The 71,931-nt window shown below is 39.5% G+C and overlaps 3 protein-coding genes, 1 long non-coding RNA gene and 2 pseudogenes across 7 annotated transcripts; 3 read left to right on the top strand and 3 right to left on the bottom strand.

Moving 5' to 3' along the window:
* Positions 1-4,931: 4,931 nt before the first annotated feature.
* On the top strand, positions 4,932-10,836 carry LOC148374597 (tubulin beta-2A chain). Of its 2 annotated transcripts, XM_088338396.1 has the most exons (4): positions 4,932-5,176; positions 6,273-6,381; positions 8,050-8,160; positions 9,607-10,836. In XM_088338396.1, the coding sequence occupies exons 1-4, from the start codon at positions 5,120-5,122 to the stop codon at positions 10,674-10,676; spliced, it is 1,347 nt and encodes a 448-aa protein (XP_088194522.1). In that variant the 5' UTR covers positions 4,932-5,119; the 3' UTR covers positions 10,677-10,836. The 2 variants fall into 2 exon arrangements, with proteins under 2 accessions (XP_088194522.1, XP_088194515.1); XM_088338389.1 differs by lacking the exons at positions 4,932-5,176; positions 6,273-6,381 and adding an exon at positions 6,497-6,547.
* Positions 10,837-14,198: 3,362 nt separating this feature from the next.
* Positions 14,199-25,438, bottom strand: LOC148374596 (desmoglein-2-like protein). 2 transcript variants are annotated; one of them, XM_088338343.1, is made up of 14 exons: positions 25,231-25,438; positions 23,315-23,428; positions 21,826-21,981; positions 21,593-21,734; positions 21,350-21,513; positions 19,407-19,541; positions 18,987-19,172; positions 18,612-18,889; positions 18,391-18,533; positions 17,905-18,126; positions 17,606-17,836; positions 17,419-17,540; positions 17,045-17,344; positions 14,199-16,965 (listed from the first exon to the last, which is right to left on the bottom strand). In XM_088338343.1, the coding sequence occupies exons 1-14, from the start codon at positions 25,279-25,281 to the stop codon at positions 15,904-15,906; spliced, it is 3,306 nt and encodes a 1,101-aa protein (XP_088194469.1). In that variant the 5' UTR covers positions 25,282-25,438; the 3' UTR covers positions 14,199-15,903. The 2 variants fall into 2 exon arrangements, with proteins under 2 accessions (XP_088194469.1, XP_088194477.1); XM_088338351.1 differs by having other exon boundaries at positions 17,905-18,123.
* On the top strand, positions 21,122-30,410 carry LOC148374595 (uncharacterized). Its single transcript, XR_015850739.1, has 2 exons — positions 21,122-22,247; positions 30,170-30,410. It is a non-coding gene; the product is annotated as an uncharacterized LOC148374595 (long non-coding RNA).
* A 5,731-nt stretch (positions 30,411-36,141) lies between these two features.
* Positions 36,142-52,484, top strand: dsc2l (desmocollin 2 like). Of its 2 annotated transcripts, none has more exons than XM_088338373.1 (16): positions 36,142-36,496; positions 36,580-36,670; positions 36,734-36,930; positions 39,952-40,050; positions 41,362-41,517; positions 42,284-42,428; positions 42,506-42,660; positions 42,732-42,866; positions 44,109-44,294; positions 44,366-44,613; positions 44,697-44,839; positions 47,749-47,973; positions 48,050-48,271; positions 49,326-49,441; positions 49,503-49,748; positions 50,627-50,681. In XM_088338373.1, exons 1-16 carry the CDS (start codon positions 36,458-36,460, stop codon positions 50,639-50,641), a joined length of 2,418 nt encoding a protein of 805 aa, XP_088194499.1. In that variant the 5' UTR covers positions 36,142-36,457; the 3' UTR covers positions 50,642-50,681. The 2 variants fall into 2 exon arrangements, with proteins under 2 accessions (XP_088194499.1, XP_088194490.1); XM_088338364.1 differs by lacking the exon at positions 50,627-50,681 and adding an exon at positions 50,769-52,484 and having other exon boundaries at positions 36,143-36,496.
* A 3,446-nt stretch (positions 52,485-55,930) lies between these two features.
* Positions 55,931-56,063, bottom strand: LOC148374593 (U2 spliceosomal RNA; annotated as a pseudogene).
* A 212-nt stretch (positions 56,064-56,275) lies between these two features.
* On the bottom strand, positions 56,276-56,443 carry LOC148374592 (U2 spliceosomal RNA; annotated as a pseudogene).
* Positions 56,444-71,931: the final 15,488 nt, after the last annotated feature.

Below are 71,931 nucleotides of genomic sequence, written 5' to 3'. Positions count from 1 at the left end.
GTCTTTTCGGAGTCTCACAAATAAATTGTGATTCAAGGATGTAAAATTTGATTACCGTATCTTCACGCTCATTAGGTGCACCATATCAAAAGGTGCACACTCCATAGCTGATCATTGGGCGGGCTAACAACCACGTAGTCAAGCTAATGAGTGCATATTTTTACAAAAAAGCAGCGGGGGCAAAACTAAATTTGGTTGTGGTTTGATGCATTTATCACATAACAAAACTGTAAAACAAAAGAGAGCCAAACTGAGTTTGATACTCGTTTTTTTTTTATGTTAATCAAACAAAGCCGTCTTCATCCTCCGTTTCTGACAAAAGCAGCTGCTCCAAATCTCCATCAAATGGTTTATTTTCACTGCGACCCTCAAAAGGCTTCTGCCACTTGATATTTGCTCGATGATCCAGTGCTTGAGACTTTCTTCCAATTCGAGCCGCCGTACATTGGCAGAAGCTTCTTAACTTGTCGGAGCTTGTTTTTCAGGTTCCTTCATTTTTGAACCGCCGATTCATTCATCTTCAGTTCTCTCGCAACTGCTTGATATACGTGTTCCTCAGCGAAATTTCCACTACAGTTTATTGAATTTAGGGAAACTCAAAGAAGCCCAGAAATGTCATAATTCACATTGCCCTAAACAGGGTGTACGTGACTTCTTTTTAAGGAAACAGAGGGTGCTTTGCATGTGGCACCTGGTTTTGGTGACATCAAGTGGACACAACCAAAACTGCAAATCATTGTTTGACACAATGCCGCTTATTTTTCATCACCTTGTCTCGCAGGCCACATAAAATAATGTGGTCGGCCAAATTTTGTCTGCCAAGAGTTTGACACAGGTAAATATTTTATTTGTGGGGAATAGTACATTTAAAAGCATATGCAAATATCTTTAATTACATTACCCATTTTTTGGGGTTAAAGGTATTCGGAGAAGTAAAAAATTGACTTTTACTATTTGTTTTAATTTTAGGAGGTATATGACATATAGTACAAACTAATAACATACTGAAGTAAATTTTAACCGTATAACTGAAGGTATTTTTGAGGTGGCCTTTTATCCGTCACAGGGACAGTGTATTCTTCATTTATTTTTTTAGAAAAATAAGCAAAAATTCACAAATTATTATGTAAACATTCATCCTTTATAACGTGCGAGTAGGTCGAGAAATTGCCTTTAATCTTACATGACATAAGCCTCACATAGCAAGAGCTCATGTAATTGTCCGACATTTTGCTGCAACGGGTACCCTAAAACCTTAGGAAAGGGTGTGCAAAAAATAAGAAAACTGGTCACTTTGTGTTTCTGTACTAAAAAAGTGTGCTAAAGGCACAAATAAGGATTAAACTTGCTCATACTTTTTAGCACTCATTTTCAGTTGCACTACACCATACAGACACATAAATCTATGGGCAAATAATACACACTGTATGTCCCTGTAATAGCTCTGTAAGAGTGGCCTGTGAGTTGCCTTGCTGCAGCAGCATGGCGCAGCAAGAATGAGTTGGCTTCCCAGTGTGTGACTCTGTGTAACAAAATCCAGCTACAAAACCCTAAATCCTATCAGGACAATTTCCTTGCAGAGGACACAATCAAACTGCCTGGCAACCGGAGGCCGCGCAGGAAGAATGGCCCCACTGTTAACGCAGCCCGTCTTTATGCTGCCCGCCGTAGTCGCCTCCTGCCTGCAGCTTGATGTATATTTCGCCAGTGCTATATCGTCTCTCACGCTACACGAACGCAATCACAAGCACACACGTTTTGAGACCCGCAACAACAAGATTCAAATCGCTGATGACCACGACCGTTTGCTAGGAAAGGACAAAGGGCGGTTTAATGAATAGCTCGCCAGGACAGTAAAAAGGTGTGTGTCTGTTTGTGTCGGTGTGTGATGTGCATGCGTGACGTGTGTGGGAGGAAAGAGCATGCTGCAAACATGCTTTGAAGGCCGGCATTGAATCCCCAGCCAAACAGGATATGAGACAAAAGGAGAACTTTGGCTCGGACCGTTTTTCATTTCAGTCACTTTTTATGAGTGAAATTTGTATAAAGGCAGCACAGTGCACTAGTAGTTGGCATTCTTGTCTCACTGGCCCAAAGGTCGGGATCGGACTCGGTGTGGGATTTCTGGGTGCGGTTGGTAGTCTACTAAAACTTCTTTTTATCATTTTGACTTTGTTCAGTTGTCTAAACTTACCTATGATGCAATGAATGTCCACAAGTGAACAAGTCTACGGCCAATTTTCAGAAAGAAACACATTTGTTAGAAGACCATTCTCATGTATATTTTAAGAAAGTCCATATATGGCGGGCATACTACACTTTTAATTTCTTCTATTTGAAAAACAACAGTTGGCTGCAAGCAAATGCACCTAGCTATAGATAGATGGATGGGTGGGTGGATGAATGGATGGATGGATGGATGGATGGACAGAAAGACAGACAAAACTGTTCTTTTGTGTGGTTGGTTGGTTGGTTGGTTGGTTGTGGCCTTTGATATAGGCAGAGCACACACAAGAAAAAGAAAAACAGCAACAATTATTAGTTAACAAAATTATGCTTAGCTAATTAGGCTAACCTACTGCAGCTAGGTGTTTGTTCGACCTACCTGAGCAAATCAAGAGAGCAACAGTCTGCATAGATGGTAGCTACCTGGCTAAATAGACATACATAAGCTTAGCTATATAGCCTAGCTGTACCTACACTATGCTTAGATAGGTTGCTAACTAGATAGTTAAACAACTACTTTTAACAATGCTTAGCAACAAGCTATTGAGGCTAATTACTGTAGGTAAGAATTTGTGCACCTAGCTAAATAGGCATATCAACAACTAGAAAGCTCGCTTGGCATAGCTAGCTCATAAAACTCGGTGTTGGACGTCAGAGCATGTCGGACCTTCTCTACCGGCCTAAAAAATATCTCAATTATGTCATGTAAACTATATTGTGTCTGGGTGGGGCCGAACACATCTATCATTACATTTAGCTTCTCTGTTAATGACTTTTTTTCTGTTATCCACCTGTCATTTTTCTTCTTTGTCTCTGTTCATACAGTCTTGTTTAATTAAGATTTCTTTACAAAAGACAAGCTTTATATGTTGTGTGTCCATGCGTCATGGAGTCATATTTGTCCCCGTCTACCAAAATAACGCAGTCAAGTGTTTTGCCGGCTCCCTGCCCGGACCCCCGTTTGGATCCACAGAACCTGGTGCGCAGCAGGGACTGGCCCTTATCACTTCTACTCCCCCAAGTCCTCACAATGGGAAATTTTCATTTTCAAGAGCCGAACGACACATCAATATTCGGACTAGAGGTGAAGGCCTAGGTTTTAAATGCAAGCCTCCCTCCCCCCACTGTGTATACTACTCTAAGATAGGTAGCTCACAAACTAGCTGGATGGACCGACCTGCTTTGTTAACCTGGCAAACCATATTTTACAATCTTTAACAATATCCCCTAAGGCAGGGGTGGCAAACAAGTTTGACACAAAGAGCCGAAATTTTTAACTGTGATAGTCAAAGAGCCACACCACGCACTGCCTTGGAGCTAGAGCTTCAATTAATTCCACAAAATACTCTTTCAAAAACTCGCCTTCGCTGTATGCTTTTTTAGCACGGGGAATGTTACACACCACTTTATAGGAGGCAAGTGTCACATTTTCTCCATGCTTAATCAATTGCTGAAAAACTTCTGACTGTCATTTTACCTGGCTTTCCAAAGTGCTCAATTTTTTTGCTTTCGTAGTTCAGTACCTTTGGGGAATTCCGTGTCAATATTAGCATGGGTTATGCTAAAATGACGCCGAGTATTTGAAGTCTTGAAATGGGATATCATGGTATTGGTTAATAAACAATGATTTGCAAAGCAAGCATCTTCCCATTCTTCCCGAAATGCCCTGTGTTCATCTTCATATTTCCGTTTCGCTTTGCATTTTGCCATTTTGACCTTGAGGGAACAGTCTGCACGCTCATGAAATGTTTAATTAATTTCCCAGCATTAGATGTAACCTACGCAGATGATTGGCAGTCAGTTATGTGTCCGGAGCAGCATAAAAACAACAAACCTGCCAAATGAATTTGAAAATCTCATCTCATCTCATCAGCTGCACCGCTTATCCTCAGTAGGGTCGCGGGGGTGCTGGAGCCCATCCCAGCAATCATCGGGCAGCGGGCAGGGGACACCCTGAACTGGTTGCCAGCCAATTGCAGGGCACACGGGGACAGACAACTCACTCGCTCGGTCACACCTAGGGACAATTTGGACCGGCCAATCCACCTCAAATGCATGCCTTTGGAATGTGGGAGGAAACCGGAGTACCCGGAGGAAACCCACGCAAGCACGGGGAGAACATACAAACTCCGCACAGTAAGGCCGGGTGCTGGATTTGAAAATATTATTTATTATTTGTTATTAACTCTGATGGATTAAGGTGTGTTTTAAGAGGGGGAAAAAACTAAACATGAAACCGGGTAAAGAGCCACAGTAAACAGAAAATATGATGAGGCAAAGAGCCGCATTCTTATCGGCCAAGAGCCGCATGCGGCTCTACAGCCGCGTGTTCGCCACCCCTGCCCTTAGGCTTATATGCTTGCTCAAATAGCTAAACATGAATAGCTATAGCCACTGGTAAATGAAGATGATACCAAAATGTGACGGAAATATTGGATGAAAATGTAATTCATTGATCTTATGGATACAAAATGACAATATTTGTTTTTTATTTTTTCTAGAATTTTTGACTCAACATGAACAAAGCTAAATGGATAACGTACTCAAACATGACATCTGCAAACATAATATATGGACAATATATAAAATACAAGTCTCCCACGTTTCATGCGCCATCTGCTTGCCTAGGCAGGTCGATGATGCAGCACTTTCAAGTGCTCGGGTCCTCTGCGTCTTTACCGAGCTCTGCCATTGGCTGTCGGGGGATGCTGAGGATGCTGCCACGTCACGGCCTGGGGAGCTGCTAGTGCTGCGATTCCTCAGCACCAGCAGCAGCAAAGCATCACTGAAGAGAAGACGCCGGCCGGGGCACAACAGCAGCGGACACACCCTGCAGACGAAACCAACGCGCCCAGTCAGTCGGCATCCGTCCATCGCTGAACCGCACTGCACCATGAGGGAGATCGTGCACATCCAGGCGGGACAATGTGGCAACCAGATCGGGGCCAAGGTACTCCAGTCCTTGAGTGATGTTCAGGAATCTAAACCAGGAAGTTGTCAGGTTCCGCCCCAGGGAGCCATTAGATGCTTGGACAGTTCGGGATGCTTTGTGCTAGCTACATATATCCTAATTTAGTTCAATTAATGTCAGGTTTAGGGTTTGTAGGGCTATAATGTAAAATAACAAAACATATAAATGAACTGTCTTGTTATGTTAGCATCGATTAGATGAGAGTCAATATGAAGGGTGTGGCTTTAACTCAGATGTTACATTCAGGGGCAGCCCTGCATTTGCATTCCCGACCAAAAACATGAAGGTTTTTGGAGGAGGAAAATATATCGGTCATTGTTATTGGCTCTTTCATGTATTTATTGAACTGTTTTTCATATTTGCCATTGTCAAATGTTTTAGACCAGGGGTCTCAAACTCGAAATTTTAGGGAGCCGCCGGAGCTTGGGTCTCAGTGAGGTTGTGGGGCATAATGTTTTCCACAGGAAAAGCCAGGTTCTTAAATATATTTTTAAACTCATTATATACTGAGTTAGTTCCAAAATAAAAAATACTGTCTTCTAATTTTAATGCCGAAGGGAACCGTGATACAGTATTGTGAAAAACAATGTTCACATATCCCTGAACTACCTGGGTTGACATCCTGTGGTCTTGGGCAAGTACCACCTTGCGGCACCCATCACTCTCCACTCTCGGTATTTATTTTGTGTAGAGTTAAAATCTTTTTTTTAATATTAAGATTATTTATGTTTTTATATTAATACTAGCTAGCTGGATAAACAAGACGATTCAATCCAGAAACAAATGAATAGATAACTTGATAAAAACTAAAAATTGGTGCTCTGAATTAAATAAGAAAAAAATATTTAAAATTAGTTCCATAAAGATATGACTAAATCAATCCATAAAATGGTTCTATTAAAAATACATAAACAAATATTTAAAATATTACAATGCAGAGGTTGGGAGTTTTCTACTTGCTACTACCACCTGTGGCCCAAAGCATAATTGCAGCCTCAGATTAAAAGTGGCCTCTTGGGTGTTGGACATTTTTTAAAACGAACATGTGAACTCAGACGAGGATGTCGCCTTCCAGTTCTGGGAGGTCATCAGCGACGAGCACGGCATCGACCCGTCAGGCAGTTACCAAGGCGACAGCGACCTTCAGTTGGAGAGGATCGACGTCTACTACAATGAGGCTTCAGGTAAACAACCAACGAAAAGGAAATGTTTGGGTAAACTACCGCTTAAGAGAGTAGTGTCTCATATGACTGAATACTGCCAAGGACAGAGAGCAGAAGCTGATGTATTTTTGTCTGTTTTTCTTCATTTTTATGTCGACCTCCACCGTTACCTCTTGAGGGAGCACAGGTATCTGCACTCTCATCTCATTTCTTCCTGTTGCCTCTTGCTGTTGCTGCAGGGAGGTTACTTCGGGTCACTGCTGATTTACTGATTTGCATAACATTTATGTACAAACCTGACTATCCATCCATCCATCTATTCATCTATCCTTCCATCCACCCATTAAATTATATTTTTGATCTCACATGCAATTTTGTTTTCAAATTAAAATTTCATGAATAAAGTTTTTCAACAAAGGAGTGTAAACATGCCAAGGTTTGGTGAGAGTCTATAATGATCCAAAATAATAATACTTAATTTTCTTAGTAAATCATAGTATAAGTGATTGATGACCAAAAATGTCTTGGAATTCATCGGATTTGTTAGAAGAGCATAACACTAATATTATTTAAGTCAGTACGACATATTTATTCATTTTCAATTGAGAAAGAAATTACAAAACTGTTTTAAAAAAAAAAAAATTCATTTAACGAAACGAAATCTTTTCAGGGAAAGGGGGTAGAATTACTTAAGCCATCTTGTAATATTAAGCGGCTCCTAGTGGTAAAAGAAACCTGATAAATGAAAAAAAATATTGGTTTGAGTAATGAGCAAAAATGAACTAACTAATAAACGTCCTCTTTTTAATGCTTGTAGGTCGAGAAATTTGCGTTTATTTCACATAACTTGAGCCTCACCTGAGGGAAGCTTATGTGATTCTCCACCATCTTGCAGCTACGGGAACCCTAAAGCCTCAAGAAGGCTGGGCAATAATTGATAGAAGTAAAATAGTACATTTTGGTTGCTCTGAATCTCAAATCTCCTATTCTTACATACAGTTTGTAGCATTTTTTTCCAGTTTCAGTACACCATACAGCAACATCTAATGGTCAAATGATACACACTGTCCCTTTATACCACTGTAGAACTTTAGGTGTGCCAGCTGACGTCATTTTTCTTGTGTTCCTAAAAATAATAAATAAATGAATAAATAAATTAACAGCAGACTGATGGCAGGTAATAGCCATACTACACAAAAGAGCGACATCGAGTGGTCAAATATTATAAAGTCCCTTATGAAACAAAAAAAGAGAAAGAAGTGTCAGTCTTGCACAAATGCATTACAGATTAGTTTTTTTGTTTTTTACAGTTAAGGCTGTGACCTAAAAAACAGAGCTGTTCTGAGAAAAAAGTCCTTTTTTTGTGTGCAAAAGTCATAAAGTTGTTGAGAGCACAAAAGCTTGAACTGGTCAATAGCTAGAACAGGCGTCCATTGTCCTCCCAAAGACCAGGATTGAAAGGAAGACACATTTTTGGGAAAGGCCGTGCTTGAACCCACAGCGCTGACCTCAGCACTTTCAGAGGTTCGCTGGTCTGGAAGAAGTCTTGCATTATTTTGCGCAGCCGCACTTCTAAAGGTCTTTTTGTATTAAAACATGAATTTCATACGTCAGGGAAAAATGAAAGACATTTAGTTCTGAAGTGTGGAATAAAATCATTCGTTTTCTCTCCCCTCTGCCATCCTGAAGGTAGCAAATACGTCCCGCGGGCCATTCTGGTGGACTTGGAACCCGGGACCATGGATTCGGTCCGTTCAGGCCCATTTGGGCAGCTTTTCAGGCCTGACAACTTTGTTTTTGGTGAGTAGAATTTCCATGTCCCCCTCAGTCACACACACCACACCCACACAAACCGAGCGTGTCCCGAGAGCCCTCGCCACATTCCGCCTAGCACGACTCTTGACGGTTATTGTCCGAGTGGAGTGATGCATTGTTAGCGTGGCGCGATGTAACACGTTGTCAGCTCTCCTGGTGGTCCCAAAGGTCCTGAGCAGCTGTCAACCAGTAAAGGCACAGAGCCACGGACACGCCTTAATCGGTCTCTCCACGCCTGCAAGATACAGCAATAAGCATTGGACTAGTGGCTGACTTTTTGAGAGCTAGCTTGGGGTCATTTATATACTGTAAATCAGTGACCTGCTGTGAGGGACGTATCTGGTGAGGCAAAGTCGGATTTACAAATAAACAAATGTACATCTTATTCATCATTTCATTAGTAAAACAATAAAGCAATATATAAACTGTAGCATAGAAAACAACTGTTTTTTTTTGTCTTACCTTAACTTATAAATTCAGTCTACGCGCTGCTCCTTTTAAATAAAAGTATCAGTTTAGGTAAACATTACGAAAAAAAAGTCCATGCAACAAGATGAAAATGACTGGATATCACTAATTCTATTGTTTGGTGCTGATATGTGCACTAAATCAGTACTATTGCCCTCTGCAATAAAGCAGGAGAATTGCATCTGCAGACACTCAGCACATTATTATGTTACACACTAATTGTATTGATAATATTCATAATGAAATTCACCAATCTAAAAAAAAAACATCAAAGAATTGTGAGAGTAATTTAACACTGAATGAATATAATAATTTAATGTATGTAACTGCACAGTTACGGTAAAGTAAACTTACACTATGTAGATTTATTACTCATTATCTGTACTGAATAATGTTTGTGTGATATCCTGTGATTCTTTTTTTCTGTAACATTTTTGTTTTTATATAGAAAAAGTTGATAGAAAGTAACCTACTGACAAGTGCTTGGTCTTTTTATGTTACAGATCTTCATGTCTGGCAGGTATTTTGGGCACATTTTATGATGCACGTTAGACACTTAACACATTTGAAAGAAGCGTGAAAACAGTATTTCAAGTTGAGGTTGTTGTTTTTTTTTTTTAAAGATTATACTGCTTTTTTTCCTATGGATGATGAGAGTACTTCTATCGGATTTATTTTTTATGTAGTCATGTACTTTAAGATAATGATGGAACACCGTTTACCAAATTTTAAAAACTTGGTTGGATGTTTTTGCTTGAAGTCCCGAGTACCTCGCAAAATAGAATACCATTTGTTAATGGTGTTTAGGAAGAATGGACAAATATACGTGATATGAAATGAACAAAATATCATCATTGATTTTATTCAGGTTTTGTACTAAAAAAAAATATATCAGCTTGGTCCGTTGAATAAACCAACCAATACTTACAGGCCGTAATTAGTGACGGAACATGCATCTTGCAGGTCAAAGCGGAGCGGGAAACAACTGGGCAAAGGGGCACTACACGGAGGGTGCTGAGCTGGTGGACTCTGTCCTGGATGTCGTGAGGAAAGAATCAGAGAACTGCGACTGCCTGCAGGGCTTTCAGCTGACCCACTCACTGGGTGGCGGCACCGGCTCCGGGATGGGCACGCTGCTGATCAGCAAGATCCGCGAGGAGTACCCAGACCGTATCATGAACACCTTCAGCGTCATGCCGTCACCAAAAGTGTCCGACACGGTGGTGGAGCCTTACAATGCTACACTGTCAGTGCACCAGCTGGTAGAGAACACGGACGAGAGCTTCAGCATAGACAACGAAGCGCTCTACGACATCTGCTTCCGCACCCTGAAGCTGACCACGCCCACCTACGGCGACCTCAACCACTTGGTTTCGGCCACCATGAGCGGGGTCACCACGTGCCTGCGCTTTCCAGGCCAGCTAAACGCCGACCTCCGCAAACTGGCCGTCAACATGGTGCCCTTCCCCCGCCTGCACTTCTTCATGCCGGGGTTCGCCCCCCTCACCAGCAGGGGGAGCCAGCAATACCGCGCACTGTCGGTCCCCGAGCTCACCCAGCAGATGTTCGATGCCAAGAACATGATGGCGGCGTGCGACCCGCGCCACGGCCGCTACTTGACGGTGGCGGCTATCTTCCGCGGCCGCATGTCCATGAAGGAGGTGGACGAGCAGATGCTGAGCGTCCAGAACAAGAACAGCAGCTACTTCGTGGAGTGGATCCCCAACAACGTAAAGACGGCCGTATGCGACATCCCGCCCCGCGGGCTCAAGATGTCGGCCACTTTCATCGGCAACAGCACGGCCATCCAGGAACTCTTCCGAAGGATCTCGGAGCAGTTCACCGCAATGTTCCGTCGGAAGGCCTTTCTGCACTGGTACACGGGCGAGGGAATGGACGAGATGGAGTTCACCGAGGCTGAGAGCAACATGAACGACTTGGTGTCTGAGTACCAGCAGTACCAAGACGCCACCGCCGACGAGATGGAAGAATATGAGGAGGATGAAATTGAGGAGGATGATAGCCGCCGTTGAGGAGGCGGGGCCTGACCGACTGCAAAACAGATTACTCTTGAGATGAACCAGAACGAGATGATGAGGATCATCTCGGTAGTCCTTGTTATGCATTAGCAACGCTGCCATTGTTGTTTAAAGTCTAGTATCAATAAACACCAAATAAAGATTACTCAGCAAATTCAGCTTCTCTATTTTTTTACACATTTAAAACGGGTTAACTGTGTTTTCCGGACTACAAATCACACCATAAAACCCCAACTTGGCCAGAAATTTCCATATAAAATGATATTGTCAAAAATGGGCCCTTGGGCCCTGGGTTTGACACATATAAGGATCAGCAAAGGAAGCCCTCATATGGCCTGCTTTATTTTTTGTACTGTCAAGCGATAATCATATTCAAACATGAATGTTTTTTTTCCTAAAACCAATTACTTAGATTTGACTTAATAACTTAATTATATCAAAACTAAAAATTGCATAAATTATTTTTTTTATAAAAAAGTAGCGATTTTGTCTTTATTTAATGAAAAGAATATTTAAAAATATATATATATATATTTTTGTTAAAGGTACATTGTGTATCGTTCAGCACCTTGTGGTAAAACAATCATTAATTTAAAAAAAACAAATACAAGTACATGGGCTAGATATAAACTTGCCCTTTTTAAATACTTGCAGGTTCACAAATTTGCATTTATCTTCCATGTCATGAGGCCCAACTTGAAGGATCTGACCTGATATAGATATACAGCTTATACTCACTAGGGTCACAGGGTGCTGGAACCCATCCGGGCATCTTGGGCAGGGGACACCTTGAACTGGTTGCCAGCCAATCGCAGGGAACACGGAGACAGACAGCTCACTCGCTCATTCACACCTAGGGACGATTTGGACTGGTCTATTAACCTGACATGCGTGTTTTTGGCATGTGGGAGGTAACCGGAGTGCTTGGACAAAACCCACGCAAGAACAGGTAGAACATACAAACTCTTGACAGGAAGGCATGTAGTTGGAATAGATCCCATGACCTCAGAACTGTGCCGTAGACGCGCTAACCACTCAGTAGCCACCACTCAGGCGACCTGTACAGGATTTGGAACTTTGTTACTGTCTGCCACCGTCTCCTGCCTTGTATCATCATTGAGGCCTCTGTTAATTTATTCATGATGCGTATGCATCTCTTACACCCTGTCGAACTCTTGTTTTTTCATCTTTCTTGGGGTTGGGGATATTGTTTGAACTGTAATATAAACAGGCTTTTTTTACTTTCACTATTTTTATGATACACTGACAAATACAAATAAATGAAAAAATTTGCAGTCAAGGGAGAGCTGTCACTCTTCAGCACTCTCCCACTCTCTGGACCACCCCAAACAGCTCTACTAAAAGTAAGACAAAAGCAGATAGGAACCGTGAAAATAAATCAGAAGGGCTCTTCAAACTCAGTTGGGCATTGTTAATACATACTTAATAGAGAAAATATTTAACTTTCAATTTTGAAGAAGACCTCAAACAACCCACCTTTAAAGACAAATCATTAAAAAATATTTTTGCAGGCGCATGTCATGTCTGCTCAGAAGGAGTTTGACCTGCTCCCCCTTCCCACGAACAAAATCTTGTTCAGCTTTACCAGAAAGGGTGTGGTTGTCAAAAAATATTATAACTTTGAGGGCTGTGAAACAGATTCATGTGAATTGATCGCAAATACCCTTACATTAATTCAATTTTAGTTTTATGAAGCTGTCGCCATATTATTGACATCAAACTGCGAGGTGATCATTATAAGTCACTGCCAAGTATCGCTGAGTCTCCATCAGCAGTATCGTGATGACGAGTTTCTTTAGACGCGGCCACACCCAATCACATGTGTTTGTCAGCCAGGAATTCCTCATTATGAAAACATCTGCATTGACATGGACGATGACTTCACACACACTGGCCAGCAGGGGAAAGGAAGAATGTTTTAGCTCTCATCAAAGTGAGATTGAAAAAGTAAACAGTATAGCATAACATTGAGAAATATTTTTAGTAGAAAAAAAATGCTTGTGTGAATTTCTCGAGAGGCGAGTGTAAATGTGGCTATGAGTCACTTCTACTTCTCATAATTGCTTCAGCTTTGGTGCTGGAGTTTGTTTTGGTGGGGCTTGGTTTGATTGGAACTAGGATGACGTCACACAAGACAGAGATAAGGATTTTCTATATGTGTGAAATTAAAGACCGAAGACCACATGTGTCAAACACAAAGCCTGTAGGCAAAATATCATAATATGTGGCCTGAGAGACAATACTGAGAGAAGCAAATAACATGAATGAGACGATGATCTGTTTTTAATACGTCCACTGGATTTTGACAAAGCCAGTGCCACTTGCAAAGCACCCACGGTAGCTGTAGTTGCTGATTACACTTGATCAACCAGAGAACATTAATAAAATAATGCTGTTTATCTTAAAACATTTACCACATTCAAGTCGTAAAAATTTGGTCTCATGTCACCAGATAATGATGTATATTGTGAATATGAATATTGCCTGGTTCCTGTTAGTTTTATTAATTTACCCATTGCTGAGCTTCGTGACCCTCGAGTAATACTATAAAATGTATTCTGCTTTAATGTTTTGTTGTTGTTTACACTTTCTGGGTAAAAATTCACAAAAGTGGGCTGCATCGTTTGAGGCGATTTTAAAAAGTTGAAGGAAGAGAGTTTCATCTATTTAAGTACTGTATGTGTTAACAATGCCCAACTGAGTTCATAGAGCCCTTATATGGATTTTTTTTTTCCACAGCGCCATTCTTACTTTTAAGCACTGCTGCTCTGGGACTCACAGCGCATAAAGAAGTGCCTAACACAGGAAAGGTCCCTGGTTTGAGACCGGGTAGAAACATATGTTTGCCTGGCTGTGCTTGCCCAAGACACACCACAGGAAATAGTAGTTAAAGGATCCAAAAGGCCTGTTTTCAAATACATTCCAAACGCCAACCCAAACTTTTAAAAAGATGAAAAAAGACTAGCTTGTAAGTACTTGTGGAATGACTGAGGCTGCCATCTTAAAGCCAGGAGATGGCGGCATAGAGCCGCAAAATTTCAAGTTGAGGACACCACCTGTAAATGTGTATAATATAACACATTTACAAACAAGCTAAGTTTAATTTGTATGTGATTACACTGACACAAGATAACGTACTGGTAACATAATTCCCCATGATACTGAAAATAAACTCATTGGAATGGTTATTTATTCTCAAAATGTCTAAGACATAATGACTAAAAAACAATGTCTATTTCTTGAAAGCAAAGAATGCACAATATTATGCAATAAGTTGATAAGAGTTTCTCCCGTCAGGTCAAACTCTTTGCTGCCCTATTAAATCCACTGATTCAGAAACCAATTTCATGTCAATGATTCATGCCATTTAAGACATTGTCCAGTACTCATTTCCACTTTTTAGCTCCAATTCATTTTTTTTCCCCGTTTTCTTGTTTGTGGGCTTTTTTTTTTGTATTAATCTTAGACATGCAAAATAAAGATACAGAGACAATGTAACATCTTTCATATTTTATTATAATAGACACTGCAGGATATTTACATTCAGAATGTTAAGCCGTGGAAATCAATTTGTATAATAAAAGCAAGAAATAATTAGTTACATTCTCCTGGTAAAGCAATTAATTACAGTACAACACACACGCTAATGCAAACTACACAACTTTAAACAGCACTTTTGTAAACTACAAAGGAGTGCAAAAGACAAATGAAATGTACTGCTTCCATTACTCAGGTTTAAATGTGTTTTTTTCTTCATCAAAAGTGCTTACAATGTTTTATTTCAGTCGACTCCTTTTACAGCAAGAACAAAAGTAAACAGCTCCTAAATTGGTTTCACTCTAACTCAGCTTTAACTCACAGCTCAGTGCACACAAGGTCATTCTAGCCATGCCTCCAGTTAAACTATTACCAGCTGGTATTTTTTTCTATATTTTCCTCCAGAAAGAGAAAACATGTCAAAGACTATTAATGGACAATGGCATTATAGGGGCAAAGGAGTATAAAACTGAAAAGCTAAATAATCATGGAGCCTTATAACATTTTCATAATGGTCTCCATAAGATCAAAATCAACAATATTCAAAACAGTCCCTCTAGGTGGAGATATAAAACATTCCTGAACGTTTTCTTCCTAGTATTATATAGTAGGTGTTGATTTTATAAATATTTTTGTTTGCCAGTTGGCTAGTTAGTTTCGTTGGGAAATAAAATTCGGAGAACAGAATTAAAAATTGGGACAGTTTTACCAAAAATGCAAAAACCTACAAATATTCTGGCAATTAAATATTTTAATCAATTCAACTGCATCTCAAATGTTTCTTGATGCAATTCTAACTATAATTTGGGTTACATTTCAATGGCTAACAATGATGAATGGTTTTGCCGTTTACCTAGTATCAGACCCGCATGATAAATTATAAAAATACGCTACCAAAATAGTTACGTCTGAGTCTAAATGGCAACCTTACCGTGAAGGTAGTGGCACTAGAATTCCTGTTATTCCTTAGACAGAGAAGTTAGAAGTACTATATAACGTAGTCCTGGCACAACCAAAACATGATTTCTAAGTACAGTAATTAAACCGTAAAATTTCTTTTCAATAAAAGTGTCTTGACTACTGTGTGATTGACATGCACATGGTCCAATAGGGTTGTTAAACAGAATAAAAGGGGAAAAATTGAAAATCTTTGACAAGGCCTACAAAATTGTCGGATAACATTTTAGATGCAAACCAGGAGTGCACTTTATTTATCCAGTAGGAGGTCTTGTCACCAATATACACTATAAAGGGAAAGTATTTTTTTCTTCGAATTTAGGGGCTCAATAGTTGCCGTAATGGTTTCTAATTGCAATATTATGATATTAGTTTCAGAATATAATTTTAGTGCTTTGTCGTAACATTCCTACATTAGCACTCTATTGTGTTTTCTTTAGTAAAGAAAATATTTTGACAATTTTACTAAATTATAACAACAAAACAATTCAGTCATGACCAACAGTAAATATTTTCATTAAAAAATACCAGAAATATGAACATTGCAACAGCATAAAAGATACCACCCTGTGTGCATGAAAATATTGTTTTTGTTACCTTGATGGTTCATTCTAGTAATCAAGCAAAGAAAACACCAGCGAGGTATACAGTAATGAAAACAATGAATACAGTGTCTAAGTGAAAATCCTGACAGCAAACCACAACTTTAAGCTCGAGATGAAGTTTCTATATTTCTCTCTGAGACTGAAAGCTTCTGGTGCTGCTGCACCACCACTCTCTGGCCCACTTGCAACCTGGGTGTGGGTTTCAGGACAAAGTCCTCTTTTGACCCGGTGGAATCCTGAGAAGTCAGTGGGGAACTTTTAACCTGCACACTTTGACCCCTGACATTTAATCCCTTCTTGCTCGATGCCCCACCTGCCTGGCGTGCGGCCGCCTGAGCACCACCGGATGAGGACCCTTTTTCCACCACAACAACTTTTCTTGATAATGTTGCTTGCTCACTTGATCCCTGACCAGTCTGGACAAGGGCTACATGTCCACCGTGTCCCGCACTTGTAGAACCATTCTCCACCATTAGTACTTGTCTTGGTAAAGTTCCTTGACCCCCCTGCCCTACTTGGCCATCCACAAGCACCATACCTTGAGATCCTTGGAGACTGCTGACTTGAACTAGGCCTTGCGTCATTCCAACATGACCCACATTCTGTTGACTGACTTGAACAAGCCCAACCTGAGCGGCCTGCACCCCTCCCTGCTGAGCGCCTCCTGCGACAAGAACCATTTGGGGCTGAGATTCCATGACGTACATTGGTGTGGCAGCATAGTACAGGGAAGGCTGTTGCACGAGCAGTGTTTGACTGGGAACCACAATGTTGTCTTGGACCTGCAGGTTAGAAAGTGTGGAAGACCCTTCTTGAAGAAAGGTGGACATTCCAGATGCTACATTGGTGGTTTTGAGAGAGTCGACATGGACCCGGTCGGTTTCAATGCGAGTCTGGACTTGCTTCTGGGTGGAGGGCGTGGCAGGAAAAGCAGGTCTAGCTGTTGAATGGACACTAATGCCCGCATCAATTTGGGTTGACCCCCTGCAAATATCAGCCAGGGTTTTGAATTTAGGGTCGAGGTCATCAAGGAAAGACAGGTCGTTGTCGGTCTCATTGAGGCTGCAGCAGCCCACAGAGCCTGAGAGAGACTCGCCGCCTTCATAGTCATACACTAGTATGGTATCCTTCTCCTGGGAATTCTGGGCAGCGTGGTTGGACTTCTGCAAGGGAATATGGCAATAATTATTTTTTTAAAAAATTCCTAATTCCATTTTTTTCCTTGGGTGGTCTGTTACTCACACTGGAATAGTATTCCTCCAGGAACTGATCAGATACTGCCAAGTCATCAAAGGCCCCGCTTCTGTACTGGGAGACGTGACCTTGTCCTGTCATCATCCCGCCTTTTACTCCAATCATACCCCCTTGGCTAGAAAATCGATTGTACTCATTGTATAGGTGAACATTGTCAGTTGTCAAAAAGGAATTTTCATTTCCACCCCCTTCCACCAGTCCCCCAAGGTAGCTCTTTCCTCCGAGAGTGTTGATATCCCTGGAAACAGTCACCTGTCCAATATCTGTAGCATGGATGAGAGGAACATCCTATGGAATGATAAACCAAAACCAGAATTTAGTTTTTAAAATCCTCTTACTGACCAAACGGTAAAATTAGTTACCCGGTCTTCTCCTTGGCATTCAGTGTGGTAAGAGATTAGCTGCTGTTTGGTGTCAAACGGAATGGCTTTGAAATCTCCCGCGGTTCCACCACATAGACAGAACAACAGCAGAAGTGGAACCACTAAAAGAACCAGACATCAGTTTCACCTGAAGAGTCCATGAACAAAAGGAGGTAAACACACTCACAGAGCAGCAGCAGAAGACCCAAGAGCAAAAGTAGAATACCAGCAACGCCAAAGTCTGAGCGCTTTTCAATGCGGGCTGTGCAAGTTTGAGTGTTTTCCTCGCACGTGCACACAACAACGTCAAGAATCTGAACGTCACCGCATGACACACCCTGCTGGTCTTTGATCTCAACGGCCACCTTGTACACTCCTGGCCACAGGTGTTCTTGATCGCGCAGGATTGCCGTAGTCCCTGAAGTCAAAGCCTTTGAGTAGGAAAAGCCTAATCGGTGAGAGATCAGAGGGCCTACCCGGCCTTACCATTGAGATGCTCGACTGACCACTTCCCTTGGCTCACTGTTGATATAACAGTGTATTCAAATGGGGACGAGTTAGGAAAGTCGTCTTCATCCACGGCGGTCACGTAAATGACATTTTCACCATAGCACATTGTGTGACTGGTAGTGATTACTTTAGGACAATGATCATTGAAGTCTTCAACCTGTATGGCAATGGTCCCTGTAGCGGTTTTTGAGGACACTTCTAAAACACATAAAACCGATCCTTAATGTGAATCACTTAATATCTAATCCAGATATAAACAATCCTGTTCCTGTAAGGCTGGAGTACTTAAGGTTTTAGATGTTTCCGTCCTTTCAAATCATCATCTCTTTACCGAGCTGATCTTCAGGATAAGGTTTGCTGAGTGATGGAAATATCTAAAACAGACAGTACTTTCACCCTTTGGGACTGGGATTGGCCAAGTCTAACTTATATTCAACTATGAAGCTAAAAAACAGAAATCACCTTCACTGATGCATATTATTTGGGCGTAGTATGTTCCGTCTATCAAAAATTTGGACTCCCGATCTGGCAATTTATTCAGCCTAATTTCTGCGGTCTTTTCATCAACGATCAACCAGTTGTCATCGTCGCGGTATTTAACATACCTGGAAGAACCATGTTTCCCGTCTTTGAGAATCAGTCAAATACGACGTGAAGCGTAGCCAAGACAAAAGATGTCTTACCTTACGTTGGTTGCCGTCTGGAGAGTGTCACTGTCAATGGCGGCATAGGTGGTGATGACGGAGTTGATGGAGATGGACGTGTGATCCTCGGACAGGGTCACCACTTTGACCGAGGGCTGGAATCGAGGACCCTCCTTCTGATTAACAACATTGATCTTCACAGAGTAGGATTTTGAAGTTATGGTAGTCGAGGTGGAGGAACTTCCGAAATCATACTCGGCCTTGTTGGAGACAACTACCGCCAAGTTGAGGGATTTTATCTCCTCGTAGTCCAGCTCCTGCATAAGTTAACCACAGGGTCCTTTTTATTTGTTTGTTCGTTTTATTAAAGAAAATTGAACTTCTCCACGTGGTTTCATAGTTTAAACTGCCAACCTTTTGAATCATAATTATCCCTTGGTTGGTTTTCGCATCAGTAGTAATGCTAAAATAGCCTCCTTCGTTCCCAGAAATGATTTGAAAGACTGCGAGCCAGTTGTCTGAAAATTCCAGGTCGAGGTCAACTGCCTGGATCCTCAGTACTTCCACATTGATGGTGTTCTCCTCCACACTACCCTCATACTGTATAGGACAGGAGGTGAAAACTAGATGTTTATAGACAGAACATTTTCATTTCCGATATGATACAGTTATTACAGCCTGACGTATTTTTCAATACCCATTTTATCCAATCCATTGTCTAATGAATGTTGCTTTTTTTTATTTGGGTGTTTTTATTTTTTGATCCGAATCGGCCCCAACACAGTTTGAATTTGGTTGTCATTCCAATTCCTTGAGGATCGTGTCTTGACATACCGACTCTTTTTCCAATGTGGGGATGTTGTCATTTATGTCCAGGATCTTGATCTCAATCTCTCCCATTCCTACGTTACCTCCAGCTTGTCCGTTCAAATCTGAAGCTTTGACAACCACCTTGTATGTATCTTTTGTCTGAAAGAATAGGGAACATCATTGAACATTCTTTCAATGACTTTTACAGTTGTCAACTATTTTTAAAGCCATTGATGAACAAATCTCTTTTGTTTCTTTGGGACTACTCACAGAAGACCATTTTGCAAAGAAAGGTCAAAGAGAACCAAGACTTCAAGAGTTCGGCCTTATATGCTGCAGTTCTTTGATACTACAGCATTTATAACAGATTTGGCAACGTAATTTTTAATGTCTGTTTGAGAAGACTAGCTTTGATCAGATGAAGTCCTTTTTAGAATGGAATAGAATACACCGTATTTTCCGCACTATAAGGCGCACCTAAAAGTCTTAATTTTTTTCAAAAGCTGACCATGCGCCTTATAACACAGTGCGCCTTATATAAGGCTCAATTTTAAGTCGCAAGGTCTCGCAACTTACGCAACAGCCGCTGACTCGATTTTCCCCCGAACGTGGAGTAGTCCGCGGTGTATGCTGCGATTTATATACCGGCGTTTCATTGGCTAACCAATGTGTCAATAATCATTTGAATCGATCGCTATTGGCTGAAGTTATTCGGAGCCTCGGATAGGCTAGAGTGCCAAAACGAACCCTGCAATTGGCCGAAAAAGATGTGTCAATCATCAGTTAATTCGATCGCTATTGGCTGAAGTTATTCGTAGCCTCGGATAGGCTAGAGGGCCAAAACAAACCCTGCAATTGGCAGAAAAAGATGTGTCAATCATCCGTTAAATCGATCGCTATTGGCTGAAGTTAATCGGAGCCTCGGATAGACTAGAGGGCCAAAACAAACCCTGCAATTGGCCGAAAAAGATGCTGTGAAAAGCAAGCTTGCTAAAGTACGCCATAAAGAAACATGTTACATTAGTCTGTATTTGTAAATATTTTACTCTCCTGGATTTACTTCACTACGGTTGTAAGAAGACCATGGTTGCGTATCATTATTGAACGTGAGAACTTAGGTGAGCTATGCGGCTTTATATTTTCCCGGTATCTTGTTTTAGAACGATCTTGATGTTGCTGTGATGAGTTGAGTGAATTAAACTCAATTCCAAGTGTTTATTGTCATATGCACAGTAAAGTTGCGAGCGAAAAAGAAAATAGAAACTAAGGAATGGTTGGCATTTCTTGAATCCCAAGACTTTAACCTTCCGAATGATATTTGAAACGATGCATTTGAGTGATATCGTACGGACACCGCATCCGCACGTGTCTACGACACGTATTTGCTTCTTTGCAAGCTTTGGGAATGTTAAGGGGGTAATAAGTTTGACTGAATCATCTGACTGTTTTGTCGACGTTCCCATTGTAGCGCCTTATAATCCGGTGCGCCTTATCTATGGAAGATATAGGACCAAAAACTATTTTTTGGGGGTGCGCCCTATAACCCGGTGCGCCCTATAGTGCGGAAAATACGGTACCTTTATTGTCATTGTTACAAAATGGGTTAACATATTGTGACAACGAAATTGGGCATGACACACCAGTTTTACACTTTCACAGTGAGGTATGAGCCAAGAAGATAAAGGAACAGAGAAGATAAGGTTATAAAACAAGGGGGATAAGGCTATAGTTATAATTTACATGGTATTTACACAAGAAATGTCGGCATGTGGGATGTTACATACAGTGTTATCGTGATACCGTTGGTATCGTAAGGGATGTGCAATATTGCATTTGGTGCAAAAGTCATCATAGTGCAAAAAAAATAGTCAGCATGTGCATTGGTGCAAACATAGTCATCATGCAAACATAGTCATCATAATGATGGAATCACAAGAAGCTGAGCCAAAAAAAGTCTACAGCCTCACCTCCCTGTCCAGTGTGTTTCGCAAAATTGAAACATCACCGGTACCAGAATTGATGGAAAACAGGCCAGCACTGCCATGTGTCTCCACTATTTTGTAATAGATCTGAGAGTTAATAGTTCCTTCTTGATCTGAATCGGAGGCAATCACGCTCATGACAATTGTGCCTGCGAATAGAACGATTGATTGGTTGGGACCAAAAAAACAGTTTGAGATGACTTTGACAAAGCACAGGTTGTTCAATACCTGGGGCGCATGATTCCTTGACAGATCCCACTTGGCCGACTTTGATGACGGGTGTATTATCATTTTCGTCCACCACAGTAATTCTGATGTCAACGTCCTTTTCGGCTCGTGTCCCATCTTCATATTTTGCTACGCCTTTTAACTAAAAAATAAATATATAAACTTTACTGTAAACTTTATTTACAGTGTGTCATGTTTGGCCTTTATAGATGTACGCTATTAGGGTTTCTCACATCATAAAAGGCAAACTCCTCTCGATCCAAAACTTTATAGGCTTTCAAATAGCCAGTTCTTTGGTCCACCCCAAATACACGAATGGGGGGCTCGTCAGCACCAGGCCCCCTGAGCGAATACAGAATTGTTGTGAAGTTTTCTTTGTCAGAGCGAATCTGGAATACAAAAAAATGAAGGGATACTGTATGTTCAATAACAGAACACCTTAAAATAAATCAATTTATATCAATAATAAAAACAGATGTTACACAGTGATTGTCCTTTTTTGATTAAAAAATCTGAAGATGAATGCAAACATTTAGCACTAGAATAAAATCAAGCTGGGTCAGCTACAGTCTTGATTATTTTTTTTTACAGAAACAACACTATCGAGGCCAAAACACAATATGCACGATACCAGCCCTCATGCTTCAGCTTACTGGTATGTAGGTATAAAAAAACTGTGTTAACCATGCTTACTCACTCAACAGGTTTGTCATGTCAGCAAATTATACATAAACATAATCTAAAAAAGTTATATTTAGGTACAAATTGTGGCGTTTATAGTGGTTCAAAGAATTATATTTTTTCATATTCAACGCATCTGTCAATCATTTTGTGAAAAATATAACTTATTTGGATTAACTCAGACATTTAAAATCCTGTATTTCAAAGTAGAAATACATTTTTAACTAAACATGGAAAAAACACACAATTAATTATGATCTAGTTACTGGTTTACCAAAGACAGTAAGCAAAAACATATTAATCTCCAAAGAAATTTAGTTTGGTGTCAAAAGTAATCACATAAAACTGTACACATTTGATGCCTTGTCTTTCAATTTAGAAACATGACATTTCCATACTGGAGACTTGTCTATTCAAACAAACAAACAAATACTGACAAAGGGAGAGAGGGAGGAAGGGATGGACGGATGGACGGACAGACACAGACAGACAGACAGACTGGCCGACCGGCCGGCAGACAGGCAGGCAGACAGACAGACAGACAGACCCAAACACATTGCCTGATCTTTATTTTTGATTTTCCAATTCTGACTCAATGTCAACAATATGGTTTGTTTAAATTCTACAGTTGACAATAAAAAATAGTTAAGTCTTATTGCTGATATGCTAAAATGTTGAGAAATTCAATGATTAATCAATGGTTTAAATGGTTAATGATTCATTGATAATTGATTATTGTTGCACAAGGAATGTTAATTCAACATGGTAATTTAAGCCACTCTAAAACAAAATCTAGATCCGAAAGTAAACATCCGGTAGGAGAACGCAGTTTCAAAAGTAACGATGCATGTCAAGTGTCGTCATTATGTCTGAAAGTGGCTCAACAGCAAACTGGAAGAGTGCCGGAGTTGGTTCAACTCCTGTTTAGTTGACCTACTTTCAAAAAGCAAAGCAAGTGAGAGGCCTACCTTAACCTTTCAACAATTGCATTTGCTTTTTCATATCGTGAATACCCAAAAAAAAAAAGGAAAAAGCACGCACTCTGCCAATGTTAATGCCGGAGTAGTCGTGGTTCTCTTTTAGCTGCCTGGGATGACGAATCCAATCTCTTTTCTGCCTGTGCAGCCCATTTCCTTCTGCCCGCATGGGAACCAGCTGCAGGTATGCACAATGAAGGGAGAAGAGGTGGGGGTCAGAATAAAATTACACGAGGAGTGTGTTAAAATTGTACATGATTAGGGGGATCGTACACAAACAAGAATACTGTAATGACAAACCACATTTACTCTTTAAGATGTTGGTACTGTACTATGTAATGTTTTTATAGGATTAGAATTGTTTTTTGTGCATAGATAACAAAGTAGTGAACATTGTTTACAATGAGATCAAACATGGCACTCTAGGATAAACATGTAGTAAAAGATAATAGACAAAACTCTTTTTGAGGTGCTTGAAGACTGGCTTAATGTTCAATTGCAATTACATTTAGTTTCAACATAATTCCAAAATAAGTCCATATATCTAATAAAACATTTTTCTATGCATAGGCAAGATATATATGTTTTCTTGTGTGCTTGTTTGGGTCGTGATGGTTCTCGGGAAGATACTGTCTCTGAGCCTGTTAGTTCGATTGTGTGGAAATACATGCTCTGCCAACAATTTGTATGATTAAATTAATATTCTAAACATGTCTGTATGTTTATTTTCTCCAACCACTAAGATTAAATGATTATTTGATATGTAATTTCATAAAGGGCATGGAAGTTAATACAATTTTAAAACACGAAGGTTCTTTTTTTAAAACTCTCTAAAATAGCACCATAGAATGAGTAGAAAATGTCTATAAATGTGGTAAACTGTTTTAGTTGTGTCCATTAAAAAATAACTACAAGATACATAAAAATGTGTCTATGATATATTTTTACATTGATTGATGGATGGATGGATTGTTTTTTTTATTTTTTCCACTGTTTATCCCCCCAAAAATTCAACAACTTTGATAAACAATTGTAAAAAAAAGGAAAAAGGGTCTGACAGGAAAAGTCGAAATTTAGCTTGGTTATGTCCCCTGGACAGTCTAGTCAAGTCAAGTCATGCTTATTTTTGTAGCTCTTAATCACAAGGAGTCTCACTTTTACCTTAATCAGATCATGAAACCAGATTATTACACCAAGGAATTATATGTGACATGAATCACATCTCATCATCCCTCAAAAGAAAAAAAAAACAATGATAAACACTATATATTAAATCAGATGATAAATAATAATAATTTTTCATCACACCATTTGATTCAAAATAAACACATACAAAGTTAGACTGAACAGTTTCAAAAATATATATGTGGGTGCTATTATTATTATTAACAATGACATTGATGCAACATTATACATTTCAATAAGACACGGTTAAAGCACAAAATATGACAATTTTAATAATTTAATATTTATGACTTAGTGCAATTCGTTTTTCTTTGTAATTTAACACATTGTATTCATTTTACTCATGGGTCGTAGAAAACATGCACTAAAACATTTCAAAGATCAAATCTCGTTTTAATAAAAACCGCCCAGTGAAATTGCAATTCAAATTATGAACATATATTTCCCCTCAAAATGCCAATAAATATTGTAATATCTGTTTCATTTGGCAGTGCAATTCAGAAAAATGTTATTGATTGAAATTACTAGTGTAATTAATAATGTTTTGCGTAAGGAGCTGGGCTCATTTCAGGTTTCCGAGCAGCCAAAATCACAACACGGCATTAAAACAAGAAATAAAAAATTCCCGCTGACGTCAACACAAAAGCTTCGTGTTAACTTATTTTGTGGCTCAAAACGGCAAGAATGTTCTCGGACTTGTGCGTGGACACGCCAAGCCAGAAGCCCACGCAAGCCCACACAAGCCCCACCTGAGGACGGTCCGTTATACTCGATCGCTCCACAGGCCACACTCACCGCTAAGCAGGAAAGTAGACCCAAAACGGCTCCTGTTCGCAGCACTGCCATCGTGTCGGGAGTAGAAAAAGTCCACTTTTCTCACTAATCTTCAATTTTTTTGGGGTGAGGACACTCAATTTCCGTGTATTGTCACGGGAAAACTTTGACCCTTCACGGTGCGATGAGGAAGAACATGTAGTGCAACGGGCGGGTGGACCTGGGCAGGGGCCAGCCTGCTCCCTCCCTCCCAGCCTCCCTCCCAGGCGAGGCGCTCCTGATAACGGGTGGAGAAGGAGGTGCGATGCAGGTCGTCCACTTGCTTGCATAGCTGACATATTTGCACGCAGTGCAGCGACACTAAACGGGATGGATGAGGAAGAGGTTTGAACTCGCACAACCTACAAAAAAGGAACCGATCCAACTCAAATAAGGAATAAAAGTCCGTCTGTCCATTGAGATTGCCTTCATATCAAATCTCACATTTCAGCCCCTCTATAAGTAAAAATGTAAACATACATTTCAAAAGGTATATATGTTTTCATTTTTTAAAGAACGGGAACATTTGAAAACCACAAAAGCCAAATCATTTAGAGGCATTTTCAAACATGCACTGTGGTCTACAACCTTTTTTGTACCACGGGCGGGATGATGTCTGACCGGCCCAATAAGAACATTGGTAATAATGGCAACAACAGACCTATCAACCTGTACGTTTTTGCCGTACTAAGTACAAGAAAATCTGTACGGAAAAACGCAAATTCGTCAATTATGAGTACCACCCGGTATACACGAAACGGCAAATCAATTAAGTCAAACGAGTTCACCGCGGTAGCCTCTATCTCAGTATCTTTTTTTCTATTGCAAACGAAGCGAGCGTTTTGATGCTACTGTGCGCATGCATCTGCCGCCTCGGATTTCATGTGGGAATTATGTAGTGAAAGGAAGTCCGTCTCTTTTTAAAGAACCGTTTTTTTCGGCTCAACTTATTAAAGAGCCGGTTCTCAAATGGCTCACTTGCTTTGACGCACTATATTACGAATCATTATTGTTGTATAAAGAAGTTAAGAAAAAAAGGAAGTATAAAAGGAGAAAATGAAAAAAGACAGGTTTGTGGTTATCCCTTTAATCAGTATATTACCAACAATAATCTACTGCAGAAAATGAATTCATAATTTGAATAAGAAATTGTGCTAATTATATTTGCATGTATTTTTCCTTTACAGTGAATGTCCAAGCTACTGAATTTTTGAACTTCTTTTATAATAAACCTCATTCATGTCGAGAAACTCAGTATCTCACAACAAAATGTTCATTTACTATATCTATATCTATATCTATATCGAGAGAGAGAGAGAGAGAGAGAGAGAGATATGATATAACGAAACACATGTACAATATAACATGTCAGACTACATAAATAAACACGTTTGAAAAAAATATATGGTGTAAGATTATTTTTGTAAGGGAAAATACAACAATTTGTAAGGGCATGGAGCCATGGAGGTTGACAGGTATCTAATAACATTGGTAATAATGGCAACAACAACAAAAATTATAATACTAATACTAATAATAAACAATAAATCCAGTGTAAACATCAGACCACTATAGGGATCTGTATTTGATATAGCAAAAGACCATTGATTTTATCTCAGCGTCACACTATTTGTACTCACAGTACCCGTACACCGTCGTTTCGGCGGAGCTCTCTCCTATAATGCTCCATTACATTGTAAAACACCGTAAGTAAAAAATGTGTGATGATGAGTCAAATTTGGGTGCATTTTCCTTTGTCCTCCATAAGTCTGGCAGCTCATTGGTAAAGGATTGCTGCTCAGATTGTGGTGATAAGTTTTAATTAAATGACAGCGAGTTTAGGGGCGTCATGTCATGTCATTTTTGGCGTTCAAAAAAAAGCAGTGACTCTGATTTTTGTCATTGTTTCATTTTTTTTTTGCATCCATGTAAAAATTATGTAAAACAACAAAATAAAATGGTGATATTTTTTAGTGAATCTCCATCTTTGCAAATATGCGATATTAACAATCCCCATAAATGATAGAAACACATGAAAAACTTATATTTTTCTTGACAGCATTTGACATCCACTAGTTTTTTTTGGTCAACATGCAGTTGTCATTTTCTTCAAATTATTATTAGTTTGCATTTATTAAATTGTTCAATGCAAAAAATAAACATTTAAAATTGATATGTTTTTTCTTTTCACATGAAAGTGACAATTTGGAACAGTCCAATATTTGATTATTTTTTCAGCTTTGGTACTAGTCAAGTCAAGTCATGTTAATTTGTATAGCCCTTTATCAAAAGGAGTCTCAAAGGGCTGCACAGATCACAGATTATTGCATACCACAGATTATTATTACACCATCCCCTGATCTAAAACCTACATGAGGGCAAGGACAAACTCAACAACCTCAACATGAGGAAAATGAAGAAACCTTGAGAAGGGACCGCACATGAGGTAATCCCCCTTCCAGGATGACCAGAATACAAATAATACACAGATATTGTAACCATGATAGATAGGTGATTCATAAGCTATAGAATAGAAGTGTGTTTTAAGCCTAGATTTAGACGGCTCTACTAAGGTTGCGGATCGAATCTCAGCGGCAGAGCATTCCATAGCACCGGGGCCTGAATGGAGAATGCTCTCGAACCTGCGGATCTGTTCTTGGCCCTTGGGGTCACTAGTAGACCAGCATTGTCAGAGCCAATACTCCGGACCAGAACATAGGGGGGAATTAAATCTGAAAGATATGAAGGCGCAAGTCGATGCATGATTTTGTATACTACCAACAGAACCTTAAAATCACATCTTAGGCCAACAGGGAGCCAATGCAGGTTAGCTAAAATCGGGGTAATGTGATCAAACTTTCTCGTTTTAGTGAAAAGCCTCGCTGCAGCATTTTGTACTAGTTGCAGGCTCTTGATTTTGGACTTTGGGAGACCGGAGAGTAGTACATTACAGTAATCGAAACAGGAGGTAACAAACGCATGAAGTACAATCCCCGCACCAGACTGGGACAGCATAGAACCTTTTGGTCGTTAACATAGTCTTATGCGATTCATTGTTTTTGATTTATTTACAGTTTTGGAAAATTGTTTGGACTTCAACCGCTACTTCAAAACACATTGCAGTATATATTAATCATTAAACCCCTGTGAAATGGAAAAAATACTGTTGGCCATTTGTCAATATGAGAGACTTTCAACTAACTAATTAAGTAATTGTATCTTCTTTCCTCATTCTTGCTATATTATGTCTGAGGCTTTGTTGTTCAAGTGGCCAGACAAGCACACTGATACATCCACACAGTGTAAACATAAGACAAAGTGACTAATTTGTGATGTAAGCAAAAATGTTTCCTAAGAGAATGACTCCGACCTCTCTCACAATAGGAGGATTTTTATCAAGTATACTCGTCATGGATTTTCTTTTTGAATTACTGAAACCATCTGCTCCTTCCACTTTATCACTCCTACTGTAAATGATGCATTTTCTCAAGTATTTTTAGATCCCCGAAACACACACAGACCTCGGTTCCATCTAAAAGTGTAATTATTTCAGATAACTTCCTCTGTGCCACTCCTAGCATAGAGACAGCCAATGTGTGGCGTTTTCTTTATCAGTTCCTTCCCTGACTACGTTAAACAAACACACACTCGAAAAGTCACAGTGCCAAAGGTGTCTGGACAGGGAATGTCACAGCCATGGGGCAATTTTTACACTCATGTGAAAATACATCAGTCTTAAGCAGGCCAGTAGGTAGGTATTTTTAAACGTGGTTAATACATATTCATACTATAAAAACCTACAAATCTCTTTACACTTTCCTTTCAGTAAGTCCTTGTGAATAACTCAATTCAGAATCCATCACAGCCAATTTTAGAGCCATGACAGACAAAAGGACAAACAAACTTTCACATGTTTGAATTCAAAATCGATGGCCTTCAGGGTTTGTTTGGGGTGTGCCTACAATATGGAGAAAAGATAGTTGGGATTCCTCACTGAACTGCTGTCCTATCCAACTTGTGCTAGAACCAATGGAGCTTATAATTTGATCGGGGTGAAAGCGCTTTAATTTTTTTAAACACAGCGGTCAACAAACGATGGCCTACGGAACGGCCTACACACTTTTATCACACTTTTAAGTTCAGGTCCAAATAATGTACACGGAAATGCATCATGTCACAAAAGTAAACGCATGCCATGAGGGTGTAAAGGTGTGGTGTATAGTGTCAGGTGTCCTTAAGAAGTTTGAAATTAAATATTTTCTCTATAAATTATGTGTTAACAATTCCCAACTGACTCTATATGGTTTTTTTCTACCACGCCTGACTGCTTTGATCTTATTTTTACCTTTGGTGTTCTGGCCGCGGAGCACATTACACAGAAGGGAAGGAGTTGGAGGGAGGGGGTTGACGAAAGTGATTTCACGTGCGTTCTCGTGGTTTTCATTTTATTCTAGGATAAAAATGATGAAACTAAAAAAAGTACTGTTTCAGATACAGTCCAAATGCCAACCTAAACCACGAAAGAGATGAAAAATAAGGTGTTTAATCGAGTCCTTCCTAGAATTTCACATGCTTACACACGCAACACTAGGAGCTTAACAGAGGCCTCAATGAGGATTTTAGCCAGAAAATGGCATCAGCAAGTAGAATACTTTGGAGTTAGGGACACCACTATTAAGGCAAAAAGATTGCACTCACCTAAATTTCTTAGCCTGTGTCCCTGTGCACCCTCTGGAAACTATATTTTTCATTGCACTTATGGCCAACATTTTCTGTCATGATTGCCAAACTCAAGACACCTGGGGCAATCGTTTGGCACTAAGGAGCGCGGTTTCTGAATGGCTGGCACTCCCCTCTTAAGCTGTCAGCACCCAGAGGGGAGAGTCAGACCGTACTTGTGTCTCTCTGTGTGTCTCGCCAGATTACCAGTACCAAAGACTTCTCCTGCTTGATTCCTGCCTGCCTCCTGTTTAGGCCTGTTTCTGTCCCACGTTTACGATCTACTCTCCTGCCCTGGCCACCGACCTGCCCGCTTAGCTGTATCGATTCTTCCTACCTGTCACGGAGTTGCCATTCCGTCCAACGCTGCTAGCGACCGACAACCATCGGCTTCCAAAGCAAGCTCTGTCAGCTCAATACAATAAAGATTCCTTTAAAACGAACGCAATTGGGTCCGAGATTCCATTCTGGTTCGTGACATATTATTTATCAATATACGTAATCTCATGCAATAAAACACTTCTGAATGAGCCTTATTTGCAAAGAGTTTTTTTAATTCACATGATGACACTTAGAACCTAAAAAGGAGATATTACTTTTGATATACTATTAACATTATTTTTGTAAATAAACATAATTATTTGTATATTTTGTTTGTTCAAAACCAACTGGATAAAAATGTCCCTTTATAATCAAATAGACAACCAAACACAATTGGTACAGATAAATGGAAACATGAAAAATGGGGGGTGCTGGAGCCCATCCCAGTTATCTTCGGGCAGTGTGCAGGGGAGACCCTGAACTGGTTCCCTGATAGTTGCAGGGAATACAGGGACAGACTCACTAGCTCATTTACAACTAGGGAAAATTTGGATCGGCCAATTAACCTGACATAAATATTTTTGGATTGTGGGAGGAAACTGGAGTGCCCGGAAGAAACCCACGCAAGCGCGGGGAGAACATGCAAACTCCATATAGGAAGGCTGGTTGCTGATTTGAACACATGAACTGTGACTGGGATGCGTAACCACTTAACTTCCGTGCCGCCCACTAAATACATCAATTAGCTATTTCTTTCTCCAGCCTGGCCCCTGTGCAATTTTCTTCAAACCGAGGCGGTCTGCGACTCAAAAAATTTGAAGACCCTTGATGCAAAAAAAAGTGTTAAAAACTAACACACACGCCCACACACAAAGATAGAGAGCTGATGCAAATTATCTCAAAATCAATATTGTGTCAATACGTCAACTAAGCATAAGGCAAGAGGTTATAACAGCACGGTGATGCTTTGAAGACCAACGATTGGGATGTTATCTTTATGATAGTCTGAAAGAGAACGTGAAGCCAACACATAATAAAATATGTCCGACAGGGTTACGTTTAACTCCTGGACTCCTCCTGCAGTAACAAAGTCTAACTACACTACAACAATTAGAAACTCATTAAAGTAAAATGAACACACATACACATAATTGCTATTTGTGTAAAAAAATGAAATGAAAATTGAATTAAATGTTATTTAAAATTTGCAAAAAAAAGTATGTTAATTATTTAAGAAAATTAAGGAAAATTATAAAAAATACGAGACAAAAAGGGGCAGCACGGCGGCACAGTGGTTAGCGTGTGTGTGGCACAGTTCTAAGGTCTTGGGAACCTCGTGTGTGGGTTCAAATCCAGCTACCGGACTTACAGTGCGGAGTTTGTATGTTTCCCCCGTGCTTGCGTGGGTTTCTTCCGGGCACTCCGGTTTCCTCCCACATTCCAAAGACATGCATTTCAGGTGGATTGGCCGGTCCAAATTGTCCCTAGGTGTGAATGAGCGAGCGAACTGTCTGTCCCTGTGTGCCCTGCGATTGGCTGGCAACCAGTTCAGGGTGTCCAATGCCACTGCCCCATGATTGCTGGGATGGGCTCCAGCACCCCCGCGACCCTACTGAGGATAAGCGGTGCAGCTAATGAGATGAGATGAGAAGAGAGAAAAATAAAATTCTAAAAATTATAACAACGTAAGAAAAATAGTTTGTCAGCTTTAATTTTACTTGTGGTCATTATTTTTTTTATTTTCTTTTGCTGCGACTTCAAAGATTGGATATGATGAATTTACAATAAATTACCTGAAGTAAAGTGTATGAATTAAAGACATGTACCTGTTTAGTGTTTCCGTAGTGTTTAGCATGTTCGCCTAATATGTAAAAATTCCCCGGTTCGAGACCAGGTGAACACATATGTTGGCCTGGAGAGGGATGGGCGCCACCAGGCTGTACTTGCCCAAGACACACCACAGGAAATGATGCCCCTACGACCCTAGTGGTTAAGTGATCCACCCACCCATCCACCTGTGCCTTTAATATGTCACAATCTCAAGAGAACGTAATGTCATCACCAAAAAGTTTATTTTACTATCAAAAATACGAAAGCCACAAATGATGCAATGTATTGCACAACGTGATGCTCCAAATTTGAGAACAAAATACTTTTCCCTCAGTTATTTAGGATCTAGTACGCCACTGCACGTCACTGCCAAGATCCGGCTCGTCTCAGTAAAGCGGGATGATGTTTTAAAATGGAAAACTATGGCGACCAGACGATGAAGGTGCTGTATCTTACATCATTATTATTATCAATATTATAATTGTTGTCATGATTCATCATTATTATTATTGTTATTATTATTGTTGTTGTTGTTGTTGTTCATCATTTTCATCATTGTTGTCATTATGTTAATTAAAATCATTATTATCATTATTATAATATTATTATTATTAGTGTTAGTAATGTTATTATTATTATTTCATGGAGGGACTCCGAGCTGGAGTCTCATAGAAGTATTATTCATTCAGGAGAGGTTAACGGAAAACCGTTGCCAAGGGCGAAAAATATAAGAAGATGAGAAAAATACTGTGAAAAAGTAGCAATAAAAGTACTCAAAATGAGAAAATGTATCCATCAACGGGGAGAGACAAGTATCTTGAAATTCTTTATAATTGTCCTACATTGTATCGCCCTTATTCTAATCTTAAGTTTTGGCTCTGAAGTCCATTTAAAGAGCAGATAAAAATTGTTATCATCCAGGATCTGAATAACACCGAGAAAGGCCAAGAACAAAACATAAAATAAACTCTGTAACCAAGAAATGGTGAGGAATTAAATAAATATAGCTAATATACTTAAAGGTCGCTGAAGATTTTGCATCAGCAGCCACATTTATTGCTAGTTTGAATGATAAATGATCAACTAATCAGAACATTTAGTAAACTTCCTGGCGTGTGCCAGTTCATACCCTTTCTTAGTAATGCAAATAACAATATCCTTAATGCTAGTGCTGGTTAAAACTATAGCATGAAGGCCACAGTGCACCAGAGTGCTGCAAATGTTTTTGCGAGGTTCACCCAAAACATTTATCTCCTGATCACAAAGCTGTAGTACAAATTTCACACCGATCAGTAGGTTGTTTGTCAAAAAACGTGTCTGGTGGGACTGAGTACCAACGCGCACGTTACTTGCCCACTGGAGTCGCCGCTGTGCCACACACACGCCCAGAAAATATGGTTACATAAGGCTCAGTTGATAAACCTCACAGCTCATTCAGCCGCATGTGTACAATCTTGTGACATTAATGCGACCTTTGCAATATGATTAAACATACAATGGCACTGAGTTGGGACATGTGCCGGATGTTTCCATTCAATTCAAACCTAGGCTGAAATATATATATATATATATATGTGTGTGTGTGTGTGTGTGTGTAATAAATTGTTGGTTCTTCTGATTTGTCTATACATATACATTTATAAAATTCTTTTTAAATGGACAGTGTATACTGTTTGACCACTAGCTTTCACTGTATTGTGAGGTACAATTAAAAACAAGTGCTAAAAAAACTCAAAAAGAAATCCAATCTACAGAGACTCAATGTAGAAGTAGGTTTGGGTCTAAAATATTTAGCCCAACCTGACCCAGGCCCGATGATATTTAAGCCCGACCCAGCCTGAACCCCTCCAATTGACTAGATTTGAGGGACCGAGCTCAAAGCAAACCCGAATTTGCATATTTTATTTGTGGGAGCTGGGGAGAAGGAGGAAAGGTCATTTTGGTTGACTCCACCGCCAAGAGAAAGCAGGTTGGACTATGCGAGGGGGGGACAGAATCTATCATGTGGATCCTCCACAATGAGAACAAAACAAAGCACAATGACGGGGGGATATTTTTTTTTTAAAAATGGCAGCGATAGAGAAGTCCAAACCCAAACGTAATGATTGACATTTTAGGCCCACCCCTGAATTTCAGCTCTGGCTCGGTCTTAAGATCTTACCTCACACTCAAATTGACAGAAATGCACCATTTTTGTTTTTATCATTTACTATGTCTTTTTGAGGTTTTTGGGTAGCAGCAACATGGCGGACATATATGTCCGTTTTCTTTATGTGGGGCTCATCTCATCTCATTAGCTGTACCGCTTATCCTCACTAGGGCCGCGGGGTGCTGGAGCCCATCCCAGGTGTCTTCGACCAGTGGGCAGAGGACACACCCTGTACTGGTTGCCAGCCAATCGCAGGGCACACGGGGACAGACAACTCACTCGCTCAGTCACACCAGGGACAATTTGGACCGCCCAAATCACCTGAAATGCATGTCTTTGGAATGTGGGAGGAATCCCACGCAAGCACAGGGAGAACATACAAACTCCGCACAGTAAGGCCGGTAGCTGGATATGAACCCACGCAGGAGGTTCCCACGACCTCAGAACTGTCCCGCACACGCGCTAACCACTGCGACGCTCATGGGGCTCATATTATGTAAAATTAATGCAAGTTTCACAAGGCACGAGTGAGAAAAGAAATGTATGATTATTTAATAGTTCTTGCATTTTTTCTTAGGATTTAAATTTAAAAAAAAAACATTTGGTTAAAAAAGGCAACTTGATGTTATATATTATTGGCGATTTTGCTTGAGTATCTTTTTAAAAAAAAACTTTTTTCTAATTATTTTGTTCCTTAAAAATATTGCTTTCTTGTTTTTGGATGTTCCCACTAATAGTTAAACATAGTGAAATGAGTGTAATATATAGAAGGATTTATTTGCCAATAAAACAACATTTTTTAGGATATGCTTTTAAGTTTTATTGTATATTCTATTTATGTAATTATTTTGTTAATGTTAGTTTTTTCCAGCGTAGCGCCCGTTTTAAATTTGAGTCCAAAAATTGTGGAAAAAAAGAAAATGTATTTTTATGTTTTCTTATTTATCTTTGACTCTCTTTCTTTCTTTCTTTTCTTTCTTTCTTTCTTTTTCTAATGAACACGGTGGCCCAGGAGTAAACATGTGTTTACAAACTGTCAAGAAGCCAGAACTTTTGCTCATGTGTTCCTCCTTACTGAAACAATGTGAAACGCCCATATTAGCCATAAAAATGACTACTGTAGTTTTTCCCTATCAGTGAAAAGTCAAGGACTGGTTGACGCACATGTCCCAGCTTGACTACAGCACATTAGTCACTTTCCTTCTGGGAGTGACAACAATATTTGCTGAGTCTGTTTTGGGTTTACTGCTACGGCTCACGGCCCCGGGCGGTTTACTTGCGTCCACGCCCCTAACTGACTCCAATCTTCCTGACATTTTTCTCACATTTCCAGTATGTGCACAAAGTCTGGTTTTGATTTTATTTTTATTCCCCGTTCTTTCCTTTTTTGCACAGTTCACGCTCGAGGACAATGGCTGTCGAGCGCTTTTCCATCCTGTTCTCTGCAAACACTTTTTTGATAAAGCAAGGGGGAGGGCTGCCTCCCCCACTTGCCAGGCTTCATTTATTGCACATTCCTGCAGCGCTAAGTGAGGAGCCTTAGCTGTGTTAAGGAAAAAGGAGGGGCACTTAGAGGTCATTCATCTGTGCAGACTCTGGAGAGCTTCCACAGACCGGATACACTAGAAAAACAAGAAGAGACGGCAATTGTCTCATGTTAAATGCAAACAACACACGTACAGGCCGCATTTGAGTACATTATAATACATTTTAGGGTGACATTCATGTCATATTAAAACGGCTGGTTTGTCTTTTGGTGCTTGCGAGTTGTTATGAGAAAAAAAACTCCTGCCATAATCTCAAATCGGTCGAAACAATTTCCCAAGATTTATCTGGGAAACTGCGCCTTCTGCTGGAGAGTATGGAAATGAGTAAAGTCCGGAGGAGTTTTTCGAGCGCTCTGTGCGCCCGGGTCCTCCCCCCTGCTGTAGAGCCTGCTGGGGAGGCTCAGCCTTAGGGTGGGGCGTTCAAGGTGTGTCCGGATTATTGACACGCCGCCAGCAGCGAGACAGACAGCGAGCGCAAAAGGTGCCATGGAGGCGTAGGAGAAGCAGCAGGAATCCCCTTTTCTTCTTCCTGATCTCGGCTCTAAAAGCAACACCTGAACGCCTCAAAGTTTTCTTCCTTTTCGTGTGCTTTGAGCGGATTGCTTCCTGCTCCGGGCAAAGTGCATATTTGCGTTGAGGAAAGATGGCGAAGTCTGTCATTTTTTACGCGTTTCTGTCCCTGGTGAGTGTAATAAATGGGTTTGTTTTAATAAACAAAGTGGAACATTCGAGTCGAGTGTGATATTTGACACTGTGTTACTTTAGCTCCTGGTCGGAGTGGAGTCGTGCTTCATTCCGAGTTTCCTCTATGTCCCGGTTCCGCAAAATATACGAGCTGGATACGAGATAACGAGAGGTACTTGTGTTAAATTCTTGTCTTTTTGAAAAATAATTGTTTCAAATCTTGATTCGCTTTTAGTGAATGTGGCGAGCTGCGCGAGCGTCACTTGCAACGACCTTGCTTTCGCCGTGTGGCCCAACGGTTCGGTGACGGCCACGAAGGACGTGGAGGTGTCGTCCAAAGGAAGAACTTTCTCCCTTTGGGCTCAACACCGCGACGGGCCACAGATGCAAATGGAAGTTAACCTCATCGCCAGCGCCCAAATGAGCAGACAGGTACGAAAGCGCTTGTTCAAAAGTATTCTGACGCAAGAGAAAATGGATACGCTACAAAAACAAGTGGAAGTCATTGCTACAAGAACCTCACCTCTTAAGGCAGTGGTCGGGAACCACCGGTGTTCTGCCATATTTTCCTACCGGAGGCTGGTTTGACTATAACAGTAATATAACGTTTTCATTAATCGCTTATATTTTATAGAATATATATTTAATAGTCTCGCCCAGTAGCAAGGAATGTAGAAAACCGGCATCAACCTTGCCAAAATTTGCGAGTCACTAAAACATACCTGTCAACCTCCACGGCTCCATGCCCATACAAACTGTCGTAATTTTCCGTACAAAATACAATATAAACCTACACCATATTTTTTTTTCGGAATGATGCATGATGGGAAATCCCCAGGCGGCAGACGCATGCGCACAGTAGCAACAAACCGCTCGCTTCGTTTCCAACGAAAAAAACGACACCGAGATAGAGGCTACCGCAGCGAACAAGTTAAACTTAATTGATTTGCCGTTTCGTGATATTCGTTGTATACCGGATGGTACCCATAATTGACAAATTTGCGTTTTTCTGTACAGATTTTTATGTATGTTGTACTTGTCTTAAAATGCATAATACATGTACTTTGTACGGCAAAAATGTTCAGGTTGACAGGTATGCTAAAATGTCGCTTTTGTGTGACTTTCCTGCCTCTTAGACGATGCCGGTCCATATCGGGAATTGGTTAAATACTTTTTTATGAAAGCAAGTAATAAGAATAGTAGCTCACTTGACAAGATCCCATTAGCTTAATTCACAAACACATACCTGTCAACCTCCACGGCTCCATGCACGTACAAACTTTCGTATTTTCCCGTAAAGAATACAAAATAATCGTACACAATTTTATTTTCCCGGAATGATACATGATGGGAAATCCCCAGGCGGCAGACGCATGCGCATAGTATTATCAAATCGCTCGCTTCGTTTGCAACGAAAAAAACGATACCGAGATAGAGGCTTCTGCGGCAAACTCGTTTGACTTAATTGATTTGCCGCTTTGTGATAGTCGGTGTTTACCGGATGTTACCCATAATTGACAAATTTGCGTTTTTTTCGTACAGATTTTCTTGTACGTCGTACACGTCTTGGAATGCATAATAAACGTACTTTGTACGGCAAAAACGTATAGGTTGACAGGTATGCAAATAAGTTAAACTTTAGAAGCATTGACTTTCCTTGGCTTGCACACATCCTAACTACTTTGTTATTATTATTGAACCCATCAACACTAAAAATCAATTATTTCTGAATATTTGTTATTGAATATATATCATATAAAATACACGCAAATAATTAATAATGAAATGTATATAACGATTCAGCCTCCGGTTGTAAAATCCGCCCGAGTAGGAAAAATAGCAGAGTAGTGCGTTACCTTGGCTGCAGAACGCCAACGGAGGCATGTCACACACCTAACGCTTTTTTCAGAGGCGTGGTTTTCCGCTCTCCTTTGAGTTGTATTTTCAGATCACGTCACCATTCAAAATAGCCACTACCACATTTTTAGATAGCAATTAAGAATACAGTCTTTACTAAGCGTTGAAAGAAAAGGCGAATGAGGACTGATTCAAGCAAAATTTGAGCGCCCCGACTCCTGTCGTTCACCACCGATCAATAGCTGGTTCCCTCCAAGATGCCATTTTTCTGTTCTGATTGGGCAATATGCATCTTTGGGGCATTCTGTGTTGTCGAATTTACATTTAATGGGTATAGTTTAACATTGTTTTGTATATTATTATTTTTTGGTATATTTATAAATATTTTAATTATATTCCCTGTGTTTTCCGTGTATTTATATACAAATATAAAGTTGTTTTTTTTATCTCTTTTTCCTCTTGTTATTGTATCTTTTCATTTGTCTCCCGCCCATTTTTTTCTTTTTTTTCTTTAAAAACACTGTAAAAATACTACAAAAATATTGCTACAGTATTACCATGATGAAAAAATACTATTGCTTTAATATAACCGAAATAGTATAAAAATACTACAAAAATACAAGTAGATTAATACTACGAAAAGAATACATATATGCTACAAAAATTATACAATGGAAATACTATTAAAATACTACTGTGGAAATACTACAAAAGTACATTCATATTGTAAATACAATATCATAGAAATACAGTACAATACTACAAAAATCCGACTGCAGAAATACTACAGAAATACCACAAAAATACAACTAAAGTAATACTACAAAAATACTACAACAGAGTGGTGCTTGGAATAAAATGAAATACACAGTTTCTAGGTAGTAGCGTATTTTAGCGTTTTTCATTATAATTTAGCCTGTCTTGTCGTTTATTAATGGAAAGATGGTTTTAAAAATCCTATAATTTTTGGGGGTGCTTTGCTTGAATTTCGGGGTGCTCAAGTACCCCCTAAAACGGGTTGGTTACGCCCAGTCTTATATATATGTATACACACACTACACAATACAATGACATCTAAGGGTCAAATAATGCACTCTGTCCCTTAAAAGTACAAAAATACGTTTAAGTAGGCTACTTCTGGCGTAAAAAAATATAAACATAACAAACATGTTAACACTTACCATCCTGAAAGAAAACCAAAATATTTTTGCACTTTTTTTAAAAATTACTTTGTGTCTATATAGCACATAGTGACAAGAAGGTAAAATTGAAAAATAACAATACCTGTTTAAACATTAGCTAACAGGCAATAGTAAAAACTATTACACAACAGTTTTTCTAACTATTAACTAATCTAGTTGGTTCAAGCTCTGTGATGCCTGTTAATTTCTTCCTTTAATCAACTCATCAGGCAAGTTAAAAAAAAACCGTTGATGTTAAAATTTGCCTTGAAAATGGGATTTTATGTACCAGTGGATCTGTATCTGATATTGGCATCAATGTCAACTCAAGACTTGGGTATTTTTTTGTTTGAATAGTAATATGTAATTTTTGTGACGAATGAAATATTAATTGAGTATTTGAAAATATCTGTAGCCCACTGACGTGCTGAAACGGTACAAAAGACGCTGGAGCCCCCCACCCTTTAATATCCTGGAGAATGACGCTGGGCCGTACCCCCGAGACATTGAAAGGGTAATGTATTCAAACACAGACCACACAAAACATGGACATATTTTACCCCAATTAGTTCACCATACATAGGTAAACCAAAACAAACAGTACAATGCTGGGTTTCCAAACTGAGTTTCGGGGTCATTTTGGGAACAGTTTTAAAAATTATAATAAATGTTATGCAAACAAATAACAAGATTTATTAACATGTCCACTCCCGTCCCCCCAGCAAACACTATAGTATGTCATTTTTTTTTTTTTTCCCAAACCATTCCTACAGCTATCTTCAGGCAGTGGGCAGGGGGCACCCTGGATGAATAGCCAGCCAATCACAGGGCACACACATTCATACTTTGGGATAAATCACCCCCCAAAAAAGCCGTGCATGTTTTGTGTATATGTGAGAAAACTGAGGTTCCCGGAGAAATCCTAACCAGGCATTGGTGAAATTAGTCAACTGTGCACATGGGGGCGGATAGTTGAAATCAAACCCGGGATCTATGAACGATGAGACGGGCGAGCTAATCTGACAATCCACCCTGCCGCAACGACATTATTTTTGGTAGTTTTAACAGACCCAAAATCAATGCTTTTATTGTGAAACTTGCAGGGAGGAGCAATGTCTGCTTACGTCCCATTTATGGGTTTTGTTAAACCATGTGAATGTGCACCGTAATCTAAATATGAATTTATTGGAAATGTATTTGTACAATATAACTTGATAAAGATGAAATTGCCTTTCTTATGTAATACTTTTACGCCATAAAACGTCCTCATCTCTTACGGCCACTTGAGATAAATACGTTAACAGTAAGTGACTCACGAACTGCGCACGTGTATGTCTGCGTGCTTACAACTGTACAATGAGGAATAAAGAGATAAAAAGGGAAGCACCTTCATGTATTTGTTGTACACACACACACACACACAACGTAACCATGGGAATCACAACACACACACACAGATCTGTGACGGGATTTTTTTAGGATAATCTTACGCTTTTTTTACATTTTTATGGGTTAGGGTTCGTTTGATATGTTTGGAAAAAGCTTAATAATACAGCTTCAAAACATTGGAATTACAATTCTGACCCATTTGTTTTTGCTGCAAATACCTTCCAACTAAAACTCCTTAAGCAGTGTCACTGTTACAAAAAGGAATAATGTGTCACTCTAATTCTATATTTAGTTTACAATGCTTCACACAAAAACGTTTCTGGCCCAATGGATATGGTTTACTATAAATGCGTCATTTGAGCCTCTTTTTTGTTTGTTTTCTCATTTATAAACTATTGATCAGTTTTGTGGTACTCAAATTTGATTTTTATTACAGCTCGTGTCTGATACTGAAGCAATCCATCGGGTCTACTACACACTGACAGGGCCCGGTTTCGACAAGTACCCAGAAGGAGTGTTTAGGTTTAACAGCGACACTGGAATGTTGACTGTGCTCAAAGCGGTTGATCGAGAGGAGTTCCCGCAATTTGCTGTGAGTTGGATTTTTTTTGTAAATCAATTTTATATACTGAGTGTATCAATACATGGCATTTTATGAACACAAAACTAATTTCATTTAGACCTGAAAAGAACAATCAATCAAACCAAAAATGAGCTTGGATTCAAAGTATAATAGATAATGTTTTTATTTTTTCTATCTTAATTGTCCATCTTATAATTCATTGTTTATCTAATGGCAGTAGGTAATGATTTAAATTAAAATTGAAAAAAACAACATTGATGCAAAATCAGTTTTTTTTTCTATTGCAAAACAAAACAAAAAAAACTTGTACCATCTCAAATAATTTGACTAAAAAGTTTACTACATTAAGCCTTTTTAGTAGTAAATCAAGAACAAGAATACCTAAAATCAGCTTAAGATGGCAATTAATTCAAGAGTTTTTTAACTAAAATGATTGAATAATTAGGTTTTTATTTCTAAGAAATAAATGAATAAGTAATTTTGAATGATTTAAATACAACATAAATAGGAAAATAAAGACATTATCTGTTGTGTTTATAAATTATAAATTACTTAAGTTCAGATATAGGAACATAAGAAATAATACGTTTAATGAGGTTAATGTCAACGAGGCGATATGTTTTTATGTATTTGTTTAGTTAGTTAAAGTAGTGCTTGTCTCAAAAAATCTTTCCCTGAGTGTACATGAACAACAAATCTATCCATCTAGCTAATTTAGCCTTTCTATGCAACGAACTACTAAAGTGTGTCTTTGGTTATCACCTGTCATTTGCAGTTAATTGCCAGGGTTTTCGACAGAACAACGAGGCAGGAAACGGACGACCCTCTGGGTGTCTTTGTGAATGTTGACGACGTGAATGACAATGCGCCGCAGTTCCGCGGTCAAATGCAATTTTCTGTACTAGAAAAAAGCAAAGCGGGTGAGGATCCCTAAATACGCATTGAGGCTTGTTTTTTAGCACAACCTATGAAGAACAATTTCCTTTTTGCATGCTAGGGACGATAATGGGACAGGTCAACGCCACCGACAGAGATCAGCCAGGCACCGACCACGTGAAAATCCGCTATTCGCTTTTGAGCGAAATTGACAAATTTGCCATCAACCCAACGACTGGTGTCTTCACCACAGCAACTGCCACATTGGACAGAGAGGTGAAGACCAGGCGGAAGCCCTGAAATGCTATTAAACTCACTCTGATATTAATGTAGTTTCCCCGTATCAGGCTCAAGAGAAGTATAATGTGATTGTGCAAATCAAAGATATGAATGGCGCGGCCAACGGTCTGTTCACTACAGGAACAGCGACAATCACCTTGGGCGACATCAACGACAATCCGCCGACCTTCAAACAGAAATTGGTGATTGATTCATGAATTATATTATACTGCATGATAGCGGCTCTTCCTGACTATAACACTTTTTAAATAAATTTGAAATTCCAGGAGTTCACGATTAAAAAATATAACATTTTACAGACTATAGTACGCTATAGATGTGTGTGATGTCTTTTGAAATTAGATCCTTATTCATGAACAAAAACAGGTTGCCTTGGTAAATATTTATTTAGGTATTATTCACACCAAGCTTTCATGCAGATAATTGCTTTCTCTCATGGTTGGACAGAATAGTATAATTTAATTTAAAAGCCGCGTTATCCACATTTGTTTTTGTATTTAGCATGATGTGTTTATAAACATTTTTTGATTATGTCGTGCTACATTGTGCTTTGAAAAGCTCGCTTTATTGTCATCCAAAGCCAGAGTTATTTTCTTCTATGCCAAGCTTTTTTTCCTTCTACACAGAGAATTACTTTATGCTAATAGTAGCATCTCTTTCTTTTATGGGAGAAACTAACTTCTTTATGGAAAAAAACTAGCTTGGTCTACCTGGATTGTCTTTTTCTACGCCTAGAATTAGCTTCTTCTTTTATATCGACAACTAGCGTCGTCTTTTATGCAGAAACTTTGCTTATTCTTTAATGCAGACAACTTCTGTCTTCTTAATTCTAGTGTAATTTAATTCAACGCTGAAAACCCGCTTGTTTAACGCCTCAAACAGTCTTCTACACACAAAAAATATGTGACTTCTACGCGAGTGCATCATATATTTTTCGTCCTAATTATCTATTTTTGGCCTATTGTTACTTATAGTAAAATAAATATATACTTAATCACTATGTGAAGAAAAGTATGAAGCTAGTCCTATCAGTTAAAACTAAATTTTGCACACATTTGGATTTCCTAAACATTACCAAATAATTCCAGTATATAAACATTTAAATGATAAATGATAATGTTTTTATTAAAGGGACAGTGTGTAATATTTAGGGCCTTTTAATGGTACAAAAAAAATTGATTTGAATAATAGGTAAAAATACATGAACTATCATACCATTATTGTTTTTTTTAAATATTTGAAGGTGGAGACTTTTGTATTTCTTTTAAATAGCGTAATCCATTCCTAATAATCACCACCGTGTTTGTCTGGCATCTTGCTGCCATGCCTTGCCCCTTTGACACTGGTTAGACAATACAGTGCAATCAAGCGGTCAATTATTACACAATGTACCTTTTTAACAAAGCAATGTTTTCAACTTGCAGTATACAGCCAACGCAAATGAGAATGAAATCAACAAGCTTATTCTCAAACTTCCTGTTGAAGATAAGGATCTAAAAGGCACAGCCAACTGGAATTCAAAATTCATTATCACTAAAGGAAATGAAAACGGAAACTTCCGGATGGAAACAGACCCCAAAACAAACGAGGGGCTTCTGTATGTCTCAAAGGTGAGTTTATTTTGGAGTAAGGCCATGTAGGTTTAAGCGATCTAGAGTAAAGAGTTTGACTGTCTTTGCAGCCTTTAAATTTTGAAAAGGCACAAAAATTGAGGCTGGAAATCATGGCCCGCAATGAAGCCGACTTGACCGGCACCACGGCCCAGTGGGAGATGGTCCCTGTGGACTTAATAGTCGGCGATCTTGACGAAGGACCTGAATTCACCGCGCCGACCATTCGCTTCACAGTCAAAGAGAACACGCCGAACGGCACGTTGATAGGAACTTACCAAGCCATAGATCCGGAAACCAAGAGTAGCGACGGCATCAAGTAGGCTAGCCCTTTGCACTCACTTGATAGCACTTGCTGAAAAATGTGACACTGACAAGGGCTTGTTTTTTTTCATCCTTCAGATATTACAAAATCGCAGACCCCGCAGCCTGGATTAATGTGGATAGAAACAACGGCGAACTAAAGGTGGCAAACACCATCGACAGAGAGTCTCAATTCGTGAAGAAGGGACTTTACAACATCACCATGAGAGCCGTTGACGCAAGTACGTTGCTATCAGAAGAGATTTCATCCAATAGTCACAAAAGTTAACAGTAGTTATGAAATTCACAATGACATGTCTAAATAACAGCGGTGGAATTGCGACAATTGCTTTTTGTATATAGTTCAACATGCGAAATTGAGTCGAAACGCGTAAAAAGTGTTTGTTTTTTGTTTTAATGAAAAAAGATGGCTCCTCTTACTCATCTATGGGATCCGTATCGTCCGCAGTGGGCAAAAAATTCCTTAGTAAAACGTAATTTCACTAGAGGCTACTGGCAGATTGTTTATTATGGGTGTTGGCAACTCAAAATGTTGAGAGAGCCATATAATATCAACAAATACTAATAATAAACTGTTAGGAGTCACAAAAGGTTGAAAGATTTATATAAGCCTCATAAGGAAGGCAACACATAATAATATACATTCATTATCTGCACAGCTTATCCTCAGTCTGGTCGTGGGGGTGCTGGAGCCCTTCCCAGCTATTCTTGGGTTGCCAGCCAAACACAGGGCACACAGAGACAGACAACCATTCACTCGCTCATTCACACCTAAAGACAATTTGGACCGGCTAATAAACCTGACATGCATGTTTTTGGAATGTAGGAGGAAACAGGAGTGTTCGAAGGAAACCCACGCAGACACAGGGAGAACATGCAAACTCCACACGGTTTAGTAGATAGCAATGTCTTTCTACTACTTTGTTCTTGGTTTTCTCATAAAATAAGAACATTATACCTAAAACGTGGGAAAACATTTACTATAGCAGAGGGAAAATCTTTTTTTTTTATTCTATTTTCTTATTTTAGTAGACAAGTCTTCAAATTAAATCTCATAAAAAATATTAAAAAAATAACAAAATAGTTTCCCATTGGAAGAAGATAATTCTAATAAAAATACTGACTATTAGGTTTTACTTTATTGTTCAGGGTACTAAAATATCGTGTTTACTGTTACTGCCATTCGGTTCATTTTATTGGGCTGAGCTGAATGTCAAAAGGTACTTCCTTTATTTTAAGCCAAATATTATACTCAGCATTGCCTTGCAATTTTGGAAACTTAACATTATTGGAAATCCAAGATTATAGCTAAGGGAAGGGTTTATTTAGGGCCTCATAGTGGAAAAAAACATCATTCATTTTGAAAAACAATACTGCGATTGGCTGGCAACCAGTTCAGGGTGTCCCCTGCCCACTGCCCGGAGATGGCTGGGATGGGCTCCAGCCCCCCCGCGACCCTAATGAGGATAAGCGGTACGGCTGATGAGATGAGATGAGATGAATATTGATTCAAATAATATAAAAACAGATGAACTATCATATGAACATGCATTTTTAAAAATAATCATTTGAAAAATCTTTCAAGACTTTCAGTCTCCTTAGTTTTTTGCCTCCTTCGGCTTAATGGAACTCATGTTCAGTTCCACAACATAACACATCTAGTGGACACATAATACATACTGTCCCTTTAAAAGTGTCGCCGCAAGGGTCCATGTCGCACAACGCAAGAAAAAAATTCCCAGTCTCAAAATGTTAACTGCACGTGTCCTATAACCAGTACAACTTGTCTAACGGGGCATGTTGAAAGGTGAAAGTTTAGACTGACGAGTTAATTTCTTTCAACAGCTTTGATGATCTTCCCCAATTCACTAAATTTGGTTAAAATAACTTCACCTCTTAATTATCTCCTGTTTGCTGGCAAATAACCACCAGTAAGCCCATTATGGTTAGGGATCATCGTGTTAATTGAGTCTGGCCGAGGTTATAAGGAGTAACAAACTAGGCCATCTCCTCGGCAGCCTCTGTCTGAGCTGCACCCATACCGGATTCGTCTGACTTGATTTGCTGTGACTCGCTACAAATGTAGATTTGGGTCCAATTGTGAAAATTACAAAGGAAAGATAATAATTAGACGTTTAATATCATAGTATCCAAGGTCATCTTTTGGGATACCGCGGTACCCCTTATATGAGGACCCCTAAACACAAGTATTTTGATATGCAAGTTATAATTGGAACACAATTTGTGCTTGTTATATACAAAGGAAAATCCAAATCATGAGCAATCCCAGAGGCCACCACTAAAGATCGATTAAGACCGCTCGAGATCGCTCACCGCCGACATCAGCTCGTCTCAGTTTGCACATGCAAACTACAATTGGCAAAAGAAAAAATTGTACTGTCAAAATGTTTGTGTGTTCGTCTTTTTAAGTTACTGTAACTTTAATTTAAGTGTACAGTAAATGCTTACGTATCAATAGTCAACCTCAGCCAATTGCTCCCCTTATTAATGATTGTTCTTCAACATCTTTCTTAGTTCTTTCTCCACTTGCTGTAAATTTAGTGTTCCTTATAATACGTAGCTTTGTAGGATTTAGCAATCTACAATGGCATTGTTGTCTGCTACCGGTGACCCAAACGATCTGAATTTGAGCCCAAATGGGTATACGAGATGTTTTTTTTGTTTTATTTTAGTCTTTCCCCTTACAAAAATTGTCTTACGGTGTACACAACTTGAAATTGTCGAAAACATAAAATCATGGAAAACGCATGTTGACAGGCATGCGATTTCCGCCACTCCTCCAGCACCTATTCCCCCACTCACGCAGCACCACACCCACAACTCCGTTTTATTAATAGCTTATGATTAACTAGCATTCATTAAAATAATCGGATTTCTCTTCTTACTGTGATTTTGTCTGTTAAGTTAGCATTTAAATGTGTTTTCCAAAAAAAAAGTTGTAGTGCTCTTTAGGGTTAACTTTGATGCTTTTGGGAGGTCGGGAACAGGCTATTTAGTTTTTAATTATTTCAAATTGGGATAATGTGCTCGTTACACAAGCAATTTGAGCTACGAGCACAATCTTGGAACAAATTAAGCTTGTATAAAGAGGTACCACTGTATATTTCAGCTTCCAAGACTGGTACAGGAACGGTCATCATCCAGGTGGAAGACGTGAACGACAATGTACCCGTTATTGTGCCGCCTGGCGAGAGATTGGTTTGCGAAAAGGAAGGAGAACTTGGCTCTGTGCTGCTGGTGGCTGAAGACGCAGACGAGGCCCCGTTTAAAGGGCCGTTCACCTTTAGTCTACCGGATAACGAGGAGGGCAAATGGTCTGTGACCAGATTCAATGGTAGGTCGTTTGCTTTCTCGATCCGTTCATTCATACTTGTATCACACCTTAAATGGATTGCACACTTCTCTTGTAGAGACGGCAGCGACATTGCGCCAGGTCAAAGATCTTCCCTTGAAGGTGCACCATGTTCCTGTGGAAATCAAGGATCTGCAGGGCAATGGAAAAACCCAAACCGTCAACGTTAGGATTTGCCAATGCAGGAACGGCGCCTGTTTGACCAAGCCTTGGTCAGCCTCGCTCGGCCCCATGGGTTGGCTGGCCTTACTGCTGCCTCTGCTTCTCCTACTGCTACTACGTCAGTACTTCTTTCATTAATATACAGAATTTGTTCGAACAGTCAAGTACAAAATAGTATTTTTTTTACCAAGATCTTATGTTGTTTTGCTGTCCTTGTATGCAGTACATTTAGCATTTGCTTAGTTCCAAATCGTATAGATCAGGGGTCGCCAACATTTTTGAAGCTTAAAGCAACTTCTTTTTGTTACTGATTAGCACGAAGGACTACCATTTGGTATGCATTTCTCAAATAACGTGTTGTTACTATGTTTTTACCAGGTTGTAATCATTACAGGTTAAAATGGGCTCCGTAAACCACAAAAAATCATGCGAGTTAATATTAAATTTCTTTGAAAATGACAATGACACATGATACATTTTCTCAGCCCAGGGGCTGCCCAGGTGGTCTTAGAGGCATACCCGTTGCACTCAGCAGACACGATGGATTTAGGACCGTATAAGCCCAACCTTTGTAAAAGACAAGTTTTTACTTCCAAATGTTTGGTGGACATATTCATTAAAATTGATTAAGTAATTGTGGAGATTGTGTGGACTTGAAGCTGATCAATTACAGAATTTGAGGCAAAATACTAAATCATTCTCATTATCATGATGTTCCAATATTTATTCAAAACACATGGGTCAAGTCATTGCAATGGTAAAATATGAAGAAAAAAATATTTAATTTACACATTAATTATTTTGTTTAATTTTGCTTAGCAATAGATTGTTAACATACTTTCTTGGTTTTCTTTATCTTTTAATCACCAAGCCCATCTGTTCAATGTGGAAAATGAATTGTTGCCCCGAAGCACATGTAGGTTCATTATCACGAGCAAGATTCGATGGTAGCTTAAGTTACATCTTAATACAATACATAGCGAGGGCAAAAAGCAATTATTTGATTTCTCTAGGCTAACAAGCTCAGGGTTTCCACATAGAACAATTATACAAATGATCATAATCAAGGAAAATGGTAGGCTTTAAGGAGTTCTTCCATCTTGAGCATGATTAAGGAATGTGGGCCTGCAGCTCAGCACGATAGTTAACATGAAGCCATTTTGCTTTTGCAGTTTTGTTGCTCGCCTGCTTCTGTACGACAAAGCCAGACTTGCGTATCCTGGAGGACACGACTGACAGCGGTGGAATCCTGATCAAGTCCAACACGGAAGCCCCGGGGGAAGAAGTGGTGAGGATCAAGAATTCCTTCTTCAAGAATTCCTTTTCCGACTCGTGCTTTTGATTCACAGGATGCCAGCCTCATCAAGGTCCCCATTGCCGGTTCTGAAATTAAAGGCTCTGTGGGGAACCAAGAGTGGCAAACAAAGGGCTCCACCTTGGGACGCCAGGACACCACCTTGTACAAGACCGGCTTCGGCAACACTGAAACGGAGTTCTTCACCGGACATTACGACAACCAGTACGGAACTCAACAGATGAACTACGATGCCAACTTTCTCAGTACCTGGCAAACAAACGGACGCTATTTGCACCAGGTAACTACTACCTGCCTTTAGTCTGCTGTTTTTTCTTTATTTTTTTTAGTTAGGAACAAAAAAATGAGTCAGCTGGCATGCCTACAGGGCTACAGCGGTTTAAAGGGACAGTGTGTATTATTCGACCAGTTTACGTCTCATTTTTTTCTTAGCCCTTTGGAGTTTTTTGGTACATGCTGCAGGATAGCAGACAATGTTATTTACAATACATGCAAATTCCTCAAACTACAAGTGTTTTAAAAAAATACACGTTTATATGACATGTATGATTATGTTTTTATTAAAGGGACAGTGTGTAATATTTAGGGCCATGACATGTTCATGTATTTTTGCTCATTATTTAAGTCAATATTATTTTCTTTTTAATGAAGCTTCTTTTTACCATAAGGATGTGTCAAAATCAGACTGTCCCCTTGGAAACAACAATATGAATTGAAAAAACTTCACTTTATCATTTATGACAACCTTTTCAATGAATATCAAAACAACACAATTTACTTGAATCATGCAAATATTTAGCAAACTACGATATCAATTTGTCTATCATTTCGGACAATTATTCAGTGAATCCAGATAAAAACACCTCATGCATTCTAATACGGAGCATTATTTTAAATCTATTTAAAGAACACATTAATTACAATTACAGGTGGCTGTTTGGCTATTAGTGTCAGAAAATATGCAAAAAACGAATTTAAATCAATCAAATACAAAGCTATCCCAAAAATATTTGGTGATTCACCCCTTCAGTGCCATTGCCATCAATGCATGTCAAAGCTACAGTTTACAATAGCTGGAATGGTTGCAAATGATTAACATGAAAATCATTAATTGTCGATTGATCATTAAATCTAAATAGGGGTGCCCCATCTTTTCAGGTGCCGATCCCCTGAGGGTCCCACAAAATGTATATTAAAAAAATGATATAACAAGTAAGCATCTTCATTTACATGACGGGTATTTGTTGGCTTGATCTGTTGCAACAGTTCATAAGGTTTTTTGTCAATTTGCCTTTTACAGAAGCTTCAATATTTAGGCGGTGAGGAGGACGGGCGCTACGCGGATGACATCATCCACCAGTACGGCTTCGAGGGGGTGGGCTCTCCGGCCGGTTCGGTCGGCTGCTGCAGCGACGATGGCAACAACGACAACCTGGACTTCCTAAACACGCTTGGACCCAAGTTTAAAAATCTCGCTGGCGTCTGCAAAAAGACATGAACAAGGAAGCTCGGAACTATCAGTTTGGCCCTTTTGGGGGCACAGGATGCATCGCCTGAACACGACAAATGAAAGGGAAGACGGAGGACGTCTTTGTCATTTTTGCTGGAATTCTCTTTTTAATCTCTGCTGCCCTGCCTTTAGTCCCGAGCACTGACAACCTTGCCGACAAAGTCATTTGTACATTCCAGTTGCCTTGCGCTTTTGTTTTGCATTTTGGGTTTTGAGGTTCGCTACTAGCTAACGTTCAGTACCTGGCTTTGGGTTCTTTTTGGTAATCACTAAAGAAGGTGTTTAAGGGTTTTACTAATTCCACTTCTTGATGGTAAATGACAAACGTCTAAAGTGGGGTTGGTTATGTGTTTAAACGGTGCCCCAGTTGTTTTGTGTTTTTTAGAGTTTTGATATTTTTCTATGATGAAATAATATGTACTTTTGTGTATGAGACATTCAACTGCAGTTTTTAGGGTAGGGTTGGGCAAGAGAAGAATCAGATTGTTATTTGATTGGATCCTTGAGCAATTGTGGTGCACTAGTTTATAGTTTGGTATACTCTCAAAACAAGAGTGAAGACATGAATACATTATGAACTTGGAGAACACAAGAAGACTACAATAAACCTCCACCATACAAAAATCCAAATCTATTCTAAAGGTCTTCTTCTTAGCTTTTCCTTTTATTAAATCTCCCAGGTTACAAAAAGCAGATTCTCGATAAATGATGTGGAATGGAAGAACAGTAACATCATTGGCAGGTAGTGAAAATCATGTCAACAGTGTATAACAGTCAAAGTAACAAATTACAGTGAGGATTAATAGTGAAAATAACGTTGAACCCTGGCATCCTATGCTAGCTTCTTTGCAGTGTCTACTATTTAAAACAGAAACAAGCAGAATACATTTGTAAGATAGCGACTCGTTTTGTAACTAAGTGCAGATTTGTTGTCTTAGAATTTGATCAGTAGTCTACATTTTTCACACAGTTAATCCGATACACGATAGTCAATCACTGCCATTCTATTGAAATCAAAAATGAAAGATTGACATCTAAATCCGTCAATGGCATTCAACTTAACATGGTTCTTTGACGCTTGTAGCTGTCATTGGCAGAGAATGAGTTAAAAGGCCCATCCCTTTTTTTAATTAGGTTAGGACTACTACGTTTGTTCTTAACTATAAGAGATCTGCAAGCGCAAATTCCAACAGTGTTTGCCACTGCCGAAGGTGGCGCGGGCGTGGCCGCAGCAGCCGTCAGCGGTTATTTAAACATTCCACTGAGCATGTGAAAGTCTGCACCATGGCGTCAACTCTGCGTCTAACGTTTGACTGACAACGTCATATCAGGAGTCGGGCAGCTCGATGATGGCAAATCTGAAATATCCAGGGTTGCTTTATGGTCTATGAACATTCTCATCATATATCGTGAAGAATGTGCAAGGTTAACTTATAGAACAGGATGTCTTTTCACTGGAACAGCTGTATTGTGTGCAACTGTAAAACGATTAAAGCTTGTCTGGTACCTGTGTGTTTTTTCCCCCCCTCCTGGCTGGTGTGAATGACTTACTGGGTGTGGCAGCCTGGGCAATTTTAAGCATGCAGCGGGAACGAATGATAACTCAACTCGACACCTCCTCTTACAAAGTGCCCAACCTTGTTTGGATGGATCGGGTTGCAGTGCAAACCCTTTACAACAATTGAAAGCTGTTGAAGATTTTATTAGATGCTTGTGAAATTCAAATGAAATGCCAAGAGTATTCCACATATTCCTATCAGAGCTCTGGGTTAGGCAATGCAGATCAAAATATAAATTAGTACACAGAATAGAGATGGAATAAATATGTAAATGTTCTGCATTTATATAGCGCTTTTCAAGTCAATGAAGACCTCCCAAAGTGCTTTACAATGTGCTTCACACTTTTCCCTTTTATACACTAACCGAACTATCTGCTTATCGGGGGGGCATTAGGGATTCAGTGTCTTGCCCAAGGACACTTCAAGATATAACACGGAAGAGCCGGGAATCAAACCTGCGACTGTCATCTCCAGCTTGGTCGCCATGACAACCAGCTGGTCCCGCCCCTTGACACCGGCTGACACAGATTGTCCTAATTACGTTTGGAATTCTTAAGGGCTGGTTTGGGGACTGCCGGTTGCTGGTTCATTGCATTATTCTGTTCTGTTTTGCTCTGTTCTGTTTTGTTTGACTCAAGGAAGACCTGTCATGCCAGTTTGTCTGAGTTAGTAACTTTAAGCCTGTGAGTATTACCTAGTCTGAATTTCTGATTGCCTGTAAGTCTGTTTTTGTTTTGTTTTTGTCCCTGCGTGTTGGACAGCTTTTATTTTCTAAATAAAAGTAACTGATCTTTACGCAATTGAGTTCACACTCCCTGCCTCCCTGGTCCGGTTTCTTGACAGCGACCTCCTGATTCCAAGACGATAGCTCTACCTCCTGAGCAAATGCCACCCTTAATATGTGCATGAGGTGTATTTCTAACGCATATAAAACAGCTGCAATTATGACTAAAATAAAAAACCTGTGAACGGGGCATTTTTGCACAAAAACTACCATGTAGAATGGCACAAAACTACAAAAAAGCTCACTAATAATAACAAGTTCTTATGTTTTGCTGTGTAAAGCAAACAAGGGGAGCGTGCATAGAAACTAACATGGAGAAGGGCACTAAACTACACAAAAAAAACAAAGTAGAGTAACAAGATTTCATTGTGTTTTTTTAATCAAAAATTAAATTGAGAAAAAATAAATAAAATAATATTAATTGGTGCGATGCTTCATCCTGAATACCTATCAAACTGCACAAAAAACCTTAAATTGCATAAGTGGTATCAAAGGGACAGTGTGTTTTACTTATCTCCTAGTGGTAGAAAAACAACAAAAAATAAATAATAATGACTTAAATAGAAAGCAAAAATACACAAACTATTATTTGAATGAGCTTTGTTAAACTAAAAGGTCGAGAATTTTATATTCATTAAACATTACATGATGTTCACCTACAGAGCTGACATGATTGTCCCATCCTGCAGCTACCCCTAAAAAGCTTGTGAAAGGCTGAGCAAAAAAACAGAAGAAAATGGTACAGATTGGTCATTTTGAGTTCCTGTATTTTATATTCTTCCTTATGTTATGTAGAACTCGTTTTCGGCGACATTTAGTGGTCAAAGATTACACAGTGTCCCTTTAGGAAAAGTTTGCCATCAAGTGATAATGGTGACTTTGGACCTTCAGACAAAATTGAATCCTTACACGAGATTCTGTTTGTCTACCGCGGTTTATGCGGAATAATTTCCGTTGTTGGAATTTTTTCTGTTTCGGGCTATTTTTGTAAAACATTCATGTAGACCAAAAAACCCCCCACTACCATTCTAAAGTTATTATGAAACACAAGTAACGGTTACTGAGTGTGCCATACTGATTCTAGCTAATGTTCTCAATCAAGATCATGTCATCCTTTAATGTATTTGCCTAAAATAGATTCCATGGTCCACAAACTCAGAATGGTTCTTCAAAGGTTTGCAGAGTCAGGTTAAGCCTTTAAAAAACTAATTTCTCACAAATTCATTTTTTTCTCCATAAAACATAAAAACTGAACCACATTCTTAAAACGTTGTTTAAGGGGGCAGAATTGATCGATTTATATCAGGATTTAGCCAGTCGTGGCAGTCAATTTTCAGTGTGTTACCTATTCACTTAATGTTTTTTTTCAGGACAATATATTATCCGCTGTTTTATTCCCATTCTTCATGAAGCCACCACATTTTTTTGTTTTAAATCATCTTGAGCCAGCATCTTTAACACCTATATTGCTCACAAACCTCATATTGAATTCTCTGGACTTGAACATTCAATTAGAAATATCAACACCAATACTGCAGACAAAAGGAAATGTGTTCCCTCTTTGGTTGTGTATGTGGAGTTCATTAATGGTAAGAAATAGCTGCTGGCAAGCAGTAATCCACAGAAATTATCTTAAAAAAAGAAACTCTGGAAAAGCAGTTTCAGGCAATCACCATACCCTTTGAATGAATAATTCACCGCATATTTGAAATGAGGAGAAATCGGTAGATAATAAGCTTTTCTGCATTATGCATCAACCACGTTCAATAAGTGATACACTATGAAAAATGAATTAAAAAAACAAATTGAAATTCACCTTAAATGAGGACAAAATGATGATTAATGCATGCAGACCTTTGTTTGCGGAGCAGCATTCCGCTCATGCCTGAGTGTGCTATATATCAAAAGTAAGGGTTTGTTTCAAAAAAACAACAATATCTTCATCTGGGATTAAAAAAACACTGTCAGCATGTGGCCGAGATGTAAACATCAAACTCAAATCCCGCTGAGGCCAATTATAACATTTTGGAAAGTCAAAATAATAGAAAATAAGCTTTTAGACTGAATAATTAATGAGGAGTGTTCAAATCTCAAAGCCGCTTTGTTTGTCACATCCTTCAAATAAAGGAGTCGTTCTGTTTGTGGTTTTGTTTTATTTTAATGTTTTTTTTTCCTCTTTTCCTTTTTCTCATTGTAAGTTCTCATATACTATATACCAGTGATCAGCCGTGGTGCCAGGCTGCACACAAAGAAACAAATATATCCGGTATTTATATGTGTATGCAGGCATACTTTTTCAACCAACAGAAATCAATATTTGGGTGCGCGCCATACCCAGGTTTTGCGCCAGAATATCACCATAAATGGGCAACAATCGGCCAGTTGACTAATGACGCTTACCTCATTTGTTCAGCAATGTACTCTACAGAACTTGAACCCAGATCGCAGAGGTGGGGTTTTTAAGGGTTATTGATCTATCTTCGTTATTCATTATCCATTATCCGTTATCGGTCAGTTCATAATACGCTACAAAGCCTAGGAGCCGGGACACTTACTCTCAGCCAAAAGGCCAAGCTAAGGTCCTAGCCCTAAAGCCTTGCTGCGATCATTGCGAATGCACCGTTCCCGGAGGTACTGCAATACCGGGCCGATGCGTGGAGTGGACAGAGCAAGCTCATATTCCATCTCCGAAATGCAAAAATCAAAAAGAATGAAAGATCCTATCCATAGGCCACTAGGAATTCTCAATTGTTCCACTATTTTAACTTCCTAGTAAGTAACTACATAGGTGAGAGGGGGGTTTTTTAAGGGTTATTGATCTATCTTCGTTATTCATTATCCATTATCCGTTATCGGTCAGTTCATAATACGATACAAAGCCTAGGAGCCGGGACACTTACTCTCAGCCAAAAGGCCAAGCTGAGGTCCTAGCCCTAAAGCCTTGCTGCGATCATTGCGAATGCACCGTTCCCGGAGGTACTGCAATACCGGGCCGATGCGTGGAGTGGACAGAGCAAGCTCTTATTCCATCTCACAAGTCAAAAACTATAGAAATGATCCCTAAGAGCACCAAATCTTACCCAAAACGTCACTACAATTGTGCATAACAAAGGAAAAGACTTTGCATTTTATCTCATCGTCACACTTTTTTTTACTCACGGGCCCATGTTGCACGATATTATAATGGAGCATTATGGGTAGGAGTTCAGCCAAATCAAAGTTGTACAACGTGTTAATGTGAGTAATACTTGTGTAATGATGAGATAAAATTGAATGCATTTTTCTATGATGGTCTAGATATCTAGTAGTCTAGTGATTATACAGTGGATATGGTCTTATCATAATTATTATCATTATTATAATGATCTCATCTCATCTCATTAGCTGCACCGCTTATCCTCTGTAGGGTCGCATGGGTGCTGGAGACCATCCCAGCAATCATCGGGCAGTGGGCAGGGGAAACCCTGAACTGGTTGCCAGCCAATCGCAGGGCACACAGGGACAGACAACTCACTCGCTCATTCACACCTAGGGACAATTTGGACCGGGCAATTCACCTGAAATGCATGTTTTTGGATTGTGGGAGGAAACCGGAGTGCCCGGAGGAAACCCACGCAAGCACGGGGAGAACATACAAACTCCGCACAGGAAGTCTGAAGCTGGATTTGAACCCACGCAGGAGGTTCCCATGACTTGAACTGTACCGCACATGCGCTAACCACTGCGCCGCCGTGCTGCCCTATTATAATTATTATGATTAGTATTTCTATTATCATTATTACCAGTGTTAGGATATATTCAGACATTAAACCGGTCCATGGTACAGAAAAGGTTCACTGCTTCATACATTAAATAACCAAAATGATTAAGGTTCTCATTTAGCTCCGTGTACTGCTCAGCAAATAGGAATATCTACTATTGTTACCACGACAACGAGGCAGAGCCTGAAGTGAGAGAAAAAGTCGTGGTTGCCTTTTGTCATTCCCAAAAGTAAAGTGTAACCACCCTCAGCGTATTGCTCGATATCACTCACGACTTTTTAAACCCAAATTGAAGATAGAGTTGTTCCTGACATCATCAAGTGCATCCAGCCAAAGCACGTCTGATAAGAGTGCCTCATTTCAATCAACATGTCCGTCCTTATCAGAGCTCTGTTTGCGAGGAAGCAATTAATTCCAAAGCGGTAGTGTGAAATTAATTCATTTTTTGTTAATGAGATTGCAGCCCAGTGCGAAAACAATTTTCAGATAGGATTCCTACCTCCCTCACCTCAAACGCCAAGACATGGTTTGATGCTTCCTGGCTTCCTCAATTATAACATTTGATCTAGGTGACATGCGTGCCTCACAAAAGGAACATAATAACAGGAATCGAATCAATTAGACAACAGGTATCATGTTAGTTCAACCTCTTTTAATCCCAAATATGAGGAATTTGGTCGGATAAGATCTTGGGAGATGTTCCCTGTGATGACAAATCTCTCCATTGATGATTATAAGTAGCTCTGTATTGCTTTGGTTGGATTTTCAAAGAAAAGTGGAATCTGTGAAAATAAAATACTGGCGGACAGTAGGAAATCATCAGCCGGATACAATTCTTTTGACACGTTAAATCAACTAAAACTGGATGGTTACAATCGATGGAGGCTGTTCAAATTTAGAAGTAGAAGCAATCACACCCAGCATCAGAAGTCTTTGGTCATGTCAAGTCATGTTTATTTGTATAGCACTTAATCACAAGAGGTCTCAAAGGGCGGAACAGACCACAGATTATTGCAAAATACAGACTATTATTACACCATCCCCTGATCTAAAACCTACATGAGGGCAAGGAAAAACTCAAAAACCTCAGCATGAGGAGCATTAAGAAACTTAGGGATGGGCGTTGGATTTGGGGCAAAACCTGGTTTGGTCTGGATTAGACCTGATTTAGTTAAAAATTCAGTCAAAAATTGGATTGTGTTGAGCTCATCCAATATTGTCCAAATTTTGTCAGAAGAAGTACAATCTTATATGTGTAGTTGTAAAAATATATATTAATTTTTTTTTATATGTATATATATGTATGTATATAATTATATATATATATATATATATATATATATATATATATATATATATATATATATATATATATATATATATATACTGGACTGTCTCAGAAAATAAGAATATTGTGATAAAGTTCTTTATTTTCTGTAATGCAATTAAAAAAACAAAAATGTCATACATTCTGGATTCATTACACATCAACTGAACTATTTCAAGCCTTTTATTATTTTAATATTGCTGAATTTGGCCTATAGCTTAAGAAAACTCAAAAATCCTATCTCAAAATATTAGAATATCATGAAAAAGTATACAAGTAGGCTATTCAACTAATCACCTGAATCATCTAATTAACTCGAAACACCTTGCGAGGTTTCCTGAGCCTTAAAAACACTCAGCTTGGTTCAGTAAACTAAATCACAAGTATGGGGAACACTGCTGATCTGACTGCTGTCCAGAGGACCATCATTGATACCCTCCATCAGGAGGGTAAGACACAAAAAGAAATTTCTCAAAGAGCAGGCTGTTCACAGAGTGCAGTTTCAAAGCATATCCACAAAAAGTCTGTCGGAAGGGAAAAATGTGGCCGGAAACGCTGCACAACCAAGAGAGATGACCGCAGCCTTGACAAAATTGTGAAGAAGAGCCGCTTCCAGAATTTGGGGGCGCTTCAAAGACAGTGGGCTGAAGCTGGAGTCCAGGTATCAAAAGCCACAGTTCACAGACGTGTCCGGGAAATGGGCTACAATAGCCGTATTCCCATGGTCAAGCCACTTCTGAACTCAAGACAACGGAAGAAGCGTCTGACTTGGGCTATGGAGAAGAAGCGCTGGACAGTTGCAGAGTGGTCCAAAGTCCTCTTTTCAGACGAAAGCAAGTTTTGCATTTCATTTGGAAGTCAAGGCGCCAGAGTCTGGAGAAAGGCTGGAGAGGAGCAAAATCTAAGTTGCTTGAAATCCAGTGTGAAGTTCCCACAGTCAGCAATGGTTTGGGGAGCCATGTCAGCTGCTGGTGTTGGTCCACTGTGTTTCATCAAGTCCAGAGTAAATGCAACTGTGTACCAAGAGATTTTAGAGCACTACATGCTTCCATCTGCTGAAAAGCTCTATGGAGATGAGGATTTCATTTTCCAGCATGATCTGGCACCTGCCCACAGTGCCAAAACCACCAGTAACTGGTGCACTGACCATGGCATCACTGTCCTTGATTGGCCTGCTAATTCCCCTGACCTGAACCCCATTGAGAATTTGTGGGGTATAGTTAAGAAGAAGATGAAAGACACCAGACCTGCAAATGCAAATGAGCTGAAGGCCGCTATCGAAGCATCCTGGGCATCAATAACACCTCAGCAATGCCACAGGCTGATTGCCTCCATGCCACGCCGGATTGATGCAGTAATCCGTGCAAAAGGATTCCCAACCAAGTACTGAGTGCATCAATGGACATTTTCAAATGTTTGATTTAGTTTTGCTGTTATAAAATTATTTTTTTACTTGGTCTGAGGAAGTATTCTAATATTTTGAGATAGGATTTTTGAGTTTTCTTAAGCTGTAGGCCAAATTCAGTAATATTAAAATAATAAAAGGCTTGAAATAGTTCAGTTGATGTGTAATGAATCCAGAATGTATGACATATTTGTTTTTTTTAATTGCATTACAGAAAATAAAGAACTTTATCACAATATTCTAATTTTCTGAGACAGTCCAGTATATATATATGTTTAAAAAAAGAAAAACAGGATCCTTACCTAGAGGGAGCTAATATGATTGTTCACCATCTTGCTGCTTTGGATACCCCACAAAAACTGTTGACAGTCACTGGCCTGTTCTTGGGTCGTGGCAAGGTTGGCACCAGTCCATTCATTAATGTTGTCGGCCCAGTTCTGTTTCGGTCTTCCTCTCCTTGTGCTCCCCTCGACTGCGCCCTGGACAATTATCTTGGTCAGTCCTGAGGATCTTGTTACGAAACCATACCACTGAAGTTTCCATCCGCGCAAAGTTGACAACAGTTCTTTGTAGGATCCAATATGCCCTCTGATGCTGTTTTGTACAGTTTTGTTTGTCACACAGGATAAGTGGCTGATGCCTAGAGGTTTCCTGTAGCATCGCATCTCTATGGCCTGGATTTTCTGTTCTAATTTTGCTGTGAAAGACCATGTCTCGCAAGTGTAGAGGAAGATGGAAGTAAGGAGCGATTGCAAGGGTCTGGTCGTGATTTCACTGCTATGTTCTTGTCCCTCTGAATAGGTTTAAGTCTGGCAAGTTCGGCTGATGTTTGTGGTGATACCTGGGGTTTGTTGGTCTTTACTTTTGTTTTTTTCTGTGCTGATTTCCATCCTATACTGGCTTGATGCTTTGTCCAGGCTATTGACCAGATCTCTGAGTTCCTCTCTTGTCTCCTGCCAATCCGGCAATATCACCAGCAAAACAGAGGTAAGTGATGTTGTGCCCCCCGATACTGACTGTACCCTCGTCTTGCTCGAGAATGATCCTTTCCAAGAAGAAGTTGAATAAAGTTGGATAGAGAATGCAGCTTTGTCTCACACCAACTGTGGTTCATAACCTACTATTGATCAGTAGCACTCTGTTGGCATTGGCATACAGTTATTCTATGGTCTGAACGAGTATCTGGCCTTTGTTGTACTTCCGCATGGTGGCCCACAAGGCGGCTTACCATACTTTGTCAAATGCCTTCTTGAAATAATCTCTGGTGTTGTTGAAACTTCTCTTATATGATTAAAAATCGTTTCTGTGGTGCTCCCCTGTTCCCTGAAAACGTGCCTGTTCTTCGGCTAGGATTTTTTCAGCCTTTGGTTGGGTAGATAGATAGATAGATAGATAGATAGATAGATAGAATTTAATGGAAACTAAATAAGTACACTGTATGCTATTGACATTGTAATGATAACAAAAATATTTAAGGCTATTAACGTAACAAAATATGACAAATCTAGTCCAACAAATCAACGGCCGGTTGAGGTTCAGACGTTTTGCAGGGTTTGTGACTTTGGAGCCAGAGGCTTTTACTTATAAACTCAACCACTGTCCAATGACAATCTGGGCAGGTACAACAGGATCCATTGAAAAGGTAAATGGTCTTTAGAAAAAAAATATTGAGAGATGTTTGGTGGTGGTGTCTGGGCCTCACAAGGTCAAAGGGCGGGCGATATTTACTGGCTTTGATGAAATATAAAATGTATACACTTAATACTTTTAACACTTCTCCAGATGATCAAAACTTTTATAAAAATGTTAACTATTTCATAAGATCGCTATGATATGAGAAGTTCTGGGATTTAAACATCCAATTCCCCGTCTTCATAGTAAAGTGGAGCTCAATGAAGTCAAATGATCTCATAATTTATGTAATTGGATAACAAAAACACAATTTAATTTATGTCATTTTACACAAACACAGCGTTGAATTTTTTCTTGTGTGACAAGGAAAACTTTTCCTTGTGGCAGAGCTTTGCTATCTTTATCATAGCCACCAGATGGCAGCCTTAACCTCTCACATAAGCAGATGGCGCCGCTGAACGAATGAGATTGAGAAGAGAATTTGGGAAAGGGGGGGGAACAAACACTTGAAAATACAGTACTTCAATTAGCCATTAACCGTCACATGCGTGTCAACATCTCCGTTTTTTCCTCCTTTATAAACACATGCCGTCTTATTAAACGTCAGAAGAGACAGCCTTCTCTACGAGGGCGATTCTTTTTTTTTGAAGGAACATTTTGGTGTCATGATTCTGGAAAAATACATAAATATATTGATGTATAAATAAATAAATATATAAATAAATAAATAAATACCATATCCTATGTTTAATCTATATTTCATGTTTTTTATAATTTTATTGCAACACTAATATGTCTAAAAAATACATAGGGGTACAATTGTAATTATGAATTGTTTTCTTAAACAGTGTCTCTGAATGTCATTTCTTAATATTTTACAGAAAAGCCTCTTTAAAAATATATTTTATTTATAAATACATACATCCTATGAGAAATGATCATTATTATTAACAATTTAGAATATTATAATTATTACTCCTCTACCTAAATATCCCCGCTGTTGGGTCCACACTCTAACCTGATAAATTATAGACCTAATGAGGTGGATTATTATTTTTTTTTTTAATAAGTTTAGAGCAAGGCTAGCAGTAGCTCTAAATCAAAATCCAAATTGACTTTTTTTAAAATAAACCTTTCCTCAAGAAACATTTTTTCATAATTTGTCATAACAGGGGGGAACTTTAAGAGTAACTGATAGAAGTACAACACATTCAAAATGAAAAGTAAGGAGAGTAAAAGTTGAAGCTTACCTCTTTTTCCACAGGTGAACTTGAAAATTAGATGATATACCTTCCTGTAAATTGATTTTATGGACCCTTTTGGGGAACACATTCAAACAGTGTAAATAATTCCTACTAGGCTGCTGGACTTCCTCTGTGACAGACCCCAATCAGTGCGGATAGGTCAGAACAGTTCAGATCTATCTCAGCACGGGCTCCCCCCAAGGCTGCGTCCTAAGCCCCTTGCTGTTCACCTTGATGACACACGACTGCGTCCCTAGGTCCGCCACAAACCACATCGTGAAGTATGCTGACGACACAACAGTGGTGGGCCTCATCAGGGATGACAACGACCTGGCCTACAGAGAGGAGGTGGAGCAGTTGGTGGGCTGGTGCAGGGACAACAGCCTGGTCCTGAATGTCGACAAAACTAAAGAGATCATTGTCGACTTTAGGAAAAACAAGCCCAACCATGCCCCACTTTGCATCAACAACAAGGCTGTGGAGGTTGTCAGCAGTATCAAGTTCCTAGGGGTGCACATTACAAACAAACTCACCTGGTCCGTAAACACTGCATCACTGGTTAAGAGGGCACAGCAGCGCCTGTACTTCCTGCGGAGGATGAGGAGAGCCCACCTGCCCCCACCCTCCCTCATTACATTCTACAGGGGCACCATAGAGAGTATCCTGACCAGCTGTATCTCTGTGTGGTGTGGAGGCTGCAGCGCTACCGACTGGGGTAGTGTGAGGAGGGTAACGAGGACAGCAGAGAAAATAATCGGGACTACACTTCCCTCCATTCAGGACATTGGCCAGAAGCACTGCCTATCCCATGCTAAAAACATTACCGGGGACCCCTCTCACCCCCATCATGGACTGTTCACTCTGCTAGCCTCTGGGAAGAGGTACTGCAGTGTGCGGTGCAGGACCACCAGGCTCCGCAATAGTCTAGTCCCCCTGGCCATTAGACTGTTAAATGGTCAATCTAACATATAGTTAACTTAAATCTAAACGGCTGCTAATCTGACTTTTGCACTACTGGCAGTTTTTTTTATAGCTTGCCACTCCTTGCACATTGCTCTCTGCACTATTGTAATTACAGCGTTATTGTTACAGTGTTAATGTTACTGTGTACCTGACTTGTTAACCTGACTGCCCATTTTGCGCATCTGGTTACCTACTCTTCTTGCACTATCGGCACTATGGTAAAATACTATACGTAGCCAAAATACAATACAACATTATTTATATCTGTACATTCAAGGAAACTGTGGGGGTCAGATGCATCGACATTTCGTTCTGTATACACGTGTACTAGAATGACAATAAAGTAGATCTGAATCTGAATCTGAATCTGAATACTTGTGCATGTGGAATTTGAGCAAAATAGCAAGTAAAAATACAAATGTGATACATTTAATTGCATAATGTATTTAGGTTTAGTGTAGTTTATTAATCAATTCAAAAAAATTATATAAATACTTTTTAATTGTATACAACTTTTGAAGAATTCGATGACATTGCACGGCAGACACAATACAATTGAGCATGTGTCACCAAAAAGCTATCTAATATACAAAAAAAAAATACATATGCATTTTATTTTCGCTTAAATGACTGCGAACACAGACTGAATGATTATATTACATTTTATTAAAAAAAAATGCAGATTTTACAGAAAAATTTGGGTAAGAGAAAGATGCAAACATGAAGAGAACTACCCATGACGATGGTTCTCACACATATGCATGTTTTTAAAATCAACGACTAGTGTCCATAGTATGCAGCAGACAATAGAAGTTTGAATAAGGGGTTTCTGGTAACAAAACATTTTGAAAAACCTATGGAGAGACAGGTTCTATGTTGCAAAACATCAACTTTACGTTCAGAACGACACATTTGAGCCTCTCATAGTATTTATACAGGATAGAGTTCCTACCTGGGAATCTTGTGAGGATTGAGAAACCTTAATCTAGAACATGACAATTAAGGAAACATCAATATCAAACTTTGGTGTAACCAACAACAAGTACTGAGACTCCTTTGCATATTCTCTCATATCTAAACTACTTTATAAATCCTGATTTTGTGTGTGTTTGTGTGTGAGTGTGTATGTGTGTGTGTGAGACCAATAGACTCCAAAACAGCTGAACCAGTTTTCATGAAAATGTACGCAGTTGTACTTTAGGCTTCTGCAACTGTCTTTAGTTAGGTTTCATGTCAAGGCACTCCCAATAAATCCCAACAAAATCGCTAAGCATCTGCTTTCATGTGGTCTGCCTTTGTGGGGTCTTTGACACCCTAATCTTTTATGAGGTTTCTATTGATAATTGGCGTCACAGCTGTAGCTGCAGTAAATGTTTTACAGCCATACAATAGAGGGTTGGATTGATTCAGACGTAGCACTACTGAAGGCCCCAAGGGCTGCCGCTGCTTTCATCAAGGGTGATACGAATAGAAAACGTTCAAAATAGTACATTCTATCTTTCAAATTTCATAATTTTTTAAAAAACTCCTGGAAATTTCAAACCAATGACTCCTGTTTGTTTGATTTCAGCTCTCTTGAGTTGGATTCCCAAAGTAGATATCTTTATGCTACAACTGAAATTGGAGCTAACAACAAGTTCCACCCTGAACACCGCCAGGGAGTTCTAGAGTGGGCGGTTACTGCATGAATAAATCACAAATAAAGAGTAATAGACTGCAAAAACAAGAGACTGGAGCAAAATACAAGATTTTTCTTTTATTGTATTGACCTGTTTTCCCTGCACGCAGCAAATGACAAAATAAAGCAGGGAAACAAAAAAAGGTGGGATGAAAGCACAACTTTCATCTTGTTCCTCCTAATGAGAATCTAACACGGATCAAACGGCACCATCCATCAAACGTATCTCACTATGGAGTACGCACCATGGCAAATGTCACACATTTGTTACGATTAGGTGGAAAGGTCCACGCTCGGAGTAAGATCAGACCTTATAAACCCGACCGGCCTGGCCCCAAGGCTATTAAGCCCGATTTGACTCCCAAGCCCCAAATTAGGGTTGGGTCAGGCTTAGATTCAAGTTCAAAATCTTCCCCTTAATTTGCATCCGCTGCGGTCATCTGGCCATTCGCAAGGAAACTGATGTTCGAGCCGTTTGTTCCTACGAAAGCACACCAGGGTGCACTTCCTGTTCATTACGGTCCACCCTGAAGCTGCCCTACACTTTAGATCCCACAGCTCGGAGCAAAGTTCTCAGGGACACGATTAGAGTCCAGCGCAGCATGATCTACAACCGGCGCTGTTATTATAGGAGGTTAAAAAAGAAAGATGGGAGATGGATCACTTTTGTGGGCTTCATACGAAAGGAACCTTGTATTAGCCTCTCCCATATACAGTGCTTTGCAAAAGCGGAGCGGTAGACAAGAAAGTATGTAGGAGAGAGTTGAACAGTGGGCCATTTGAAACATCTAATTTTTTCTTCTTCAACTAGCATCAATCATACATCAGTGTTTTTTTTCAATCCCCTGTTCACATAAATCTACATCTAGTTTGGGTGGTACAGTATGTGGGTTATAGAGTGAATTATAAGTGTGTATTTCCCCTACTTTGTGTGATTAATGGTTAGGTACACCCTGGATTAATGTTGGATGAAATTTTAGATTCTTGAATGCATCACAATTCTCACGTTAACAGCCCTGATTCAATTCAAATGTTCAAATTCTGATTAATAAAATATTTCAAATCACATGAAATATTCTGTTGGTTATAGTTAAGACGGATCTAAAAAGTGAACTACAAGATAATCTGAGAAGTTGAAACTTTTATTTATTGATTTATTAAATACTGTAATTTACTTTGAAACCAAAGTACAAACCATATTTGCAGGCTCAAGCATTTGTTTACAAGTAAGAATGCTGAACTTTACAGAAGTTTTTTTGTTTTGTTTTTCAAATAACTACTGTACTGTCATTTTATATTTTTGAAAATAATCTTGTTGCTGTACTGTATTGCATGGCAAAGGAAGGAAATGATCTGTCACTTGATAATCTTAGACAGGTGGTTAATACGGGCAAACCGACTACTTGCCTGTTTGACCCGCTGCCGGGTTCGCTGATTAAAAGTGTTTTGGGGGTCCTTGGACCTTCAGTTATAAATATTATAAACATATCACTCTCCTCAGGTGTACTTCCAGTGCCTTTTAAGTCCGCTGTTATTAAACCTACACTGAAACGACCCAACCTTGATCCAGAAAGCTTATATTACATAAACTTATAGACCTGTGTTAAACCTACCGTTTCTTTTTAAAATACTTGAAAAAAGTTGTGGCACAGCAGCTGAAGGATTTTATATCCGAGAACAATCTTTTTGAATCCATGTAATCAGGATTCAGGGCTAACCACTCTACTGAGACAGCCCCGATTAAGGTAACCAATGATCTTCTACTGGCAATGGACTCAAGTCAAGTCAAGTCATGTTTATTTGTATAGCCCTCAATCATGGAGTCTCAAAAGGGCTGCACGGACCACAGATTATTGCAAACCACAGACTATTATGAACAACCAACCAACCAACCAACCAACCAACCAACCAACCGACCAACCAACCGAGCGACCGACCGACCGACCGACCGAGCGACCGACCGACCGACCGACCGACCGACCGACCGACCGACCGACCGACCGACCGACCGACCAACCAACCAACCAACCAACCAACCAACCAACCAACAGACATACCATGAAGGCCATGAAGGAAAGGGGGGATTTAGTATGGTAAAAAATACAGCGCTTTTAAGGCCACAGAGTACCATATTAAAGTCATAGTCCAAACCTATTTCACAGAGGCCCCTTCTACATTACGAGCTACTCTGTTAACGAGAAATTTGAAATACGAGATGCTTTTAGAGCAAACATCTTACGAGAAAAATTCCAAATTATGAAAATTTCCACACAATACCACTAGAAGGCTGAGTGCTTGAGACAGCTCACTGCCAGCCTCAGTTCGTCGTATTTAGCCCACACGATTCATACCATACAGACCTGATCCCGCTCACTTGTGTTATATTTTTAACAATACAGTTTACTGATACAATCCTCAAACATACATGGATAAACCCTAAACATACATTCCACACAAAAAATAGCACTGAAGCAACGTACGAAAAATTCAACTTACCGTATTTTCCGCACTATAAGGCGCACCGGGTTATAGGGCCCACCCCGAAAAAATTGTCTTTGGTCCTATTTTTGACATACATAAGACGCACCGGATTATAAGGCGCTACAATGGGAACGTCGACAAAACAGTCAGATAGTTCAGTCCAACTTATTACCCCCTTAACATTCCGAAAGCTTGCAAAGACTCAAATACGTGTCAAGAACACGTGCGGATGCGGTGTCCGTACGATGTCACTCAAATGCATCGTTTCATTATTCGGAAGGTTAAAGTCTTGGGATTCAAGGAATGCCAACCATTCCTTAGTTTCTATTTTCTTTTTCGCTCGCAACTTTACTGTATATATGACAATAAACACTTGGAATTTAGTTTAATTTAAAAATAGACACTCCATTCCATCCATTATCTGCACCGCTTATCACAGAAACATCGAGTTCGGTCTGAAACAAGATACAGGGATGATATATATAGCCAGAGTAGCTCACCGAAGTCGTTGTGTTCATAATAATGTGCAGCCGTGGTCCTCTTATATCCGTGAGTTTAGTAAATCCAGGAGAATAAAATATTTACAAATACAAAATAGTAAAAAAATGCTTTCTGTATGCCGTCAGCCACGTGCTATACGCATTCATCTTTTTCGGCCAATTGCACTCTTTGTTTTGCCGTTCAAGCCAATGCCAGCCTGTAAATGATAAAAAGGATCCTCCCCTTGACCTCCGAATAACTTTAGCCAATAGTGATCCATTCAAATGATGATTGACACATTGGTTAGCCAATGAAACGCCGGTAATTAAATCCCAGCATACACCGCGGACTACTTGGCGTTCGGGGGAAAATCTAGTCGGCGGCTGCAAGTTAGTTGCAAGACTTTGCTAATTAATTTTGTTCCATAAATAAGGTGCACTGTATTATAAGGCGCATGGTCAGCTTTTGAAAAAAATAAAGGCTTTTAGGTGCGCCTTATAGTGCGGAAAATACGGTACTAACTATCGTCTTCTTTGTAAGTAGGGCAGCATCTGTAAAAGTAATTCAGCTTAAGAGCCCCCATTTAGAAATTAATTTATCTATATGCGGGCAACTGTGTGTGATGTTTCTACCTAATTATGCATGTTTGGCCCAGTCCGATTTACACTGCTGAGTGACTTGTAGTCTGAAATTTATGATAATTGGAAAATCCCCCCTTGTAGCTGAGGTCATGATGTATTGCGTTTATCTCATCCTCCGTAGTGTGAATAGTTTAGGAATCACTGCACTTCCTACTTCAAATTACTTTTAGAAAAGGGTTTAAACCACAATCTTCAAGTCAAAATGCACAGCTGACAAAAAAGATTAGACGTAATAACAGACATGTCAGAAGGGCGGCGCGAAGACCAAATGCCTCACAGTGTATCTTGTAAGGATCAAAAGAGCAGATCCAATATTTACTTTCAATGAAAGGAATCTTTCACCAGCTGAACAAGAAAAGAGAAGAAAAAGCAGCGTGTGGGCTTGCAAGTCAAATCCAGGAGCTCTGTGTCAGGTTTTAAGTCAAACGGCCTCAACGTGTCCCCCGCCGCAAGGATCTTCAGACCACCTTCTGTGCGACTTGCTGCCTTGCCTTCTCTGGCAGCACTTTGAGGCTGAGAGACGACAGGCAGTCATCTCACGTGGGGGTCGTGGCCGGATAACTGAACGGGCCCCGTGTGTGGCTTAATTGGCTGGCTGCACATTTAAAGTTCATGGTTTTTCCCACCTAGCCAAGGTTGAAATAAGTGATGGTGCAGGCAGAGGTCTCGATCCTGGCCCTGACTGCCAGAACAAAAGATGAGGACAATTGTGGACAAATAAAAAGGCTACCATGCTAACATGACACACCAGATGGTCGGCTTCACTGATCAGGGGGCTGTTTAACAAATCCATCTGGAGAAGAGCTGATAAAACTGAAAAAAGGGGGAGATGGGCTGAAAATAACTCCAAAGGTGATTGGGCAAACAATGTTGTCCACACCAGGGAAACCAGATCAACAATGAGAAAAAAAAAATGCCAACAGCCGTCGAAAGGGGTAAAAAGTCAATGGTGGATAAGTATTTTGTGGTCACCTTTGCTTCGTGGTATTTTTCTACGTTAAGTGTTTCAAAAGAATCATTGCTAAAGCTTTGCGCATATTCAACGCCACCTTTAGCGTGAATAATTTTGAGTCGGCATTGGCTGCAGAATTCCAATGGTACCATTCCCCGCACATCTGAAGCTTTTAGCCGACATCATGTGTTTTCCGATCATGTAACCATTCACAATAGTGACTAGTAAAGAGTCGGATAGCAATTACAAAGACAAGCACATATTTATTACTGCGCCCCTCGCCCCCAAAAAAATGGGAATGAGGGCTGGGTCGTGTATACCGTGTTGTAAGCCCTATATTTCTAAACGACAGCACCAGGGCAACCATACTGTGGATAATAATACCAGATTGCAACACAGACATGAGAAGTCATCTTTTTGTGTTATAGTCACTGTCGGTTGCCACGGTAACGGACCAAATCACATTCGTTCATCATCGTTCCTCGAGAACTAAAGGAAATGTCAGTAACCTTATAATGACATTGATGATACGTAAAGGGAATCGTAGTGTTTTTGATACATTACTTCCTCTGCAGTTGAATTAAGATGTATAAAATGAGGACTTTCCTTAATTTTTGAGATTGTAGTAAATTCCATGAAGTCAAAACTCCTGTTTGGCCCGATACGTATTATATGAGTAATGTTAGCAAAAACATTAAATTTATTATTTAAAACGGCGTCTGAAATATTTTCAGAAGTCACCACTGTGTTTGTATTCCGAGCGCATGCGTTGTGGAAAAGGGCAGCTCGCCATTTTCCTCTGTGCCCTGCACACTAAAGGAATTTTACGACTGATCGCCAAAATCTCAAACATGTTTTATACCCAACAATTGGTGCCATGTTGCTTTCCTTCCAAAAGTGTATGCTGTTCTCGCCCCAAAGGTTACCAATTTTGCTGAACTAGACAGCTATTGAAAGTATAACCACACTTCTCGGCTTTTTCACTGCTGCTCATTCAGGCAATGGCTTCGACCAATACCTGTATAAGGTCGTAAAACTTCAAACAAAATACAAAAAAGTCAGGTTAGCTTGGCAGCTATACACAAACATTATGTGCTAAGCCAAGACTTGCTAACAAACATCCACACAAAAGTTTTTCATTATGTACTATTGTGTATCTACTATACACAAATATCTCTAAAAGTCTTTACAAAACGTTCCATACTTATGCCAATAATGGTCCAACGCAACAACAAATGAGGATTTTCACGAGCGATTTCAGTGTTGCCTCTGTACTACGTCACAGTCTCCGTCTTTCAGCTGCTTTCACTTTTGCTTCAAAACAACTAACAGGTCGAACACAAGGGGAGCTTGAGACCACTCTCTATTTTATTTTATCACAGGGCTGAACAAAGTGCCTCCAGGTCTGTTGTTGTGACACATAGACTGTAAACTGTAGTGAGGATTATGCTCTTTATACACTTGACGGAACCATTTTCACTATTAGCGCTACTTCAGCTATGCCTGCACGAGACTCGACTCCGTGCTCATCAAAGTTGGAGCGCTATGGAACATTGGCATGAGTGTAATTCTATCTCCGAGCCCTATCTAATGATGAAAAGAGCCATATATGATTCGCGAGCCATAGGTTCCCGACCCCTGAACTAAGCACTCTTTCGTAAATATTTTTATATATTTATCCTGACAGTCTTTCATCTTATTTTTTTCTTTAAGGTCTTTATTACATGTTTACCCTGGAGTGCCACGTCTAATCTCATTGCATACAATGTTTCACAAGGTTGATATCAATGACAATACTGACAATTCAATTCAATTCTCTAAAACCAGAGTAAGAACCCGATCATACATCTGTATGTGTTAACACGGTTTCGCATTCTATCTCCGAGCCCTATCTAATGATGAAAAGAGCCATATATGATTCGCGAGCCATAGGTTCCCGACCCCTGAACTAAGCACTCTTTCGTAAATATTTTTATATATTTATCCTGACAGTCTTTCATCTTATTTTTTTCTTTAAGGTCTTTATTACATGTTTACCCTGGAGTG

The sequence above is a fragment of the Urocampus carinirostris genome, chromosome 1 (genome assembly GCF_059441175.1).
Source record: "Urocampus carinirostris isolate Australia breed hairy pipefish chromosome 1, RoL_Ucar_1.0, whole genome shotgun sequence".
NCBI lineage: Eukaryota > Metazoa > Chordata > Actinopteri > Syngnathiformes > Syngnathidae > Urocampus > Urocampus carinirostris.
The sequence above is the reverse complement of the archived record's forward strand: the minus strand, read 5'-3'. Positions and strand labels throughout refer to the sequence as shown.

Excerpts from the sequence above, each read along its gene's own strand:
- dsc2l (XM_088338364.1), top strand. The coding sequence starts at position 36,458 with ATGGCGAAGTCTGTCATTTTTTACGCGTTTCTGTCCCTG. Across the intron at positions 41,518-42,283 it reads AGGAGTTCCCGCAATTTGCT|TTAATTGCCAGGGTTTTCGA; the intron begins GTGAGTTGGATT and ends TGTCATTTGCAG. Across the intron at positions 44,295-44,365 it reads GGCTTCTGTATGTCTCAAAG|CCTTTAAATTTTGAAAAGGC; the intron begins GTGAGTTTATTT and ends CTGTCTTTGCAG.
- LOC148374596 (XM_088338343.1), bottom strand. The coding sequence starts at position 25,281 with ATGGCAGTGCTGCGAACAGGAGCCGTTTTGGGTCTACTTTCCTGCTTA. Across the intron at positions 17,345-17,418 it reads AATGCCAAGGAGAAGACCGG|GATGTTCCTCTCATCCATGC; the intron begins GTAACTAATTTT and ends ATCATTCCATAG. Across the intron at positions 16,966-17,044 it reads TGGAGGAATACTATTCCAGT|AAGTCCAACCACGCTGCCCA; the intron begins GTGAGTAACAGA and ends ATTCCCTTGCAG.
- LOC148374597 (XM_088338396.1), top strand. The coding sequence starts at position 5,120 with ATGAGGGAGATCGTGCACATCCAGGCGGGACAATGTGGCAACCAGATC. Across the intron at positions 5,177-6,272 it reads GCAACCAGATCGGGGCCAAG|TTCTGGGAGGTCATCAGCGA; the intron begins GTACTCCAGTCC and ends GTCGCCTTCCAG. Across the intron at positions 8,161-9,606 it reads GCCTGACAACTTTGTTTTTG|GTCAAAGCGGAGCGGGAAAC; the intron begins GTGAGTAGAATT and ends TGCATCTTGCAG.